This window comes from Cynocephalus volans, chromosome 12 (assembly GCF_027409185.1).
Source record: "Cynocephalus volans isolate mCynVol1 chromosome 12, mCynVol1.pri, whole genome shotgun sequence".
NCBI lineage: Eukaryota > Metazoa > Chordata > Mammalia > Dermoptera > Cynocephalidae > Cynocephalus > Cynocephalus volans.
The window spans coordinates 103,024,576-103,096,664 of NC_084471.1; the positions used below are offsets into that span (position 1 = coordinate 103,024,576).

At 34.0% G+C, this 72,089-nt stretch overlaps 1 protein-coding gene and 3 pseudogenes across 1 annotated transcript; all 4 read left to right on the plus strand.

The window, feature by feature from the left end:
- The first annotated feature begins 4,736 nt into the window (after positions 1–4,736).
- LOC134361173 (olfactory receptor 5J3-like) lies at positions 4,737–5,664 on the plus strand (annotated as a pseudogene).
- An 18,493-nt stretch (positions 5,665–24,157) lies between these two features.
- On the plus strand, positions 24,158–25,167 carry LOC134361166 (olfactory receptor 5J3-like; annotated as a pseudogene).
- Positions 25,168–32,746: 7,579 nt separating this feature from the next.
- LOC134391803 (olfactory receptor 5J3-like) lies at positions 32,747–33,677 on the plus strand (annotated as a pseudogene).
- An 11,993-nt stretch (positions 33,678–45,670) lies between these two features.
- Positions 45,671–57,703, plus strand: LOC134391804 (olfactory receptor 5T7-like; the record flags this gene model as incomplete). The annotated part of the gene is made up of 4 exons (XM_063115732.1): positions 45,671–45,699; positions 53,157–53,175; positions 53,833–54,747; positions 57,692–57,703. Coding segments are annotated over exons 1-4 (975 nt in total), but the record flags the coding sequence as incomplete, so codon positions are not given.
- Positions 57,704–72,089: the final 14,386 nt, after the last annotated feature.

The window sequence follows — 72,089 nt, forward strand, 5'->3', positions numbered from 1 at the left end:
CAGAGGAAAGCCACTTCCAGGAAAACACCCGGATCAGCTCACAGGTTGCTGGTGAGGTTCAGTCCTCCTATCTGTTCCCAGAGTTGGAAACGCGCCGCTGATTTATCTCTATGTGTACTCCACTTCCAAGCTGTCTTTTCAGTCTTCTCATTAAGCTATCAGTGACATCCAATAGGCATGCACATTTCAGAAGGGCTCTCCTGCCAGGTGCTGAAGGTTTCTGTAATATTTCCTATCCCAGTGGGGTATAATGAAATAGCACTGGGGATTCTCTCCTTCCTTTTAATTGAAACCGCTGTTCAACATTCCTCCGCCCAGGGCGATGCAGAGATGCTGTCACAATTGGGTGTGTGCTGCTCCCAGCAATCCTCTTCCCATGTCATGTTCAATCTCTCTCCCATGAGCAATAACTCCTCTTTCTTATTTTATCCTCTCACCAAGTCTCGAGGCCCACCCTGGCCCACCCCATCATTCCTAGAAGATGACCTCACCTCCAACTTTGTTAAGAAGATTCAGGTTATGTGACTGAGTTTCAGTAATGTCCCCAGTCCCTGTTTCTGTGTCTTTTCTCATCCTCTCATTATTTTACCTTTTCCAAAATATTGGCTCTTACACCTCTGATCTTGGTTTAGTTACCATGGCCTCTGCTTAGGACCGTGCTCATCAGTTAATTCTCTTTACTGAAGTTCCGATATTCCCATTTACCTGCTCCCTTGTCTCCATCCACACCCATTCGCTTCTATCCCCAGGAATGCTTATTCGACCCATGCCCTCTTTAAAGCAATGGGCCTATCACCTTTACCTTGAGATTTGGAGTTACCAAAGCAGCTACCCTCAATCCTCTGAAATTGGATACAATGGGTTATATATTTCTTCTCAGGTGGCACTTTTTCTCAGAAACGTGGAGTTTGGAACCCCCGGGTGGTATTATTTCCAAAGCTTAATTAGGAAGAATCACGTGGACACTGACATTAACCGCAGGCTGGTTAGATAGTTTGCTCCTGTGTTATCCACCTAGTTAAATATCCATCCATCTCATCCCTAGTACACAAGAATTAGAGGGGCCTACAGCAGGGATCAGCAAACTGTTTCTAGAAAGGTCCAGGTGTCGTGGGTCATACAGTCTCTGTTCGTCATAACCCTGCAAAACCAGCCACGGACAATGCTCATACATCAATTAGTGGGCACGGCTACGTTTCCATAAAACTGTATTTACGTACACTGAAATTGAATTTCATGTGTCATGAAAGTATATTCTTTTTATTTTTTATTTTTTAATTTGGAAAACCATTCTATAAAAGCAATTGAGACTTTTGTCATCACAGGTTTTAATCTGGGTATCTTCACCTTCCTTATTTGCATAGCAAATTACGGATTGTAAAAAACAAGTACTATAAGTAAGCCTGGTGGGTAGGATCTGGCCTGTGGACTATAGTTTGCTAACACCTAGTCTAGAGGGTTAATATGCAATGAAGTAATAAAACATATGTAAAAATAAAAACCAGGTAATGTCTAGCACAATACATATTTGCATGCCACAGTATCCAAAAAGGTTATGTACTTGGATTAAAGATTTGGCTCTGAGTTTCCTGGTAGTAAAAGCAAAAAGGGAAACAAAATCAGTTACAAAGTGTATTGACCATAAGGGCAAAAAGACGTCAATTTCTTATGGGAGGCAGAGTCATCATGGCCTCTAAGAATCAGGGACCTTCCTGCAAGTTATTTCTTTTCTCCGAGCGTCAGTGTACTCAGCTGAAAAATGCATCTGATAATAGTACCTATAGTGCAGGGTTTTAGAGGATGGAATAAGATAGTGTAAATAGAGAGTTTAGCACAGTACCGGGTATGTAGCAAGCGCTCCATTTGTTTATTGAAAGAATAATAATAGCACCTACCATCACGGAGATAACCATAGCAACAACAATCATGTTCAACTCTGTATTCAGTTTAAGGAGAGAATGTGATGGAGGCTTTGTCATTAGATATATTGACACACTTGACCTAATGGAAAGCTTGAAAGCAATTAGATGGGGCACAGTCTATCTTCTTGAAGTCTCTTGAGCAGTGTGATACCAGAATTACTGTTCTCTCTTTGCATTTATGCGTGGCATTTCTCTGTTAAATTCAGAATGCTTTATAGACCCCTGGCCAGCTTCTAGCATCCTCTTGGTATACACTCTGGGAGAGAGGAGGAGTGGGCATGATTTCCTTGAATAATTTACTAAGTGGTGACCTGGAGTTATGAGGACAAAAGCGCGGGGCAGACCAAGAGTGGCAGTGCTCATCCCAAAGTGCTCAGGGCGCACAGGATAACTGCGTGCAGGGAAACGAGCCGCGGCAGGGCCTCCTGGCCATCTGGCGCAGGCAAAAGCCCTGTATTCAAAAGGAATGAGGTTCTGACCCATGCTGCAACATTGATGAACCTTGAAACATGCTGCTAAGTGAAAGAAGCCAAGCACCAAAGTCACTTACTGTACGATTTCTTGTGTGTTAAATGCTCAGAACAGGCAAATCTATAAAGACAGCAAGGCTGGGGTGAGGGGAGAATGGGAAGTGACTACAAAAGGGTACGCAGCTCCTTTTGGGGGTGCTAGAAATGCTCTGGGATTAGGTAGTGGTGATAGTTGCACGACCCTGTGAGTATACTAAAACCCACTGAATTATATACTTTAAGGGGCTGAATTGTACATGTGAATTATATCTCAGCTTTTTAAAAAAAGCACATGAGGGTGAGGCTGCTAGTGCTTGTCCTGCTAATTGCAAAGAATGCCCTCAAACTGGAGACTCTGAAAGGACCCCTCAAGACGCTGACGTTGCTGGTCCCAGGGAGGAATTGAGTTGGTGTGGATGTGCCTACGTGTGTTTATACACCTCTACTCTCGACAGCCAACTGGTTGCTTAAGCGCCTTCCTGCCCCTGTGGGAAAGACCCTCAGTGCAGCCAGAGACTGCAGACTCCATCAAACCTGAAGCCAGCGTTTGAAGGTGGGGCAGGGCACCGGTTCAAGAACACTCTGTGTTCCTGACCAGTGTAGTTCCCATGCCCTCCAGGGTAGTGCAACCCCACGCTTCTCTAGCCCTGTATCTTCCACTGGAAATCAGTCTTTAAGGATGAATGGGGGTTGGCCTGGTGAAGAAACACATGAGGGTGGGGTGGGGGTGGGGAGGTAGAGTGATGTGAGGCCAATACAGCAGGAGCCAAGGCCTGGGGACCTGAGTTAGTATCAGTGGCATTTACATGAGGGAATTACAGGCAAGTCAGTGGAGTTGTGCCCAGTGGGGGACGATCTTGTATTCCTGCTGGAGAGTGAGGGTCCCTGCCTGTACCTCCCACCAAGGGACGTGAAAAGCCAGGAAGGAGTTTTGGTTTTTTTTCTTTTTGGTGGTTTCTCTTTTTTTTTTTTGATCAGGAGAATATTTTCCCATGTTGGACTTGTTTTAGAAAGATGTTGTCACTGGCTATGGGGGCAGGGAGATTAGTTGAGAAGCTCTTGCAGTAATCTGGGAAGGAGTCGTCCAGGAAGGCTTGAATTAAGACAGTAGCCTCTTGTATTGGTTTAAATGGTGGCCCCCTGAAAGATATGTTCACCTAGAACCTGGGAATGTGAGAAAAAGGGTCTTTGCAGATAAAATTTAGTTAAAGATCATTCTGGATTACCCGGTGGGTTCTAAATCCAATGGCATGGGACTTCATGAGACACAGAAGTAGAAAAGACACAGAAGAGAAAACCGTGAAGACAGAGGCAGAAACTGGAGTGATGCTTCTACAAGCCGAGGAGCAATGAGGATGCTGGAAGCCACCAGAAACTAGGGTAGAGGCAGGTAACAGGTTCTCCCTCAGAGGCTCCAGCAGGAACCATCCCTTCCAACACCTTGATTTTAGACTTCTGGCCTCAGAACTCTAAGAAAATAAATTTCTATTGTTTTAAGCCACCATGCAGACCTATGAAACTTAGACCCCCTAATGAGAGTATTCATATCCCTTCTTGGTAACCTTCTAACCCTTTCTCTCCCCCATTGCCCTTTCCAAAACACCAAACTGATTATGTTAATCACCCACCCCCTTTCTAAATTTTTCTCCTTCCTTTTAGGTTAATAACTCAGATCCTCAGGGCCGGCCTGTGGCTCACTTGGGAGAGTGCGGTGCTGATAACACCAAGGCCACGGGTTTGCAAGTGGGGGGTCTGGGCAGAAGCTGAGGCAAAAATAGGTTTGAGTTCTAATATTTGGAAAGAAAGAGGTCTTCATATTATGGAAGTCAGTGCCATGAGCTCAACTGGGTGTGAAAAAAATCGAAGCAGGTTTGCCACAGGAAAATGGAAGATTTATTATCATTTGATACCAGTCAGTTTGTATCCTATGTAAGAAGAAGGCTTGTATATATCATAGAAAGAGTCAGAGACTAAGTACCAGCCATATCTACATTTGCATGTCAATTCTACCCATTAACAGTTTTGTGATCTAAGAGAGTTTCCTTTCCCCCCCCTTTTCTATGATGTCGAAACTAAGCCAGGGGATAAAATAACCTCAAATTCCAAAAATTTGTGTTACTTTATATAGATTGACTAGCCATAAATATAAGCTACTGCTGAGGTTAATTTCTTTTCCTTATCTAACTACAGGGTAACCATAAATGTCGCATGATAATATGGATTCTGAATCATGATGGAAATATATATTTTTTTCATCTAAGTGATATCTTGTTCTACAACTAAGGACCTACGTGAGCCTAAATGCATGGCAAGATGGAATCATACCATAGTAAAGGAATTCTATCTAGTAGGGTTAACTGAAAATCCTAAGTTGCAGATCCCACTCTTTTTGCTCTTCACACTTATTTATTTCATCACTCTGGTAGGTAATTGGGGGATGATTTCCTTGATCTGGTTAAATGTCCAACTTCACACTCCAATGTACTTCTTCCTTAGCCACCTGTCCTTTTGTGATATCTGCTACTCTACTGTCTTTGCTCCTAAGATGCTGATCAATTTCCTATCAAAACATAAGTCCAGTACATTCTCTGGCTGTGTTCTGCAGAGTTTCTTTTTTGCAGTGTATGTAACTACAGAGGGCATCCTCCTGTGTATGATGGCTTATGACCGCTATGTGGCAATAGCCAGTCCCTTGTTGTATACAGTCATTTTGACCCAAAGTGTGTGTATTCTGATGGTGCTTGCATCTTACTCAGGTGGGCTCATTAATTCCTTGACACATACAATAGGTTTACTCCTGTGGTCCTAACATTGTGAATCATTATTTCTGTGACATCCCTCCTCTGCTAAGGCTTTCTTGCTCTGATGCCCATGCCAATGAGATGTTACTTTTGATCTTTTCTGGAGTCATTGCAATGTTCACTTTCATTATCATCATGGTCTCTTACGTCCGCATCATCATTGCCATCCAGAGAATCCGCTCAGTTAAAGGAAGGCACAAAGCCTTCTCCACTTGCGCCTCCCTCCTGACTGCTGTGACCTTATTCTATGGGTCTGTGACCTTTAGTTACATCCAGCCAAGCTCTCAGTATTCCCTGGAACAGGAGAAGATCTCTGCTGTGTTTTATACACTGGTGATTCCCATGCTAAACCCATTGATTTATAGCTTCAGGAATAAGGATGTGAAAGATGCAGCAAAAAGATCAATTTGGTGCAAGAGAACCCCCACTTGATTCAATCCTGTCAATGGCTTTGCAAACCTGACATTAACTCACAAATGGATAGACTTTCTTTAAAATTGTCAAAAATACCACTGCAAACAAAACTATAATCAAGATGCTCTAGTACAATTTGGGCCAGGAGTATTGAGTTTGACCTGAAGACTGAAAATCACTCTGGTATTTTGCTGTTCATGGTTTGGGTGGCTTAACAGTTTCATTCTTTCAAAAGTTAATAAATATTTTTTCTGACATATTCTCATGCTAGAATCTGAAGAAGCTCACTGTGGTTTTAAAAGAATCCAACGTGGATTCAAATAAAAGAAGACTCAAACAGTGGGCATTTATCAAATGAATTGGTATCTCAGAGAAAAATCACAGAATGGCAAGAGTAAGAGACAGAAGCTCAACCAGGAGGCTACACAATAATTCAGCTAAGAATTGACAGTGTGTTGGACAAGAGGTGTCATAGTGAAGCTTGTGAGAAACACAAATACATGATACATTTTGATGCTAGAACTCTCAGGATGGTGCGGGAAAGAGAAGAGTCAAAAATGACTCCAAGATTTTTTAACAAACAAGCAGAACTGAGATAAGGACGACATCCAAATCCTACAAAATGTGTATTCGTTTCAAACATACCTATGATATTTTACAAAGTAGACCATGTGATAAGACCAAATAAATAAATAAATAAATAAATAACTCAATACACTTCAAAAGATGGTATGTACTAGTTCTGTGACTCTGGACAAAACACTTGTTTACAAAACCCAAATTTTCACTTGAAAATAGGAAATAATTATTCACTTTGGAGTTTCATGAATAGGTAGAGAGAGACATTAAATAGATGATTGATTGATTCAGACATATAGATAAACATTGTTTGGCGTGATTTCAGTGACTGTTAAGAGATGAAATTCTGCAAGGTAGGAGAGATAAAAAAAGATGCATAATTACATTAAGTTTAAGGAACTCATAACACAAGAGTCAAAATTACAAAATACAACTAGATATTATAACACACAGAATAGGGCTTGTAGACTACTTCCAGAAGGCATCACCTAATATTAGATCTCAAACTTTGGGAAAGCATAAACATGCATTGTATATTAGAGAATAATATTATATAATTATTTTATAAAAATAAATGTATGCATATATATTTGTGCATGTACATATAGATGTATATGTTTATATATTAAGATAGAGATTGAGAGAGAAATTAGGAGAGTGAGAAAGCAACTGCAGCTATTGCAATTAGTGTTCATAGGTAAGGGGTACATGAGGGATTGCTTATCCTTCCAAATTTGTGTTATTCTTGAATCTCTTCTGTAGCTTTAAAATGTTTCACAATAAAAAAAGTTAGGGAAACATGGGAAAATATTTATACAAAATGACAGAATCACTTTTACTTCTAAATGGATGGAGTCTGTTGTGATTTAAACAGCATTTCTGCAAACACAATAGGAAAAGCAGGATAAGACATAGAAATCATCTCTTGAAAAGGGGTGAATAGCTATTAAGGACAAAAGAATTGGAGTGGCTGAGAAATCAGAGAGGTATAACCTTGGAAAAAATGAGATGACTTTTATTGCAGTGATTCAGAACACACTTAAAAATCCAGTCTTATCCTGCATGGAGGCTCTGTAGGAGTGCAGAGGTCCCAGCAGAGATTTGGCAGATACTTTCTGGGTTTAAACCCAAACTGTGCAATTTCTTTCAGGATATTAGTCAAATTCTGGGCCTAACAGGCCTGGAGACTAAAGAAATAGAGAGATGGACATATAAACAGGTAAATAATAGATAATAGATAGATGATAGGTAAATAGATAGACAATAGATAATAGATTAGATAGACAGATGCATAGGTAGGTTAGATATATAGTAGATAGACTTAGTGGACAATTTCTGCAAAGCAAAGAGGAGCTTTTGGTTGTATCCCAAGCAAAACAAGTAATGAAGATTGTGACCCACCAAAAGAAACAGCTACTGAGTCTGGGCATGTGCCTTCTGACTGATCTGAGGAAAGATAAAACAGTGCAACTTTAAGTGATTAGGTGGGCTGGAGTGATGAATTTGCTTTTAAACATACAGCTGGTCTTCCCAGAAGAATTTGGGGTGGGATGAGTGTGAGAAGCTGGTTCTGGGCCACAAAGGCTGATTATCTTCTGTATGCTTGCTGCACTTAGAAGAAAAAGTACTTCTAGAGGGAAGAGCCAGCAACAAATGTAATGTAGGTGTTCCCTCCAAAGTATTTGCCAGATTTTAATCCTGCTTCAGCCAGGCACAGAAAGTTAAAATTTCTTCCAAAAGCAAAAAGACAAATCTGGAGGCTCAGACTAAGCTGACAGGCAGGATGAAATCTTTCTTAGCATCTAGGTGCTGGGTTGATAATATCCCACCAAAGGCAGAGGCTTGCATCAAACACAAGCCCAACAGCCCCCTAAAGATATTTGCTGCCTATGGAGATGTAGAGGGAAGAAGTTGAGTTCACACCTCCAAAAAGTTAAAAACTTGATATTCTGCAGTGTTTAAGGGCTGAAGAAAGTGAGGGAAACATAGAGAGAGACAAGCCTCTTAATCAAAACACTGGGAAATCCACACAACAGAAATAAGGAGGAAAAAAAAAATGATGTGTAACTCCAAACCAGTCCACTGCCAGCTCCAATAGTAATTGAATTAACATAATTAGCACCTCAGCCTTTCTGTCTATAAGAGAAACAAAACCCTCCCCTGTGGAAACTAAATTCATCTTCAGTTTCTCTGATCCTTTTATTCACAGGCAAAGAGGCAGAAAGTATAATCTAGAGTAAAAACACACAAAATGCAAACAGGCTCACCGAAGATCTGCATGTTAAAGAAAAAGACCTTAAAAAATGTTATGATTGACGTGTTACAGAAAAATTAAAAAGAAAATTAAGATGACTTATTTTAAGAAATATTTAAATGAATAAAAACAAAAGCGAATGGCATTCTACAACTTAAAAAGAAATCCCACAAACTCGGAAAATAAGAACTTATTGGAAGAATTTCAGAGCATATCAGAGAAAACTGATGACAGAACTGATAACACACATGAATACAAATTATCTAAATTGAAGCACTGAGACAGAAAAAAAATTACAAAGATAGATCAGAACACAGGAGACGTGAGCAACCCAATCAAAACGTGTGAAGTAGATGTAGCTGAAGTCACAGAAAAAGAGGAGAGAACAGACAGAAAAATATATGATAAGATAAAGATATTTTAAGATAAATATTCAAAATAAACTGTTGAAAGACTAACTGTTCTAAAACCGATGACTTTAAACAAACATACTCAAGAAGGTCAGAAGATCCCAAGTCAAAACATACAGAAAAACCTGTGCATAGAAACTCTGTGGTCAAAGAAACAATGGTAAGAATTATGCAAACTATTAACAGAAACTATAAAAAGCAAGGGAAATGAAATGACATATTTAAAGTATGAAAGAGGAAAAAAGTAAATACCTTAAAGTCTCTTCTTACTTAAAAAGAATCTTCAAAAAATATACAGGAGAAATAAAGATATCACTAACAAACAAAAGCTGAGAGAATCTGTTAGACCATAAAATAGGAAATCCTGAAGGAAATTTTAAGTGGAAGGAAATTACCCCAAATGGAAACAGAGCATGATGAAGAACACCCTAAAGGGTCGATATATTAGAGAATATTGACTGATTAAAGGAACACCAAAAATGATTTCCTAAGGAGAATGTAACAAGTGGCAAAATAAAATATAAAACAAAACATAAATGCTAGAAAGGAATAAGCAAATTAAACTATTGGAAGTTTCTTCCAGTGTTAAACATGGTAAAATTATTAATTTAAAACAGACTCTACTAAATTAAAGATGTATGTTACAATACCTACAGCAGCCAATAAAATAATGAATCAAAATGTGTAGATAAAAGCCTAGTAAAAATCATAAAATTTAATAATTAAATATTTATTAATTCAATAGTACACAAACAGAAATTTCAGAAGGGAAAATATAAATCAAATAGTGAGATGGAATACGTACATTAAGCCAATTATTACATACTAAAACAAACTGAAATCAAGGTTTGTTAACCTTAGCATTATTGTAATTTTGGGCTGGGTGATTTTTTTTTTTTTGTTATGGGGGCTGTCCAGTTCATTGCAGATTGCTCAGCACTAAATGCCAGTAGCAACTCACCCTTCACCAGTGATAACAACCAAAAATGTCTTTAGACATTGACAAATGTTGCCTGGAAGCAAAATTGCTCAGATTGAGAATCACTGATGTAGATGAAGAAAGCAAACAAACAAGAACAAAAAGCCAGATCCAATTAAATGCTGTTTATAAGAGATACAGAGACATAGGCAGATTGAAAGTAAAAATATAAAAAAAGTAATAAAGAAGTTACACCTTATAAATCCAAACTTAAAGGAAGCTGGTGTCACTATAGTAATATCAAAAAAGATAATCATTAAGGGAAAAGGTGTCATTATTTATAAAAAGGTACATTTATTTTTTGTAAAATAATGACTAAAATAGAAAGGAAGAATAGTCCTAAATTTGCATCTACCTAAAAAAATACCTTCAAAGTACTTATAGGAAAGATGATGGAAAAGAGATAATAAAATTCACAAATATCAATAAAGGTTTTAATAAAAAACACTCTAAGTAATTGGTAAAACAAGCCAATAAAAATAAAACTGCAGTACAATAAGTTTAATTTACCTAATATAAATACATAGAACACTATGCCCTAATACAGAATATGCTCTTAAATACTCTTAAATGCACATAAAACATTTAAAAATTCATTCTATGTTGTGTCATAAAACAAATTTTAATAATTGAAAACATTCAGAGTATATTCTCTTTTCCCAGTGGAATTTAACTTTTGAAAAATAATAGAAAGCCAACTAATAAATACCTGAAATTTTGGAAATTAATGAACAAACTCATAAATAAACTACGCTTAAAAAAATTAAATCAACATCTAAAATATTTTCAAGTTAAACCAAGTTAAAAAAAATAAGTATAATGAAGTAAATAAAAATAAAACAGAAAAGATATAATATAAATCAGATGAGAAAATCAGCATAGACAATATTTGAGAGTAACAAAAATGCTGAAATTATAGAAAAATTTGGTGAGAAAAAATGAGAGAAACATAAATTACTAATACTATGAATGGAAAGAAAATTATCATTAGAGATTCTATAATGTCGTAAAAGAATTGTAAGATAAAACTTTAGATGAAATTAAAAATTCCTTGAAAACATCTTCCTTGAGAAACTAGACTTACTAAAACAGGTGAAAAACTAGGCAATGTAGATAATTCTAAGTATGTGAAGGAAGGAATTATAGTATCTGACTTCAAATTATACTACAAAGTTATAGTAAGTAAAACAGCATGGTACTGGCATAAAAACAGACACATGGACCAATGGAACAGAATAGAGAACCCAGAAATCAATACACATACTTGTAGCCAACTGATATTAGGCTAAGGTACCAAGAACATACATCAAAGAAAGGACAGCCTCTTCAATAAGTGGTGCTATGAAAACTGGACCTCGTATGTAGAAGAATGAAAACAGACTTGTACTTCTCATAATATACCAAAGTCAACTCAAATGAATTAAAAACTTAAGCCAAAGTCCTGAAACTATAAAAACATAAGGGAAACACTTCAGGATGTGGCACTGGTCAACAACTTTATGAATAAAACCTCAAAAGCACCAAAGCAACAAAAGAAAAAATAAACAAATGAGATTATATCAAAGTAAAAATCTTCTGCACAGCTAAGGAAGCAGGCAACAGAGTGAAAAGAACCTACAGAATGGGAGAAAATATTTGCAAATTATGTATGCATCAAGGTATTGATATTCAGAATTTGCAAGGAATTCAAACAGTAGTAAAAAAAAGAAAATAATCCAATTTAAAAATGGTCAAATGAGCTGAACAGACATTTCTGAAAGGATTACACACAAATGGCCAACACACAAATGAAAAAAAGCTCAACATCACTAATCATCAGGGAAATGCAAATCAAAACCACTTTGAGATATCATCTCTGCCCAGTTAGACTGACCAGTATCAAAAAGACAGAGAATGGGCCGGCCCTGTGGCTCACTCAGGAGAGTGCGGTGCTGGGAGTGCCGAGGCCGTGGGTTCGGATTCTATATAGGGATGGCTGGTGCGCTCACTGGCTGAGTGTGGTGCGGGTAACACCGAGCCAAGGGTTGCTATCCCCTTGCCAGTCAAAAAAAAGAAAAAAAGAGAGAGAGAGAATAACAAATGCTGGCGAGGATACAGAGAAAGGGGAATTCATCTACACTGTTGGTGGGACAGTAAATTAGTGCAGCCATTATGGAAAATAGTGTGGAGGTTTCTCAAACAAGTATAGATAGAACTATCATAAGATCTAGCAGTCCCACTACTGGCTGTGTACACAAAGGAATAGATATCATCAAGTCAAAGAGATACCTGCACTCCCATGTTTACAGTGGGTTTATTAACAATAACCTAAATATAGAATCAATCTAAATGTCCATCGATGGACTATTGGATAAGGAAAATATGGTATATATACACAATAGAATACTACTCAGACAAAAAAGAATGAAATTTTGCTATTTGCAGGAATACAGTTGAGCTTGGGGAAAATTATGTTAAGTGAAATAATCTAGGCATAGAAAGAGAAATACCACATGTTCTCACTCATAAGAGGGAGCTAAAATGTTAAAGAGAGAAAGAAGGAAAGAAAGAATGAAAGAACAATCAATAATGTGTTGAACTTTCAAAAGAAGAGAACACAACTGGTTGCTACAGGTGGGAACAGGGGAGGTGGAGTGGGGTTGTGAGAAATTAGTTAAGGGTCATAAAGAAAGAAAGGTTATGATTTGTAGTGATGAATATATTAATTAACCTGATTTGATCACCACGTATTGTACATAGATACTGATATTGAACTCTGCACTCCACAGATACGTATAATCAATTATGTTTTAGTAAAAAAAAAAAGAAAAAATAGAAATTGAATTCATAATGATAAATTATACTCAAAAGAAAATGCCAGGTTGAGATGTTTTTCAGGTGTTGTATCCCAGTTTTTAGGCAATAAGGAATATTATTATAAGATTATTTAAAGAAAAAAGAAAGAAAAAAGGAACAACTAACTTAATAGTTCCAGTAAAACACTGATATAAAAATCTGGCATATACATCACAAGGACATATAATTGCAACCTAATATATTTTATGCTATGGAAGCCAAAATTCTAGAGAAGATGTCTGTAAACATAGTTAGGACTTGTTTTAGGGAAACAAGGTAGTTTTATATATCTAAAGGCAATTGATCCAACAAAGAAAGAAAAAAAACTTTCAATTATGAGATGCTTAAAACATGTATAAAGTTTAATATCCATTCATGATTAAAAACTTATCATAATATGGGTAGAAATTAAATCCCTTAACCTTATAAGAAAGTGTATGTGTAATTGTGCGTATCAGTGCATATATAGCTAGAGTTAACACCATGGCTAATGATAAATATGGTGTATCCAACATTATATTACTCATAGTTTTGAGAACAAGACAAGGATATTCATAAGAAATACTTCTATTAAAATTACGCAGAAAAACAGAGCTAACACATTAAGTCTAGAAAATGAAAAAATATAATTTTTTTAACAAATTACTAAAGTTCTCTTTTTACTTGGATGATATAATTTTGTATATGAAAACTCCAAAAGAATGAGAAGTAATACCTCGATTTAGCAGTTTATTAGATTTAAGATCAATTAAAAATATTAGATATATTTGTGTAGAATAGTCAAAAGAAATTGGACAATAAAAGTGAAAAATGCATATAATAGTATCAAAGCAGATGAAAAACTAACAATAAACCTATTTAAAAGCATATAAAAACTTTATGTTGAAAATACAACATATTTCTAGTATAAATTACAGAAAGCCTGGGTAAATAAGAAGATGTATTATATGCATGTGTTAGTAGATTTAATATTCTTAAATGTTAATTTTACACAAATTCATCTTTAAATTCAATGACACACCAGTAAAGTTCCCTCCAGTTCAGTGTCTGTATGTTATATGTGTGTGTGTGTGTGTGTGTGTGTGTGTGTGTGTGTGTGAGAGAGAGAGAGAGAGAGAGAGAGAGAGAGAGAGAGAGAGAGAAAGAGAGAGAGAGATGACAGGTGATTGTGTATTTTGTTGTATGGTCACTGACCTAAAAGAATCACGACACTTTCAAAAACAGGAACAAAGTTTGATGACCGTCATTATTAAATTTCATGAAAAAATAAAGCTACAGCAATTAAGACAATGTGATATTAGCTCCAGGATAGACATATCAACAAATGCAAAACAAGAACTGTAGCAGGAGAACAACACATATAAAATAACTTTTTGTTGTTGTTGTTTCCAACAGAGTCATTGATATGCAGAAGAGAACTTTTTTTTTTTTTGCAATAACTGCTGCTAGAGAAATTGAATGTATGTATGGAGAGAAAAAAAAAAACCTTAACATGTCACTCACTCACACCATACTTGAAGACTGATTTGATAGGTCATGTACCTAAATGTGTGATAGAAAAAAGAATACAGTCTCTAAAAGTGAATGTAATTCTTTATCTTCATAACACTGAAATGGGGAAAATTTTCTTAATGAGGATAAATAAATGCTAAAAATAAAATGACTAAAAGAAAAACTGGCCTTTGTTTCAACTGAGAACTATGCTCCATGGAAATACACCACTAAGAGGCTAAAAGAGAAAGCCACGGAACATGGAAAGGTACTTATAGCTTCTGTATCTGATAAAGAACCCATATCTGTAATATATTAAGAGATGCTACAAATTGATGGCAAAAAAATGAATAAGAAAACTAAAAATATTAAAAAAAAATAGAAAAGGGGCTTTGCAATGAAATAAATTCAAAATAGCTAATAAGAATACAAAAAATGTTCAGTGTCATTAATCACACATTTCTATTAGGTTTGTAAAAATGGAAAAAACACTCTGAAGAATTGTTTGACAGTAAGTTGGACATATGCTAACTTATGTCCCATGACTTTCACTTAGATATAAGTATGTCTTATATCTATGTCTTATATCCATCAAAATACACGAACAAAAATTCTCTTACCAGTTTTATGAGTAATATTTATAAACTAGAAACAAAAAAGTTCATTGTTAACAAAATTAATATTTTAATTAAAAAATTAATACATTTTTATATTTAAAAATGAAAGGTGTACAGCATTTTAAAAAATTCTGCTATATACAATAAACCTCCTTAATGTAATGCTCAGTAATAGAAAGCAGACACAAAAAGTTCATAAGCAAGAGTTCATGTTTATAACTTTTAAATTAAATTATGGTATTATGACCAGGAAAAAGCATTTCTGAGTGCTGGAAATGTCTGTATCATTATTTGGATGGAGGTTATACTGATACATATAAACATAACATCTAAAAAAGCTGTACACTTAAAATTAGGGTACATTTCAAAGTATGTGTGTGTGTGCATATGTGTATATGTATTTCTTAAACATAGTACACAGTGGAAAAGATAAAATCATGTAATTTCAATCAAGAAATGACAGAAAGCAAAGGGAAAGGTGCATATGAAAGTTTGAATAGTAATACATGGTGATTAAATTTTTACTGTACAAAAAAATTTATTGAGACATTTTTAATAAATAGAATATGAGCATCTGTCAATAATAATGCAAAATACAAATTGAATCAATGGAGTTCAATCTTCTAAGCCTCTAGTTCTTTTAGGAAAGTGCAAAAAGAAACAAAGTCCATTTTACTTAATATTTCAAAATACATAATTTAAATTGTAAGCAGAAAATAATAAATTGAACTTTATTGATATTTAAAATTTTATTTATATAGTGAAAAGGCAAGCCACAGAGTCAGTGAAAATATTTTTTCTAAATATATATGAAATCATATCCACACCAAACTAGATAAATAAAGCCAAGACAGTCAAGCCAGTAGAAAAATGGATAAAACATTTGAATAGCCATATAACCCAACAGCTTTCAAAATGTCTTCCACAAAAAATAAAAATAAAAAGTTGCTTGGCTTCATTAGATTTGGGGGAAAAATTAAAACCACAAGAAATGGTATACTCTCACTAGAAAGGATGCAATAAAAAGGTAAACCATATCAAGTGTCGGTGAATGTGTGGAGCAACTAGAAATTGCATAAAGCAGTGCTGAAAATGTTACTTGGAACAGCAGCTTCATAAAAATGACTGACAGTGTCCAACAGAGCTGAGCACACAGAATGCAGAGTGTCTATCATATATTTTATATAAGGCATAGTTTTCAACAAAAGCTTACAAGACCTGCAAAGAAACAGGAAAATGTGATCATTACATAGGGGGGAAAAATAAGTCAGTTAGGAACCATCTCTGAATGACCCAGATGTTGGACTGAGCAAAATAAGGCTTCAAAGTTGCTATTATAAATAATATGTTCGGATAACTAAAGGAAATAAATATAAAGAATTAAGGGCCAGCCCTGTGGCTCACAGAGGAGAGTGCAGTGCTGGTAGCACCGAGGCCATGGGTTCGGATCCTATATAGGGATGGCCTATATAGGCCATGAGTTCACGGGCTGAGCATGGTGCAGACAACACCGGGCCGAGGGTTGTGATCCCCTTACCAGTCCAAAAAAAAAAAAGGCTCTTGGATTGGAAGAATCAACATAGTGAAGATGTCCATACTACCCAAAGTGATATACAAATTCAATGCAATCCCCATCAAAATTCCAATGACATTTTACTCAGAAATGGAAAGAACTATCCAGACATTTATATGGAATAACAAAAGACCATGCATAGCCAAAGCACCGCTGAGCAAAAAAATAAAGCTAGAGGCATAATACTACCTGACTTTAAACTATACTACAAAGCTATAATAACCAAAACAGTATTGTACTAGCATAAAAACAGACACACTGATCAATGCAATAGAATAGAGAATCCAGAAATCAACCCACACACCTACAGCCAACTGATCTTTGACAAAGGCACCAAGCCTATACACTGGGGAAGAGACTGCCTCTTTAGCAAATGGTGCTGGGAGAACTGGATATCAATATGCAGGAGTATGATACTAGACCCATACCTTTCACCATACACTAAACTCAACTCAAAATGGATTAAAGAATTAAATATACACCATGAAACAATGAAACTTCTTAAAGAAAACATAGGAGAAACACTTCAGGAAATAGGACTGGACACAGACTTCATGAATACGACCCCAAAAGCATGAGCAACCAAAGGAAAAATAAACAAATGGGATTATATCAAACTAAAGAGCTTCTGCACAGCAAAAGAAACAATTAACAGAGTTAAAAGACAACCAACAGACTGGAAGAAAATATTTGCAAAATATACATCTGACAAAGGATTAATATCCAGAATATATAAGGAACTCAAACAACTTTACAAGAAGAAAACAAGCAACCCAATTAGAAAATGGGCAAAAGAGCTAAGTAGGCATTTTTCTAAGGAATATATACAAATGGCCAACAGACATATGAAAAAATGCTCAACATCACTCAGCATCCGGGAAATGCAAATCAAAACCACACTGAGATACCATCTAACCCCAGTTAGGATGGCTAAAATCCAAAAGACTCTGAATGATAAGTGCTGGCGAGGTTGCAGAGAAGAAGGAACTCTCATACATTGTTGGTGGGACTGCAAAATGGTGCAGCCTCTATGGAAAATGGTATGGAGGTTCCTCAAACAATTGCAGATAGATCTACCATACGACCCAGCCATCCCACTGCTGGGAATATACCCAGAGGAATGGAAATCATCAAGTCGAAGGTATACCTGTTCCCCAATGTTCATCGCAGCACTCTTTAAAATAGCCACGAGTTGGAACAAGCCCAAATGTCCATCATTAGATGAGTGGATACGGAAAATGTGGTACATCTACACAATGGAATACTACCCAGCTATAAAAACGAATGAAATACTGCCATTTGCAACAACATGGATGGACCTTGAGAGAATTATATTAAGTGAAACAAGTCAGGCACAGAAAGAGAAATACCACATGTTCTCCCTTATTGATGGGAGCTAAAAATAAATAAATAATTCACACACACAAGAAAAAAAAAACGGGGAGGGGGGAAGAAGACACAACAACTAGCGTTCTTTGAAGTTGATATGACAAGCAAACAGAAAGGACATTCTTGGTTGGGAGGGAGGAGAGGGAGGAGGGAAGGAGGTTTCGGTAATGGGCCACAATAATCACCCACATTGTATATCGACAAAATAAAATTAAAAAAAAAATAAAAACAATAAATAAAATAAAATTTGGCCTTAAAATAAATAAATAAATAAATAAAAGAATTAAAAGAAAGCATGCCAACAATTATTCATAAAGTAGAAAAATCTCAATAAATAGGATAAATACAAGTATCAAATAAAAATTCTGTAGTTTAAAAGTACGAGAAATAAAATGAAAAATACTCTAGGGAAATCCAAACACAACCAAGAGATGATAGAAAAAAAAAGTTTGTAAATTTGAAGGTAGGTCAGTGGAAGTCCCATTTGAAGAACAAAAATGTAAAGAACGAAGACAAATGAGCAATGCCTCAGAGACAGGTAGGACACCATAAAATATATCAAAACATGCTGGAGAGAGAGGAGAGAAGAAAACAGTAAAAAACAAAACAAAACAAAAAAACCCAGTCTGAAATAGTAATGGATGAAACTTCCCGAATTTGGTGGAACAATTCCTTCAAAATTTTCCTGGAGATTCCTATTACATAGCATGAAATAAACAAAAATAAATTTCATGTATAGGTAGGCTTAAATGCGAAAAGAGAGTAATAAAAAAATGAAGCAAGAATTAAGCAATGAATGAATGAATAAAAAATAAAAGAAACGAAAGGCATCAAAATAGGAAAGGAAGAAGTATACTCATTCTTGGGGTCCATTTTTCTTTATGTAGAAAACCTAAGCAATTCTTACAGAATGAATTTAGAAAAATCAACTATGTGTCTATGTTAATAGCAAGCAAACCAAAAATGAAATCAGAAAAATATCCACTACAGCTATAAAAACGAATGAAATACTGCCATTTGCAACAACATGGATGGACCTCGAGAGAATTATATTAAGTGAAACAAGTCAGGCACAGAAAGAGAAATACCACATGTTCTCTCTTATTGGAGGGAGCTAAAAATTAATATATAAATTCACACACACACATACACACACACACACACAAACCGGGGGGGGGAGGGGGAAGAAGATATAACAACCACAATTATTTGAAGTTGATACAACAAACAAACAGAAAGGACATTGTTGGGGGGGGGAGGGGGGGAGGGAGAAGGGAGGGAGGTTTTGGTGATGGGGAGCATTAATCAGCTACAATGTATATCGACAAAATAAAATTTAAATAAAAAAATAATAATAATAAAAAAAAAGAAAAATATCCACTAACATTAGTAGAAAAATGCATAAAATATTTAGAAATAAATTTAACAAAATAAGACTTGACTGTAAGAAATTAAAGCTATCAATTATTGCAGTGAGAAATTAGAGAGGATCTATACAAATGAGTAGGTGTACCAGGTTAATGGATTGGAAATTACACTACTAGGAATTTTATGTTGATATGAAATTTTACTCTAATGTTTATAGTAGATTTCTTCATAGCAGTCGAAAATCACAAACCACCAAAATGACTTGCAACAGGAGATTGGATAAACAAAGTGTACAAAGTTCATACAATGGAATATTACTCAGCAATAAAAAAAAGAACAAACTAATAATTCATGCAGCAATGTGAATGATTCTCAAAACATTATTCTGATTGGAAAAATCCACACAAAAAGAACATATGGTACATTATTTCAATTTTATGAAATTCTATAAAGCAAACCTCATACAGAGGGATTTAAAGCTGATTAGCAGTTTCTTGAAGTTGCACATCAAAGGGAAGGACTTCTTGAATAGACAACAAGAAATTTCGAGGGTTATAGAAATATTCTATATTTTGATTGAGATAGTAATTGCCCTGGAATATGAACTCATTAAATTATACATTTAAATTATTAGACTTTATTGTATTCTATTTGATCCACAATAACCTATATTTGAAAAGAGAATTATTTTCTAAAATATAACACTTTAATATATTGAGCACTAATGTATTAATTAATATAACTTCTGAATAACATTCTTCACAAAAAGACTTTTAGGACCAAAAAACTAACATTAACTACTATAGGCTACATGAGTTTTAAAGATTTCTACTAAATTTTTCTATATGGCAAATTTAACTGCAATACTATAAATATTCCCAATATCAATAATATTAAATTTAATATCAGTTTTTACTGCTCATAGGAACTATTAGGCCTTACTTTGGAGACCTATCTAATAAATGATATAGGGCCAGTTTCCAGAAATATTTGCTTTTAAACATAGCATTATATAGAATTCAATGGGTTAATAGACAAACCCTTTTGATGTTTGTTTTGTTTTGTCTTGTTTTAGTTCTTATTGACAGAATGCCTTCAAATACAGACTTTTATAAAGTCTTTTCAGATACTTTTTTTTTCTTAATCTACAATTTCCTAAGAGAAAAGAGAATATGGCCTAAGAAACTCAATCTATTTATTTCTTCTTTATATACTGACTGGGAATAAATTATATTTTTAAAAAACCAACCACAGCATAGAATATATCAGGTACTTAGAATGGTCTAGGCCTTCTAAGATAATGGATCTTCTGTACTAATTCAATCTTAGAATATCACCCAGTCTCCAACACTACCACCTGCCCCATTAACTCTTAATTTAGTACATTAAGAAATTAGCATATAAGAAGAAAAAAAAATAATTGTTTTTAGTATAAAGAATGAAGTTCAATTTTTATTTAGATACATATACATGTATGAGAACAGTATGTGACATTGCTACCAAAATCCATCATAATACAGTTTAAGCTGAAGCCAAAAGTCACAAAATTGTCCATCAACAGACACACGTTAGCCTAGAGGAATAAACATTCAGGAGACGAGTAATCGGGTTATTTCAAGGAATCCTTTTAAGAAGTGCAGTAGTGGTACCTTATCCACAAAGGATACGTCCCCAACTCCCAATGGATGCCCGAATCCCCTGATAGTACTTAACCCTTCATATGCTGTGTTTGTTCCTATATACGCATCCATACGATGACGTGTAATTTATAAATTAGGCACAGTGAAAGATTAACCACAGTAACTAATAACAAAATTAAGTAATCATAACCATGTATTGCTATAAAAGTCACGTGAATGCGGTCTCTCTCTCACAATATCTTATGTCACTGTACTTATGCTTCACGTGATGCTGTGAGATGATACAACGTCTAGGCAAGGAGACCAAGTGACAAGTGGGAAAGTGTGAGATTCCATCATACTCAGAATGGCATACAATTTAAAATGTAGGAATTGTTTATTCCTCAAACTTTCCATTTATTATTTTTGAACTGTAATTAACGGTGGGTAACTAAAACCATGAAAAGTGAAACCATACACAAGGGGGGACTACTGTAGTTTTAATTTTCTTTGATGATATTCTTCCAATACAGGGAAGTAAAGGAATAAAAATGGTTTGATGCTTTGTCTTTGTTTTTTTCTGACAACTAAGCCAATTAATATGTTCTGAAAAGCATGATAAACTTCCCTTATTAAATTTTTAAGTAGTCATCACTATTAATTCTATTGCCTTTTTTACAGAGGTCACATGTTCTATTTTTCCGTTTGCCCCACACTTCCTTCTATTCTTTGTAACATTTAGGAAATTAAATGCCTTAGGGGAACCATCAAGTTCTTGAGTGTTTCTTAAATCCCTCAAGAAACACAGACAAACTTTTAATATTATATGTATTATAGCTTTTAATCAGAAGATTAGCTCTAGGGATTTTATTCCCATTTGAATTAAGGTAAACGTATAAGTGAACTTTTTATCTAAACCCATCTCCCGACATGACTGTTTTCTGACTATCTTGCTCTTGTTTTCACGCTGGGAAGGCTGTGCCTTTGATTCTCCTACTCCTACATTAAAGATAAGTTTGAATTCCAATCATGCCACCTATAACTACTATCATTTACTTAATTTATGTATCATTGTAAATGTCAGACAAATTTAACTGCTCAGTTTTTGCATTTGTTTTTTGTTTTGTTTTTCTATTTTTTAGAAGGATGATAGGGAAATAAAGCATGGGAAGGAGTGGTCATGAGGTTTCAAAATGAGCTGAGGTGTTGAATATTTATCCTTACACTGGTAAGTTAAATTTACATATTTGAATATCTAATATACATACGTTTTACAAATCAGAGAAACATTTTAAAAATTAATGAGAAGAAGAAGAAAAGATGTTCAAATTTTAATCTGAAGAACAATTAAAATTATAGGGGCAGGAAGAATCTGTAATTTGGCCACTTGTTGACCACCCGACACTGTTATCCTGCACTTCCATTTGTTTTTCTACATTAACATTAAAATTGTTGTGCGACTTCTACTGGAGTAATAGTAATTTAAAAAAAATCAGTGTTTTAATTTAATGGAATATTCTTTCCTAAAGGAAGAATTTCAATTTAAATCACAACTACAAAAATAAATTAAATAAATAAATAAATAAATAAATAAATAAATAAATAAATAAATAAATAAATAAATAAATAAATAAATAAGAATAAATCACAACTACATTTCCCATGGAAATTATTCACCTATCCCTGTAGATACCCTAGGTGGAACAGCCATCTCATTACTTATTATTTCAGTAGTGTCACAATTTTCTTTTTCTGAATTTTACCTCCTCTACGGGGAATATTGTCTTCCAAGTGAAAGGATGATGAAAAACATCATTCTTCATTCTGTAGATGTAATGTTACCAGTATCCTGATCCATTTAAAATATGTATTAATATTTTCAGCTGGCCAAGAGGTACCAACAGTGGATTTACTCCACCGCACCCCTATGAAAGATACACCTTTGCCAAGATAAACCTTATATCCTCTCCACGCAGGGAAATGCTGAACAAGGCTACTCGGTCAGCTCTGATCTCGCATATGCTTGTAGACAGGACCTAAGCTGGATCTGGCCTTGTCAAGGAGACTGGTGCCTTGTGTTCATCACTTTTTCAGAGTTCTGCTATTTATGTTTCTAAAATTTAAAAAAAAGAGTTGATTACAAAAACAAAGGTAACACAATGTTTTAAGGAACTGGAATCTAGGTAAGAAAATTAAGATACCTTTTCACGAATCATTGCAGAAGTGTGAGTGAGAGAAAAATGACAGTGCAATTTAAGAATTGTGTAAGGAAGTAGGTTAAAAATGTTGCTTATCCAGTAGGACAATGGGTGAGCAATGGTTTGTGATATGGTTTCGATTTAGGAAGAATGAGCTTCTTTCTCATTTGATTCCAAAAGATGATACATAGCACTCCAGGTAAGAGTCTGGACCAAGCCAGATAAAAGAACAAACATCAAGCCCTAAAATACTCTACAAATTTGGATTTTATATTTGTTTATGTCTTATATAAATGTGAAAAGATAGTTGCATTTTCCAGGACGAAGGTAGTACTGATCAACACATAGATATGCACTAGTTAAGTGAAGAAGACATTGCATTTTCTAAGAACTGTGTTGAAATATGAACAGAAAGGGGATATTGCACAGAAGTACCTGTATGTTTTAAAAGTTTACTTTATTTTGTGAGTTTACTTTGCTTTTTTCTCAGAAAAAGTAAAAGGACTTCTGTTTCCGGAGTCTCAGTAAGGCATTTCTGCTGAATACCAAAGGCCAACTGTAAGTTGCTGCTCACGGTGTTTTATATTCCAGCTCACAGAGCCCTCTCCTCCCGTTCCTCTTCTCAGAAGCCAGTGCCTCTGGCTATTTTCTAAGGATGACTACAGAGGTTTTGGGTGCTAGGTCCTTGCCTTTTGTCACATATGTCTTAAAAAAATGTGGAGGAACTAAACATGAAGTCGTTAAGTGGAAAATCTTAGGTTTAAATGCCACTGTATAGTTTATTTTTGTATCTTCATATACTTAACATTAGCTCCTCTTGAATCTGAGTGATAAGTGGAAAAGAGAGCTTCAATGGGACCATAGATTAAATTTGCAACTTCATTTTTTATTTCCTTATAAGCTAGACTTTTATTTTATTTACACATCTTTAGAATGAAATTCACTTTAGATTTTGGTCACATTAAGAACAGCATTTTAAATGCATCTTGAAACTAAGACCTGACATTTTTTTTTTTCACTCATGCATTTTATTTTATTGTTTTTTGTTTGTTTGTTTGTTTGTTTTAAGGAATAGGCAAATAAACAGTATTTGAAGAGACTAAAGACTTTTTATTTAAAATTTTCTAATTTTATAGGTAAGGTAACCAGAGAAGAGAAGTCACTAACTCAAGTCACACAGCTAGAGATTCCAGATAGTCTTAACATTGCAGCATCATGACTCTCAATTTATTCCAATCTCTTTATTAACAGGTACAAAGAAACACTAACACATGGATGATGCTAATTTTACACTGGTTACACAGTTTATCCTTTTGGGATTGACAGATCGTGCTGAATTGAAGGTGGTCCTCTTCATGTTGTTCCTGCTGATATATTCCATTTCCTTGGTGGGGAATCTAGGAATGCTCTTTCTAATCCAAGTAACTCCCAAACTTCACACACCCATGTATTATTTCCTTAGCTGCTTGTCATTTGTTGATGCCTGCTATTCATCAGTTTTTGCACCCCAAATGCTGCTGAACTTCTTTGTTGAACAGGAGACAATCTCATACTCTGCATGCATTGTTCAGTATTTTTTATTCGTGTCACTCCTTACCACTGAAGGCTTCTTACTGGCGGCAATGGCTTATGACCGTTATATGGCTATCGTGAACCCTTTACTTTACGCAGTGGCTATGACTAAGATCGTTTGTGCTGTTCTGGTCACTGGCTCATGTGTAGGAGGTTTAATCAACTCACTGACACACACAATTGGCTTGGTGAAACTGTCTTTCTGTGGGCCAAATGTCATCAGTCACTCTTCTGTGACCTCCCTCCCCTGTTGCAGCTGTCATGTTCTGACACATCCATGAATGAATTGTTGCTTTTAATCTTCTCTGGCATTATCGCCATGATCACTTTCTTGACTGTGATGGTCTCCTACGTCTTCATTGTTGCTGCCATCCTGAGGATTCGCTCAGCTGCAGGTAGACACAAAGCCTTTTCCACTTGTGCCTCACATCTAACAGCTGTGACCTTATTCTATGGCTCAATAAGCTTTAGTTACATTCAACCAAGCTCCCAATATTCCTTAGAACAAGAAAAGGTGGTATCTGTATTTTACACCCTGGTGATTCCTATGTTAAATCCATTGATTTACAGCCTAAGAAACAAGGAAGTGAAGTACGCTGTAAAAAGGGCCATAGAAATGAAATATTATCCTTGTTAATTTTATATCATATGTTACCAAAAATAAGATACAAACACCAGTGGATTGTTTAATGATATCTGTAAAGATTTAGGAAATTTTCAATCCCACAGGAACCTCAGAGTTTATTTATTTGGAGCTCTGTGTTTTACAGCCAAAGAAAGAAGCCTCGAAGAATAACACGCCATAGGACACATGGCTGGTTATTATGTTAACTAATCTAAAAACCAGACTAAGATTTAAGGTCGTTATCTCTAGATTATTAATGATAATTTAATTTCTTTATATGAGTAAAAATGAATATAAACATATATGAAGGTACTTCATAAAGTTCGTGGAGAAATAGAGTTCAGAGATAATACAAATCAATCCATGAACTTTCTGAAGTACCCTTGTCGATACATAGACACTCAAACACACAAGCAAATAGAGAGAGACAAACCTGAAATCCATAAGTAATGCAGTATCTACTAGCTTGGTCTCGTTATTGAGCACGGAAATAAGTCAAAGATGTTAGTGAGCACGGAAATAACTAAAACAGGTTCAAGGCAAAAAGTACTGGTACGTGGCATTGTCTAGAAAATGGACAGATACATGTTTCAGGAATTAGTCTGGATTCCTTATGGCCATTTATTCTTCAAAATAAATGTGCACACTCAAAAATACTTACAGAAAACATGGCTCTAGATTACTTTTCCGTGCAGAGGATTACTCTAAACCTTTTCCCCATTTCTGGCCTCCGTTTCCACTACTATATATAAAATCAAATAAGACAGAATACCACTATATTTATTACCACTCCACATAGAAGGTCATTAATCCTAAGAGAAAGCTTGCTCTGAAGAATTTCTAAACTTGAAGAATTACTTAGGAATCATTAGGAAGTCATTAGCAATCAGATTTGCCCCCACCCTTAACTTCAGGATATTTCAGATTTCTTTTTAGACATTACACAAAAAATTCCTTGAAGGGGTATTCAAGGTAAGGAAAACTTATGATACGTAGTCCAGGTAGGGGAAATCTGGGAAGCCAGTCGTTTTTCCTTTCAATTCAAATTATATATACAAGTCCATCATCATAAAATCAAGCCCACAAATACTAATTGATTCATAATTTCTTCTCAAATTTCTGTGAATCCATCTGGGATAAAATATTTAGAAAAGAAAAACAGTATTCTAGAGAGCATTTTCATTTACAAATAAAATGATATTAAATTATTGGAGTCTAATTAAATATTGAAATAACTAGAGGCAAATGGGTTTAGCAGCACTATGCAACACCTGAAGACTCACGAATATTAATTCATAATTTTACATGGTAGGCTAGGTTAAACTTTTATTTTTTTCTTCTTAGTGACAGCCACGATTATATAAGTGAATATAACCAGCATCTGTACAAATGAAAGTAAAGGTAGCATATTAAAATGCGTATTATATTAGACATTAGGGCAAACAAACTGATATGAAAGTTTAATTTCCAGGGTGAAATAATAACAATAGGAATAAAAATAACATCAACATATAATGCTTCTGTAGCTCTTCATGATTCTTCCAGACCATCTTATATATTATTTATAATCAGGTGCCAAAAGGTGAAATACATGTAGCATTCATATATATGAGACATTTATTTGTATGAAATTTTAAGTGTTTAGAAAGAAATAAAAATAATAATAATGATAATGATAATAATAATAATAAAACCTAATTTTATAAAGAATTCCACAGTTTTAAAGAGCATTCAATATGTTATATCCTAGAGTATGAAACACGGAAAGATAATTGAAACTCAGAAAAAAAAGTGAACTACTTATAAGTTATTTTACAGTTTACACCCTATAAAAGAAAGGGCTCGTGTACCAGAATGCAGACAACGTAACACAGTTCACTAAGTGTGTATGTGTGGGAAGGTGTGATATTTCATGGGATAAAAATATTTTTGTGTGTGTAGTATGAACCTTCAACTCATCTTAACAAATAATTATTACATTATACTAACAAGAACTAGGTGCTTTGATGAGAAAAAATATCACTGTCATAGAATTATGAGGGAAATGGAAGAAGCTGGTAGCAGATTTTTATAATGTAGACTGGAAAATCATTAATTATTCCTGCTTTCATAAAAAGTATATAAAAAGCTATATTATATGTTTATTCATGTATTATATATTTTTATATTTATATATAATATAAGTTTAATATATATAGCATTATTCTGAAGTTAAATTAAACCAATTTAAGCATATTCCAAATGTTCTTAAATGCTTGATGTAGCTAGTCAGTAGGAAATAAATGAGGAATTCATCAGTGAAATATCTGATGCTACACCACTGATTGACATGTAAAATATCAGGGAAAAAAATCTGACAATATACATTTGTAGCCCCAGTTCCTTCACTTCATTAATAAAATTGGTTACTGCTCAGCACTTGGAGAAATCAGGACTCAGGAGACATTTATTTTGCATAACTTTCCCCTAGGTTCTTAGTTTTCCTCTAGGTTCTAGATTCTCTATCAAATACATGTTTTTGTTTGTTTGTTTGTTTTTTAATTTTTTTTCCATATATGTAGACTTGGAGTTTGCAATTTGGAAATTCACCTACAGAAAAATAAATTGCTGGCACCATCTGGACCGATTATGGCTACATTTGTATATCCTGCTCTTTTTTTTTTTTTTTTTTTTACTTATATGGAGACTCAGGAACCAATGTAATGAATTTATGCTCCTAAGATTTAAGGTTTGGTCCTGTTCCATGAGCACACAGAGATTATATTGATCTCAGCTATCATGGCAATTTTCAGCTGTCCTTGGTCAAATGTGTCCTGTATACAAATTCCAGCTCTCAAAATCATGAACATCTAGTGATCAAAGAACGATCCCATCCAAACTCTAATTTGATGTAGAATAAAAATACTGACTAAAATAAATAATGACACACACATATATATATTTTTTTCAATTTAAGCAAGACATACCTCTTTCCTTAGAGCTTACATAGCCTTAGATATGTCTTACAAACTCTTAGAATTCATGTGTTCTTATTCTTTTTCTTAGAATTCTCAGATGCTCAGTTTTTGCTAGATACCCTCCTGAGTCTTATGATTTCTAAAGTGCAAACTTGTGAAATTTCTTTAATTATTCTGAATCACCTGTAATGTGAATCATGTGAATCAGAATATTTAATTAAATAAAATTGTACAATGGTTAGGGATAATAGCTGTGATGTGCCTGGAAATTAGTAGGCACTTAATAAATGGAAACCATTCCAACTTCATGTCTTTTGTTTGTCAGACAAAAACAAACAGCAAAAAAAAATACTCATTTTAACAAGACTGATTATATTTCCTGTGTGTTAGTCCATTTTTCACTATTGCTTCATTTTAAAATAACTGCAAATTATCACCACCATGGTCCTGTGCAGTTATGGTTGTTGATTTGGTTGCATTTGACCTACACTGGTAATTGATTTGTTCTTTGTTACCTCTCCCCGTTTTTCACATTTAGCTCACCATTTCACCTGCATTCATCACTTTTTATATTTTTCATTCCATTCTCCAATTATCAGTCTACTCAATATTTCTAAAAATTACATTTATGCTTAGCCAATATAGTGACAAATACGGTAATTCTGATATATATCCTGGTGTTGTAATTGTATAAATTACCCCTAGTATTAAAAAGTACTATACTGTTATGAAAATGCACACATTCTGTTTAGTAATTGCTTCCACTTCTTTGGGGTTGTTTCATATCAAAACATGGATATATTTTACATAATTCTACCAATAATAATGTATTGATAGAAGAATATGACCATCAGCACATGGAATTTAAGGCTGTTTAAAAGTAATTTATATAATATATTTTATATAATATGTATGTATAATTAAATTATGCAAATTATACTTATAAACGCAGGTGGTGTTGATTTTTTTAATTTTATTTTTAGTTGTACAAATTTATGGGGTATAACATGATATTTCAGTTTTTTCCTTGTGGATCCTCAAACATGTGAGACAAAAATATCTGTGAAATTTTTTTCTCTAAAATTGTGGAAAGGCCAAATACATGAATTGCCATACTTTGGAAAGAGTACTATGGCCTTACTTTCCCCAGGCCTATCTTCAGCTGTTTTAATGAAACCTAGCGATCATAAAATCACTGGGGATTTCATCCTCCAAAGGCCCTAAGCCAAATATAAACACAAAAGTCAGGAAATTCAGAGAAAAAAGCCAGGGCTTCCTTTCAGAGCTAGGTAGGTGTCATGTTTTTTTGTTGTTGTTGTTGTTTATTTGTTTTTGTTATTTATTTATTTATTTATTTATTCATTATTTTTTTTAACTTTTATTTTGCGATACACAGTGTAGTTGATTATTGTTGCCCCTTACCAAAACCTCCCTCCCTCCTCCCTCTCCCCCCTCTCCCCCAACAGTGTCCTTTCTGTTTGCTTGTTGTATCAACTTCAAGTTATTGTGGTTATTATATCTTCTTCCCCCCCCCCCCCGGTTTGTGTGTGTGTGTGTGTGTGTGTGTGTGTGTGTGAATTTATATATTAATTTTTAGCTCCCACCAATAAGTGAGAACATGTGGTATTTCTCTTTCTGTGCCAAAAGGATTAGAAATGCCTTATCTGGATTTCAAAAAGGGTAGCTCTCAATACATGCTGTAAATAAAATGTGGAAAAAATTATCTGTCTCATAAACATTCCAATTATTTAGATAAGTGAAATAAAATTAGACCATTGCCAAAGTCAGCTGGCTTTCTTGAAATAATTTGTGAGTTTGTTCTATATTCCCTTATACAGCTGTAGTTAAAGCTTTGTATCTATATCCTTGTAAGCTGCAAAAAAGAATTTATTTAAAGATACTTTTTGAAATCTAAGACTGATTGTGTAGACTGTTGAATTTTGTTAAATACGAGGAAAAGAACAGCAATTTTTTTGGCTTCATCATCAGAGCTAATTTTTAGACTCAAACATTAATTGATTGTATGTAGGTGGTTTTACGGCAAAACAGAAACAACATGAAAAGAAGTTGAGACAAAAGTTACAATATATTAAATAAAAATTTTTAAAAAACAAATATAAAATTAGTGAAATAAAAAACCCCTAATCAAAATAAATTTTGGTTTGTTTAAAAAGAAAGCTGATCAAGTCAAAGCTTGTGAAACAATTTTAATGCAAAAAAGAAAATAAAAGTCAAAAAGTTAGTTTAGTCAAAAAGCCTTTTGTGAAGTATGTAAATTATTTTTTCTGTCTCTGTTTCCTTTGCTTGTTTTACTTTGAATAGGAAACATTTGGAGAGTAACTATGGTATGCCAGGCAGTTTTCACATATTTTCTTATTTAATTCTCACAACTACCTGTTGAGGAAAGTTTATAGATGAATCTAATAGTTTGGCATGAAATGACAGGTTACTGTGGTGAAAAAATGACTAGTCATTCTTTTCAAATTTCTTGTAGTTTCAGTAATATGGACACAATCGAAGCTATCTTGTGATGACCTTTGCAGTATTTGAATTGTTACTTAATTTGTAGTTTATTTACTTTTCACTGATAATAAGAGTTAGAAATTCAAGCCTTTGTCTCTCTTTATTCGATATCAGGGAAATGCTATTTCCCAATAATTTTAGATTATTGATTGGTGAATATCATATTCATAAATATTCATTGAAAATATATTCAGTTGTCAAATTAATGTAAAAAATGCTCTATAGTTTTTTTCTCTTATTGAAAACTCCCAAACGAGGGTAGCATATGTACTCCTAAAAATCCCAATTTAAAGAAAGTTTTCCTTAAACCTCATATAACCAAGTGTTTCACAAATATATTAGATATCAGAACCGTACTTTTCATGCATTTTGCATTATATGACAAAGCCTAAAGTAAAATTAATTTAATCATCTAACTTTCCCAGTATTAGGAAAAAAACAACAAAAAAACCCAGATTTATACGTGATGTAATGTGCAGGAAAAATACGCATTAGATTTGAGATTTTCACTACAGGAGCTTACACATATTGAAAAAGTTTTTTAACTCAATAATAATGAAAAAAATCAAAACATTATGAAAAATCTAACTTACACAGATTAAGACATTGGATAATAAACTCTATTGGAAATCAGAAATAAAATGACAAATATCATTTGGAGTTGCAAAAAATTACTTACTGGAGGAAGTGAGTATTAAAAACTAAATAATTTTATTATGATAAAAAATGTTTATTTTTTTATCTCTCTTTATTCCAAACATCCCTGATTCTCTTTCTCCTTTTTTTATTGGCAATCTGTAAGTTTTATTAGATAATATTAATATGTATGCCTATGTATACACACATATATAAATTCATATACTCATATTCAGCACACAAACATATGACTATATTCCTTTTGTTTTATTGATTAACATATGTGTGATGTGTATTACTGTCTAAATATCACACAGAACAATTTTGTTAGATATCTCAAAAATTTGCCTGTTAAATATTGAGAATGTTTTTGTTAATTTGCTTTGTTTTTTGCTAAAGGATTTTCTTCCTTAAAAGATGAGGTTCTAGCCTTGTATTTTGGAATCTGGAATATACTGTTAAATGGGATCCATCTCCAGAACTCTTTCTGTTAAATAACTATTCCCATTAGGCTCTGCAGGAGGATTCTAGTTTCCCACAGGTTCTTATGTGATACATAATGCCAATTTATATTTCTTGGTGGGATCCAACTGAAGTTTTATTTTATCCTACCTTTTCATAGTTGCAGGATTTGAGTTTACTGTGGAATATTTTTTTCAATTTTATTTACATTTATTTTTATGGGGGACAGTGTGTTGTTTCAATACACATATGTACTGTACAATGATTCTCTTAGGGTACATAGTATAGTTTTGTACCCATTACTCCTCCCCTTCTCCTCCCACCCCCAGCTTCTAATAACCATTATTCTACTCTCTACCTCTATGAAAACCACTTTTCTGTTCTTTAGATCCCACATGTAAGTGGAACTATGTGATATTTGTCTTTCTGTTTCTGATTTAATTCACTTACCATGATAGTTTTCATCTCCATCTGTGTAATGGTAAATGATAGAATATCATTTGTTTTCCTAGCTGAATGGTATTGTGTATGTATACACAGTACTTTTATCCATTCATCCACTGATGGGCATTTAGGATGGTTCCATCTCTTGCTTATTGTGAATAGGGTGGCAATGAACATGGGAGTTCAGGTGTCTTTTTGATATGCTGATTTCATTTCCTCTGGGTATATAACCAGTAATAGGAGAGTTGCATTGTAAGGCAGATCTATTTTTAGTTTTCTCAGGGATCTCCATATGGTTTTCCACAATGGCTGTACCAATTTACATTCCCACCAACAATGTAAAGGGCTCACTTTTCTCTACATCCTCTCCAGCATTTATTATTTTCTGTCTTGTTGATAACAGCCATTCTAGCTGGGGTGAGATGGAATATTATCATTGATAATTAAAACCATGAAATTTTCTAAAGATGCTAGTAGATTGAATTTATATATCCAAGCTGTACTTTTTGGTTATTTTCTCTTTCCTCTTGTTGCCTACAGGTCTTTCATTTCATAAATGAGCCACATAAATGGCTGACAAAAATGTTAGTGTGATAGCTGAATTCATCCTTCGAGGCTGACTCATGATGCTGAACTGAATACTGTCCTTTAGTGCTGATCTATCTCATTACTGTGGTGGGCAACATTTGGTTATCACAATAATTCCAGCTAGTATCCAGCTCCATTCTCCCAAGTACTTTTTCCTTAGCCAGCCGGCTTTCTTGGATTTCTGCTATTCCTCAATCTTCATTCCTAAAATGTTGGTGAACTATACAGCGGGACAGAAAGTCGTCTCCTATCATGGTTGCCTTCTTCAGTATTCCTTCATCAGCATGTTCTTGACTACTGGATGCTTCCTCCTGCCTGCAATGGTGTACGGCTGGTATCTTGCCATTTGATGCTCACTTCACTACAAAGTTCTCATGACCCCCACATTCTCCCTCTACCTGTTGACTGCTTCCTACCTGCTAGGTTGTGCCAACTCACTCACCCACCTGAACAGCTTGCTCAGTCTATCTTTCTGTGGGCCCAATATTATTAGCCATTATTTCTGTGATGTACCATTGATCTTTCAGCTCCCCTCTTCTGATACCCAACACAGTGAGGTTTTATTAATTGTCCTCTCTGGAGTAATCTCTGTGATTACCTTTTTGTAGTAGCTAGTTCCTATCTCGGAATCCTTCTCACTGTCCTGAAGATACACTCTACCAGAGGCAGATATAAAGCCTTATCCATGTGTGCCTCTCACCTAATGGTGATGTCTCTGTTCTATGGAACTGTAATATTTCCTTTATGGGTATCAGCTCTAGCTATCCCCAAGACAAAGCCAAAATACTGTCTGTGTTTTATACCGTTTTTCTGCCAATACTAAATCTTCTGAAATACAGTGTGAGAAACAGGGAAGCCAAAGAATCCATGAAAAGAATCATGAAGAGAAAAATACTTGCTGAGTGGACATAAATTTTCACGCAGAAACATTTAAGGGATATTTATTGATGCAGCAGGCAGATACATTGTTAAATATATCTGGGACTTTGAGAGGTAAAATGAGGTATTTTCAAAGCAGCATATATTCAAAGATAACAGTCATAGCTGGACTTTAGAAATACACAAACTCATGCACACACAAACACACACACACACACACACATGCACCCATTCACAAACACACCCACATATAGGGAAAACTCTTTCTTTATGCTCTTAGGTTCACTAGTTGGGAGGCCTTTGAATTAAACTTACAGAAGAATATATTAACCAGAGTAAAAAACAAAGTTCATTCATAAGCACATTGTAGCACACAATAAAACTAGCTCACGCAAAAATTACAGATCAAGATCTGGGTTTATATACCTTATTTTCAGAGTAAAATGAAGGGGAAATACACACACACACTTACACGCACACACTTACACACACACACACTCACACACTCTCTCTCTCTCTCACACACACACACACACACACACACACACACACACACACACACACACACCCCTCTTGAGGAGAATTGGTTACAGAAAGTAAACAGAATTTTCCTGTCTCTTAACCACTTTCTGACAGCTGAGTTGTTTTACAGGTGAGAAAACCAAGCATCAATGGAGTTAAAAGCTTACTTACCCAAGATGAGACAACATCAATGTTTGAGAGCTAAAATTCAAACACACATACAGTCATATACCTGTGTCTGGTTGAAGAGAAAGCTTCCTTTCTATCCTATGAAGGTTTGCTGAAATGAACTGACAGTTAACAGGAGAAAAAAGAACCCACACATTTATTAACATGCAAGTGTGCACAGGAACCATGCAAAATATGGAACCCAAAAAAGGGCCAGGTGGCTGAAACTTAAGTAGCATCCTTTCCATGGGGGAGAGGGAGTTGAGGACATATAGGCAATTCTGAAGAGTAGTAAATGGTTTACAAGGGAACAGAATGAGTAGAAAAAACTGACAATGGTTGGTAAATGATTCTCTTTGGAAAGTGAATAGAACCAGAAGAACAGAAACTAGATTGTAACAAATTGTGACTAGGTGTGGTGACATTTCTCAATGAGTTTAATTCTCTTTGGTTAATAAAATTTCAGAGAGGGGACAAAAGGCAATTAATTTGGAGGAGCTTCAGATAGAATTTCAGGAAGTTCTACACTATGCTTGGGAGGAGAAACAGTAGAAGTTGATAAAGTCCTTGGGTCTGAGGCCGCTTCTAAGGCCCTTTAATTTCCTTTAGTACAAAGTGCTCAGCAAACCAAAGCACCATAATTTGGGGTATTGCTTTCTGAGCCCCAACACTTGTACATAGGCCTCCTTCACATTTTACATTAATAAATAGAACATCCTGTATGTATTTTATATGCCATCTTTGCCCACAATTGTAAAAAATGTGAATATTAGATTTGAAAACAATAATTCCACAGGTATAGAAGAGTTTCTTTTTATGGCAACCCCACTTCTGTCAAATAATACAAATACCAAAATGACAATGTAAAGGTACTCTAATACATTTGAGTACAATGGAATTCATCAAAAATCAGCCTTTAGGAAACTTCCCTGATACAGTATACCCATTTGAAAGTACTAAATGCTATATTTTCTTTTTAACAAAAGGGTGCTGAGAACCCCATACTGCTTATTTTCATACATCATTCCATATGGTGCTTATAGTTCTGCTCACTGAGACATGCATCAAAAACTCAGTCCAACACCAGCATTATTCCCACAATTGTTGAGAAAGCAAACATAGCCTTTGTTAAATGACACATTTGTATTATGTAGTGAACAATGGTTTAGGGTTTCTGAAAAGAATGCTTATATCTATCAAGAGGAATGACAGCACCTAGCAATAAATCTGCTCTGTTAAATCCACCAAAGTCTATGATTTTTTATCCTATTGCTCAGCTCAGCAATTAAATTTATGTAAATATGTAACTAAACATGTCAAAGCAAATTTTATTTTGTTGTTTCTGTACAGCCCATTGTTTCTTCCAGAATAATCAAATTGTCAAAGATTTTGATCACATATCACCACAACAGCACATGCATTTGACAAAAAATAAGTAATCACCATTATTGTTATAGCCGAGTTTTCAAAAGCAAAAATACTGCCTAATAAAGGAAAGGAGTCATGAGGATATGACAAACAGCTTTCTAATGACATTTCATTATCATAAACTAAATCTCAGATTAGTCTAAATTTATTATGTCCTTCTTTCTGTACCTCTATAACTCTATACTCTTTTTAAATGTGTTTGTGTGTTTCTCACATTGAGAAACTTTTTCTTTTTTTATGTCTGCATCTTCCAGTAGGCCTTAAGAAGTGTGCCTTTAATGACAGGCAAGTCAAAACGCCTACATTGAACAAATGCTTGTTCAATGAATGAATGAATAAGTAGGAACCTTGTGAACTTGAGGAGCACTAAATAAGTTCATTTAACATAACTATCAAGTTCCTTCAGTTACTCAAATAGAGTGTTACTGTCTAAATAAACTAGATTTAACTGTGCATGTCAGTCACTCTCTCTGCACCTTCACTTTAGATGCTGTCATACCAATCTTTCCATCTTTCCAGAATGAATCTTTGTTTTTCTCCCGTCATTATTTCTCTCTCATGCTCCCAGCATTCTTGGTCTCTCTCATGCCAGATGATTAACTCTTTGATCTTTGGGAATATGTCTCCAGCAGGAATAAAATATGTGAAATTTACCAGATATTGTTTTCTATTTTTAAGATGCTGAGAAAAGGCACTCAACTTAAATGTATTTGATGTATTAGGACTCAAAATAAAGATATTTAATTTTTATTCAGTTTATTAAATGTGTGATGCCCTTGTAATGATCCTGTTAACCATCTGCATTCTTTGAGTTTGCATTCTATTTCACCCCTTAAAGATACATTTTCTATTAAAAAAAAAAATTATAAGGTAACTTTTCTCTACTTCTTTTATTTTAAGAAGTATTTCAGGAATGTCTGAAGAAACACATGTTACTGAAAATGAAATAAATAGAATAAAATTGATTTTTGATATCATATAGATTCAGACACACTCTTACACTCATATACAAAGACTATCAGGTCATTAAAATATGAATTCCAGATAATTGTCTGTTAATTGGAGAAAGTAGTGTATGATAAGTGAGGATTTTGCATGGGATACTTTCCTTTAAAAATATGGAGGATAAGGGAGGATGGGTAGAAAACATATATAAAAATAACTAAAGACAACAGATAAGAAGGAAGAAAATATACTTGAAAAAAGAACATATTTTGATATTGGTACTTTGAAATATGTGAGAGAAAATATATCTGTTTATAATTATTAATTGTAATAAATTCCTTTAAAGAGCCTAAGATTATCAGGGTGAACCAAGATACAAAATCTAGTATATTTTATTGCTTACACAATTTTTAGTAATTAAAGTAACACAAACCATTAGGATAAAGCAATTAATCAATTTGCAGGAATTCACTTCCTCCAGGTATTTTTATGGCTCTCTACTTCTTTGTGTGACCCTCTCACTGAAGACTTCCCTGAACATTCTTTTTTAAGAGAGAAACTTCAAATATCTCCATGCACTGTCTCCTCTGTTTTTCCTCACAGCCCTGTCACCATCAGTACAGATTCTTCATTGTTTTTTCTCTCATCAGCCCCCTCCACCACCACCACAGAATGACACACTTACTGTGTAGTCCTCCTTGTTATTCCTCAAGCTACACGGCCACCCTCTGCACAGGGCCTTTGCACTGATGTTCCCCTGGACTGCAACACTTTCCTTCCATACACCTGAATCACTGATTCTTCTCTCCTTCAAATATTTGCTCAGTTATCAACTTTTAATTGAGGTCTCTGTTGACCATATTCTCTCTCATTGATGTCAAATGCCCCTGGCAGTGAACCCCCATATCCTGTGCTATTTTCCACTTTATTTATTATTTTAATAGTACATTTTACCTTGTAACGTGAGTGTATGACTAGTTTTTGTATTTTTCTGCTTTCCTCTGCTGAGAATTTATAATCTATGAAAACCATAACTGATAAGGCCTGGCTTGCATATCAACATTTGAATATTTCTTTCCCAGAATCTATGAGGAACCTACACCAGTTGTTTACAAGTAATGCACAAACTTCAATAAATGTACACAGCTTAACTAAAAGGAGTCATATATTCTGATCGTGATGCAATACAATTTAAAACTGATATATGAAAGATCAAAAACGAAGTAACTTTTAACTCAAAATTATAAAAATAAAATGAAAATCATAATCTTGTTATTTTTCATCAAATAAGAAGTTAAAAAAATAACTTCAGACTATCTATATAATGTACCAGAATAGGAATAATCCAGATTAATACACATAAGTGAAAAGTAAAGTGACATTCAGATGAATAATGAAAATAATTAAATTCCAGTATTATTTAACAGGTAGCAAAAAGAAATAAGTCAAGCAGTTCTTATTAGGTGCAAGTGAAAGAACAATAAAGTCAACCTAATAATGCAGGGGAAAGAACATGATGAAACTAAAATAACAATTAACGAATTAGAAATTTTAAAAAAATTGAAAACCATTTATCAAAAAAAGCAAAAAGAGGGAGCCAAAGATGAAAGAAAAAATAAGAGTAGGAATAATTCAGGAGAGATAGAGGAGAAGAGAGATCAAGAAAGAAGAGATGTGAGAAGCATCATTTAAAATGTAATGGATTAGGGAATTAAACTATATTATAATTTAAGCTGAATGAGATTTAATTGTTTGATCAGACTTTGGCTTCTGCCATGACACAGTGAATATGACAAGAATTGCCTTCTCATTATACACAACTCTAAACCTGAACAAAATGGGTTTCAATACTGGGAAAACATTAAGGAAGAAAACTTTATTAATAGTAATTTTGCAACCATCATGCATGCTAAGGTGGCATTGACACAGAAAGTCACCACTAGCCTCTCATTTGCCTTAAATCCTGAGGCTACCTTTTGTTAAATAGTTTGATGCTGGCTTCTTAATCTCCATTTTATCCTGTCTCAGCATCACTAAGTTTTCAATGAATAAAATTGTCCTTCCCAAAGTTCATCAGCGATACAATACATGCAAAAGTAGCTTCTTTATCCACACCAAAAAAGTACCTCCTAAAATTCTGGGGAATGAACAAACTTTCCTGCAAGAGTCACTTTTAAATCTATATGAGAATTGATTCCATTATCATGACGTTGCAAGATTCACAAAAATATTTTACTCTGATTCTCACTGCATGCCTTTTCAGATTCTTACTTTGCTTCCTTATCTTGGACAAAAATCCTCAAAAAGTATTTCATTTTTTAAAAAATATTTTAATTGTTTTTCATTCATATTAAAACATTTAAACTGGTTATATGCGGAAGAAGTAAGTTTTGAATCTGTAAATTAATTATAAAATGTTTGCTAGTCTCAAGGCTGATTTTGTCTTTTTGCTGTGATTTTTTTGTGTATAAAATTTTAAAAGCGATGTTAAAATAATAAAATATTTTTAAAAATTTTATACATAACATACAATATAAATAATGTATGTAGATAAGTTAAGTAACACTTCCAAACTAGAAAGCAGATCCTCCACCGTTTCTTGTGATCCCTCAAAATGTCTATGTGTCTGCTGGTGAACACTTTGTTCACATTGATAGTTATGGGCAGTAGCCAATACATAATACTTGGAGTTCTGTGGTTAAATTTTTTCAGATTAGCTAAAATTTTAAACAGCATTATGAGCATGCTCTCTGGAGTCCACATATCTTGGAAACTATGTAAATTCATGGCCATTAAACAACATGTTTCTGAATGACCAATGGATCAAAGAAGAAACAAAGCAGGAAAACAAAAAATTCCTTGAAAAAAATGAAAAGTACAAGCACAGTGTACCAAAATACCTAGGAATAAATTTAACCAAGGAGGTAAAAATTTCTACAATGAGAACTACAAAACAGTGTTGAAAGAAATTAAAGAGGACATAAAAAGGTGGAAAGACATTCCATGCTCTTGCAGTGGAAGAACTAACATTGTGAAAATATCCATACTGCACAAAATGATTTACAGATTCAGTGCAATACCGATCAAATACCAATGACATTCTTTGCAGAAATAGAAAAACAAAAAATCCTAATATTCATGTGGAGCAACTAAAGACCTCAAGTAGCCAAAGCAATCCTGAGCAAAAATGAAAATAAAAATGAAGCCAGAGTTTAAAAGTATGTGATTTCAAATTATACTACAAAGTTATAGTAACGAAAACAGCATGGTACTCGCATAAAAATAGACATTTGGATCAGTGGAAAAGAATAGAGAACCCGGAATCAGCCCACATACTTACAGCAAATTGTTTTTTGACAAAGGCAACAAAACATACATTGAGGAAAACACTGCCTCTTCAATAAGTGGTGCTGGGAAAATTGGCTATCCATATACAGACGAATGAAACTAGATCACCTCTCACCATACACCGATATCAACTCAAAATGGGTTAAACACGTGAAACTATAAAACTATTATGGGAAAATTTAGGGGAAACACTTCAGGAAGTAGGACTGGACACAGACTTTATGAAAAGGAGCCCAAAAGCACAAGCAACAAAATAAAAAATAAATAAATGGGATTATATCAAACTTAAAAGCTTCTGCACAGCAAAGGAAACAATCAGGAGTGAAACTACAACTTACAGAGTGGAGAGAAAGTATTTGCAAGCTATACATCTGACAAGGGATTAATATGCAGAATGTACAAGGAACTCTAGCAACTACACAGTAAAACTAACTAACTAACTAACTAACTAAATAACTAAATAACTAAATAACTAACTAACTAAATAAATAAATAAAAACCCAATTAAAAAATGGATAAAGGAGCTGAATAGACATTTTTCTAAGGGAAACATAGAAATGGCCAACAGGCACTTAAAAGAATGCTCAACATCACAAATTATCAAGGACATGCAAATTAAAACCACATTGAGTATCACCTCTCCCCAGTTAGACTGGCTATAATCAAAACGATGCAGAATATCAAATGCTGGCAAGGATGTGGAGAGAAGGGAAAGTTCCTATACTGTTGGTGGGAATGTAAACTGGTACCACCATTAGGAAAAACAGTGTGGAGGTTTCTCAAACAATGACAGACAGATCTACAACACATCCATCAATCCCACTTCTAGGTATATACCCAAAGGAATGGAGATCACCATGCCAAAGGGATACCTGCACTCCCATGTTCATCACAGCTCTATTTACAGTATTCAAGAGTTGAATCCAACCTAAATGTACGTAGATGGACAAATAGATAAGGAAAATTTGGTACACATACACTGTGTGATGCTACTCTCTCACGAAAAATGAATGAAATTCAGCCTTTCATAACAACATGGATGAGCTTGGAGAAAATTATGTTGAGTGAAGTAAGCCAGGCAGAGAGGGGAAATACCATGTCCTCACTCATAAATGGGAGCTACGAGAGAAAGCAGGAAGGAAGAAAGACAGCAGTGGTGCACTGGACTTGCAGAGACAGAGAGCATACCTAGGGTTGTGGGGTGGGGTAGTGGAGGAGAGGAAGAGGAAGGAGATCAGGGACTATTTGGGTGGAGGACAAGTGGAATAATCACAATTTGTCATAATGGACATGCTGATAGTATGTATCTGGCTATCATATCTTGGGCAGAAGTGGTGACAGTCAGCTTTGTACCACATGAATAATCATAATCAATCAAAAACAAACAAACATAAAAAGCAGGAATGCAAACCCAGCTTTTCTTTGCCTGCCAAACATAAATGTGTCCAGGACTCCATATTGAGCATTCAGGGACCAGGCAAGAGGTCTTCCCAGGTTCTAAGCCAGAATTTCCAGCATTTCACAAAGATACTGAGACTCAGAATCTAGGATCTGGGAGCCACCCAGACTCTCCTGCCTCCTCCCTAGTAAAAATAGACTTGGACTCAACCGGGAAACTCAAGTGACCACAGGACAACCCAGATGCTGAGCATTAACATTCTGTCTCTACAAAACAGGCCTCACCAGAGTACCATCAAAGCCTGAACTGTCTTTCAACCTCCATTGTCTAGATATGTTCCAGAACAGCCCCTCAGAATTGTCTGGACAAGATGGGACAATGGGTGGTGGGGGTCCAGATTCAGAATGGATTCCCCATTCCTCCCTCCTGAGAAGTCTCTTCCCACTGGTCAGAGCCCTCACATCTTTGAGGGCTAAGCCCGTGTCCTGTAAGTATCCCTTAAGAGGACCTTTTCTTCTGGTCCCCTTCTCCTCTGAGGAGAAGGCTCAGGAATGAGACTCAGCCTCCATTCTCACATGACTTAGTTGACCGATGAACTACTGCCCTAAGAAGGGAAAAGATGCAGGGAACAGCAGCTTGTGTCTGGTGAACCAGTGTTTTTACAACTGTGGTGAATGCCTTTCTTTCTTTTTCTTTCTTGCAAACTAGTCACTTGTGTTTTTTTTTAATTTTCTTTTAAAATTACTTTTGGTTAATTTAATCAACAAACATAAAAACATCTAGAAAGGCAGAAAATTGGCAGTTTTCAATTTTGGATTTAGAACACAGTAAAATACTACCATGGAAATAAGCGATAGGAAAATGATAGGTGTTAATTTTGGCAAAAATTTGGGAAAAATTGAAAAATATTAAAAGAAACGGAATCACGCTAATATTATTGATAATAAGAGTTTCAAATGTATATATTATTTATGTAAAACATTCTGTCATTTCTACATACTGTTTTGCAGCTTTTTGTATCCACTTACAAGTTTAACATTTGATAATCTCTTTCCATTGAAATTTGTGAGATGAGTATACACTTGGCATATGGCCAAAATCAAGACTCATCTTGTAATGTTTCAGACCTGAAATGTTGTAAATTCACCAAGTAAATAATCCAGATGCAGTGATATATCTTTTGAGTGAATATACTAAACATTTGAAAACCCTGCCTTCCTGTGATGTGTCAAAAATCCTCAGTAAACCGCATTTTTGTTGAAATTCTGTGTACTTTAAAAAATTATTAACTTCTGATTTCATTAGGTTGCAACAGTCTTTAAAAACAGATTCTTAAATTAAATGTTTACCTTGTTTGTTTTATATTTTTAAAAGAGAAAACATGTAAAGCAAAGAGTTGATGACAAATTTACATCTTGTGGCATCTCATGAACTTTACTCAGGTGGAGTGCTAGTGCTAAAATTTATTTTATTTTGAAATTTTTCTATTACATTTTCTTGAATTGCAGTTTTAACATTTCCTGCTATTTAACAGCTGTTTTAGAACGTATTTTTCCATTTTCCACTTTATTTTTTAAAAATTTTTGTGACAGTTACTTGATATATTGCTTAAATTCAAGCAATATGATTATATATAAATATGTATTTTAAATGAATGTTAAGAATTTTTTGTAAAATTACATTGGATTATTTTTCCTAAATGGATTTTCAATTAAAAATCTTTAATGAAGGTCCTTTTAAATATAATTTTGTCAAATATATCACCCATTAATATTTTCTTTCACTTAACTTTTGCTCAACTTTTATTTGTTGATCCTTCTATTGTATTTTTAGAATGTGTTTTTTGGAAAATTCTGGATTTATTAATTACAGTTTAAAAATTTCTGCCTCCTCAATCTCAGTTTTGATTCACTTTTTTTTAGTATTTTTTTTATTTTGTTCTCTTTTTCATAGCAGAGTGTTTACTCACATGTCTGGTAATCTTTATCATCTGTGCATCTTTAAAAGTGGTTTAATGAAAAGAATTCTCGGTGTTACATTTCGTCACTTCATTCAGTTTATGGCTCTGATGTCACCTCATCATGGAGGTACCCCCTATGCCCTCTAAAATATGTCCAAAGCCCATTACAACATTATACCTTTTCCCTTTCTCAGCTTTACTTCTCTTCACGGAATTTAAAGTCCCTGACATTATTTTTCTATTTCTTGCCCACATCGTAGACCCTCAAATGTGTTTGTGTATATAAATACATAAATGGTCCTGCAAATCACTTCACTACTGTAGACTTCAATTTGCTTTTTAATAAAATGAGAAATTTTCACTAGATCTGCAGGTTCCAACCTGTTATCAGGAGCATCTGGAAAATTGATGAAAAGTCAAAATCAGTTTGTGCTTTCTTGTTCTATCAATGTTAAATAAATCCATAATCCATTATGGTTCCGGGGATGTTCGTGTGTGTGTGTGTGTGTGTGTGTGTGTGTGTGTGTGTGTGTGTGTGTGTGTGTGTGTGTGTGTGTGTGTGTGTGTGTGCATTTCTGTGTGCTTGTGCATGTGTCTAATGCATATGTCTGTGTGTGCCTATATATGTAAACATTCTATCTTATCTGAGTAAACAACTATAGATTAGCATTTCTAATTCACAAATTGCATACTTCATGAAGTCTTACAGAGTTTTAAATTTTTTGTCTCCTCCATATTTATGGCATTTTTGTAGTTTTTTATGACCTCTACTAACAATACTGAAGTAAGTTCAAAACTTATACTTTATTCATTGTAAACACAGCAGTTTATGATTTGAACAGAGTAAAACTTTAATGTATTTGAATGACTAAATTCATCTGCTAGATTCTGCAAAAGACAGAGATTTTACATGATTGTAGTTTATGGTATTTACTGACTCATTGTAGAAAATGACTTACATTGCCAGCATGAGGAAACTAGGCCTTAATTAAGTTAACTTCTAACCTAGTGACAAAGCTGTGTTGTAAAATAACATCTCATATCTTAAGATTTCTTATCTTAATGTTAAAACATTTTAAAACATTTCTTCTAAGCCATCATTTTAAACCCGAAGCCAAAGAACTCTTATTCATTAGATAAATGCCAATATGTGATGCATATTTCCAGAGCCATTTACCTTTTTATCACTGAGTAAATCATCATATTGCTATTTTGAACCAGAAGATAATTGGAGCATATTCCCCTAAGGGGAATCACCTGTGGGTTTCATCAACAGTCCAGAAAGTAAATATAAGCAAACTAAATGAGCCATATTCATAATGTCATTAAAGCTGCACTTGCTGTTTCACAGGTAAGAAAAATTTCCATATAATTTGAAGAATATTTTAGGAGATAGAACCTAAAAAATTAAGGTTAAATATGTTACTTTGTACTACACATTTTAACTACTAAACACACAGTATGAAACACTTCAATTCTTGCCTATTGCATACGTGAATAGAATGCAGTCATCAAAATCTGGTTTATGCACGCTTCTACCTAAGAATTGAAAACCAACACATCCTGAAAAACAACAAAGAAGCTATAAAAATATTACATTTTTATTTTTGTGGAGCTAAATAAGAATTTTTCAAATAGAGTATATGCTTTCATTTTCAAAATGGAAGAAGAAACACCAGTTTGAAGTATGGACAATCAGAAATTTACCTACAGAAGAAAAGAAAACATTCAACCTATTCAACTATCAGCAGCTTATAGTTGGATATAATACAAAAACAATCAAGAATTTAAAGTTTGTTTTGCTAGCTATGTAATTTAGAAGTCAATTTGGACTATTACTTATTTTTAATATTTCTCTAACCTCAATGGTTTACAAAAAATCTAACTATATCAAGAATTATGTTTTGTTTTATTTCACTGTGGATGGTGGCAGATGGGGGTGTAAGGTGCAGAATGAAGCCGTGGTCTGATAGAAGGCGGTGTAAAATGGGGAAAAGTGCATGCAGTATGAGGAAGACATGGTATCACCTCTTGCTTCTGGCACTTAACTGTGAGAGCTGCTACAAAGGTGAAATAAAGTAATGTGCACACAGATCCATTCCCCTAACAAGTAAGCTTTGTGTTTCAACATCGAACCGAAGATATTGGGAGTTTTCTGCCTTCTATTAAAATTGCCTTTACAGATGTAACTACATTAATTTAAAAAGTAGATTCTGTATTATTAAATTCTTCAAGAATCATGGCCACTTCCTATTTATGACTCTGAATCCTTTCAATATGGGCTAGTATTGTCTTTGTCAATTCTAGTGTAACTTCTCTTTTGGTATCTAGTTAGAAATGCCAGTTTAAGAGAAATGTAGCTGAAGTACGTAAGATCAAGTTAAGTGCCTTTCACTATTTTATTTACCCAAAGCAAAACTGAGCCCACTGTACTGTAGTAAATAGAATTGTGGTAAACTGTGTGTGCATTTTTCTGTATCAATAGAGCACAAAATTTAGTAAACATTTATTTTTTAAAGATACAGAGAGAGAAAATGGACAGAAGAAAAAAATCATAATTAAGATATTGAATTCAGAATCGTTGGATTTAATCCTTATAGAATAATGCTTGAGTGTCTATTAATAATCACAAAACAAATCTATTACATGTAGGTAAAGAATGAAACATCTGTTTCAAGGTACTGTTCACAAAGATTTTTCAATAATTTAGTTATAATATTAATTTTGTGACCCAATATCTTCTTTTGAAATGTTTAATTAACACATAAAAATTACATATGTCTATAATGTACGACATATTTCACAATGCACACATGTTGTGGAATGTCTACATGAAGCTAAGTAAGACAGGCTGAGTGTCCCTTATCCAAAATTCTTGGGATTAGAAGTGTTTCAGATTTTTGATTTTTTCTAATTTTGAAATATTTGCATATATATATCTTGGGCATGAAACCCAAGTTAAAACACAAAATTCATTTCTGTTTTATATACACATAAACTTAAGATAACTTTATTCAATATTTTAAATAATTTTGTGCATTAAAAAAAAGATCGTGTACATTGAACTGTCAGTACAATTCTACTTGTGGCATAATGTCCGTGCTCCAAAAGCTTCAGATTTTTAGAATTGCAGAATTTGGATTTTTAGATTAAGGATGCTCAACCCATATATACACTATGTCACGTATTTTTTGTGGTGAGAATACTTAAAATCTCTTTTAGAAAGTTTCAAGAATAAAAATCATTATCATTGACTATAGTTATTATGTTGTACAATAGATCTCTTAAATCTATTCCTCTGATAATAACAGAATTTTTTATCCATCAACCAACATGTCTCCAACTCCCCCTCATCCCTAGCCCCACTGGTAACCAACATTCTATGCTTACTTCTATGAGTTCAATTTTCTCACTTTTGTTAAAGATAATTTATCATACATATATGTGGGGCACAAAGTTGAATTTCAGTAGTTGTGTACAATGTGTGATGGTCATATCAGGAGAGCTAGCTTATTTATCATTACAATACACAATCTTTCTTTGTGTCCAGTAAGCAATTTCTTGTTACCCCATCTCCTTCTCCCCCTCCCCTTCCCTTTTTCAACTCTACTAACCACAGTTCTTTTTCCCCCTTCTAAAAATTCAACATATTACTGTGATTGTTTTTTCTTTCTTTCTCTTTATCTCTCTTTATTGTTTATTTATTTTTGAATTCAGCTCCTACTTATGAGGGAGGACATGTGGTATATCTGTTTCTGCACCTGGGTTGTTTCACTTACCCAATTTTCTCCAGACTCATCCATGTTGTTGCAAATGGCAGAATTTCATTTTTTTTTTATGGCTGAATAGTATTCCATTTTATATATACTCACATTTTCCTTATCCAATTAACCACCAGTGGACATCTAGGTTGGTTTCATAGCCTGGCTACTGCAAATAGACTTGCAATAAATATAGGAAGGCTGGTATCCCTTCAACATGAAGATTTCCAGTCCTCTGGATGTATCCTCAGGAGCTGGATCATATGATACTTCTATCTGTAGTTGTTTGAAGAACCTCTATGTTGTTCTCCCTAATTGCTGTAGTAATTTGCAGTCCCCAAAACAGTGCAAAAGTGTTCCACTTTTTCCATATCATCACCAGCATTTGTTATTCATGTCTTTTTTTTTTTAAATTTTATTTTGTCAATATACATTGTAGCTGATTATTGCTCCCCATCACAAAAACCTCCCTCCCTTCTCCCTCCCCCCCCCCCAACAATGTCCTTTCTGTTTGCTTGTCGTATCAACTTTAAATAATTGTTGTTGTTATATCTTCTCCCCCCCCCCCCGGTTTGTGTGTGTGTGTGTGTGTGTGAATTTATATATTAATTTTTAGCTCCCTCCAATAAGTGAGAACATGTGGTATTTCTCTTTCTGTGCCCGACTTGTTTCACTTAATATAATTCTCTCAAGGTCCATCCATGTTGTTGCAAATGGCAGTATTTCATTTGTTTTTATAGCTGAGTAGTATTCCATTGTGTAGATGTACCACATTTTCCGTATCCACTCATCTGATGATGGACATTTGGGCTGGTTCCAACTCTTGGCTATTGTAAAGAGTGCTGCGATGAACATTGGGGAACAGGTATACCTTCGACTTGATGATTTCCATTCCTCTGGGTATATTCCCAACAGTGGGATGGCTGGGTCGTATGGTAGATCTATTTGCAATTGTTTAAGGAACCTCCATACCATTTTCCATAGAGGCTGCACCATTTTGCAGTCCCACCAACAATGTATGAGAGTTCCTTTTTCTCCGCAGCCTCGCCAGCATTTATCGTTCATAGTCTTTTGGATTTTAGCCATCCTAACTGGGGTTAGATGGTATCTCAATGTGGTTTTGATTTGCATTTCCCGGATGCTGAGTGATGTTGAGCATTTTTTCATATGTCTGTTGGCCATTTGGATATCTTCCTTAGAGAAATGCCTACTTAGCTCTTTTGCCCATTTTTTAATTGGGTTGCTTGTTTTCTTCTTGTACAGTTGTTTGAGTTCCTTATATATTCTGGATATTAATCCTTTGTCAGATGTATATTTTGCAAATATTTTCTCCCACTCTGTTGGTTGTCTTTTAACTCTTTTAATTGTTTCTTTTGCTGTGCAGAAGCTTTTTAGTTTGATATAATCCCATTTGTTTATTTTTCCTTTGGTTGCCCGTGCTTTTGGGGTCGTATTCATGAAGTCTGTGCCCAGTCCTATTTCCTGAAGTGTTTCTCCTATGTTTTCTTTAAGAAGTTTTATTGTCTCAGGGTGTATATTTAAATCCTTAATCCATTTTGAGTTGATTTTAGTATACGGTGAGAGGTATGGATCTAGTTTCATTCTCCTGCATATCGATATCCAGTTATCCCAGCACCACTTGCTGAAGAGGCAGTCCCTTCCCCAGTTATTCATGTCTTTTTGATAACAGCCATCTAACTAGGATGAGATGATATCTCAAAGTGATTGTGATTTGCATTTCCCTGAAGATTAGAGACATTGATAATTTTTTCATACACCTGTTGGCCATTTGTATATATTCCTTTGAGAAATGTCTAACTCCTTTGCCCATTTTTAAAATTGGATTACTTGGGGTTGGTTTTGTTTTGTTTAGTTTTGGTTTGGTTTGGTTTTTTTACTCTAAAGTTTTTGAACCCTTTGTAAATTGTGGATATTAATCCTTTGTCAGATGCATAGTATAGTTCACAAATATTTTGTCTCATTCTGTAGGTTGTCTTCTCACTCTGTTAATTGTTTCCTTTGCCATAAGGAAGGTTTTTTAGTTGGATATAATACTCTTTGTTTATTGTTTTCTTTTGTTTTCCCCACTTTTTGGGTCTTATTCATAAAGTCTTTGCCCAGCCCTACATCTTGGAGTGTTTCTCCTATGTTTTCTTCTAGGAGTTCTTAAATTTCAGGTCTTATGCTTGAATCTTTACTCCATTTTGAGTTGATTTTGGTATATGGTGAGAGGAATAAATCAAGTTTTTTTCTTCTACATATGGATGTCCAGTTTTCCCAGCACTATTTATTGAAGACACTGTCCTCTTTTCATTGTATATTCTTGGTGCCCTTGTTGAAGATCAGTTGGCTGTAAATATGTGGGTTGATTTCTGAGTTCTCTATTGTGTTCCATTGGTCCAAGTCTCTTTTCTTAAGCCATCATCATGCTGTTTTGATTACTACAGATTTGTAATATAGTTTGAAGTCATTAAGTGCAATACCTCTGGCCTTACTTTTTTTGCTCAAGAATGCTTTGGCCATTTGGAGTATTTTTTCTTTCACATGAATGTTAGGATTCTTGTGGAACAAATGTTCCACATGAATGTTAGGACTGTTTATACAGTCAAACAAGTATATGTACCTGCTGTATTATTCATGACAGACAAAAGGTCAAATGAGCTTAAATGTTTATTGACAGATGGATGAACAAATTGTCGTACATGCAAACAATGGGAATATTTTACTCATAAAAAAAAAGTTACTGATACATGGTACAATGTGAATGAATCTTGAAAACACTATGTTAAGTAAAAGAAGCCAGGCAGAAATGGTCATATTTAGTATGATTCCATTTATATGAACTATCCAGAATAGATAAATCAGTAGAGACAGAACAGAGATTGGTTTTAGCTAGGAGCTTAGGAGGAGGAATGGGGAAAAATTACTCAGTGGGTAGGTTGGAGTGATGGAAATATTTTAAAACTAGATTGAGGTGGCGGTTGCACAAAATTATAAATGTAGTTATTGCCACTGAATGAATTCTGAATTCATTAAACTGAATTCTGTTTAAAATGGTTAATTTTAAGGCATGTGAATTTTATCTCAATAAATTACTTAAATAAAAATGAACATAAATATAATTTTAGTTGCTTAATTGTTATTTAGGGTTCTCTTTTTGTGAAGAGCCTAATTTTATATTTTGCCCAGATAATTTATATGTATTCTGAATAATAGGTTGCATCTATTATATGTGATAACATAGTTATATTTTTAATATAATTATGATAATTTTTGTTTCATAAAATTTCAAATTTTGTGAAGTAAGTTTGCATTTTAAAAATTACTCAACATTCAAAAAATATAATTAACAAAATTCTACTAACCTTAAGTGCTCTGATAAATATTAAAACTGTAAGTTTGCATCTTATAAATTAAAACACACTTATTTTCGTAATGAATATAACGTAAGTAAAATTAACTTTACATATTTCCATTATGATGTCTTTGATTATTTTTACCATAGAAATTTATGTTTTATAAAATTGAAACTCTTTGGACACCCCGTCCTCTTCCTGTTAAATTTGGTCTTGACCCTACCAAGTTATCTCCTTTACCAGAGGTAAGAATTTCCTACAATTTGTCATTCATATGCAAGTTGTCATTGATTAACTATATATTTATATATATTCATTAGCAAAATATACTGTAGTTTTGCAGACATTCTAAACCCGTTAAAATACTGAATGTCTTACTTTGCAAATTTCTTTTCTTTTCTTTTCTTTTTCAAATGTATGTTTTTGGATTCATAATGTTAATTCATTTACCTATACGTGTTCTCTAATTTTGTTAGAAATAAAAACTTATTAAGCATTTACAAATTGTTTGCATAAGTGAATATAACTTTAATTCACCCACCACCAGAATGGGAATGTTTGCTTTACTTCATCTTCTCACCATCACTTAGTAGTCACACAGTGTTAAATTTTAATTTTTTATGTGTGTAAGAGACTATTATATCATTTTACATTTACAGATTTTTCTCATTATTTTCAAAGTAACATCTGTACATTGTCTATTAGTGCTTTCTTTTTGTGAATTGTCTTATGAATCCTTTGTCCTTTTTCAATGGATTAGTAGCCTCTTATTTTTTTAACTCAAGCAATGTAGAAGTGTATCTTCTATTTTCTCCAAACTATGGCTTATATTTCTATTTCATTTGTGACTATTTTTATCAAGTAGACTTTTAAAATTTTAAATTATATATTTTTTCAATATTTGTAATTTTGAGTTGTATTAAGGATCTCTTTCATGAAGAATTAAACACACGATCCTCATGTGCATGGTTTGGATAAACACAATTAATTGATGTCAGTGACCATGAATACTTTTTGATATTTGAAGGGAGTACTAATGTCCATAGCAGAGGGGAGAGCTCTCCTGACAGGAGAAAACAAACACAGAGATATTGTGTTACAAATACAAGTATATTGTGGTAAGGGATGCTCTGTACTTGTACCATTTAGGTGCTATTTAAACATAGTAATCCCAATTTAAGAAAAACACCTTTGGTTGTACTCAGTGTTCCAGAAATATTTCTCTGTTGGAATAAAAATATAAAGGCATCCCTTAAGGAAAATAATGCCTTTTCCATAAAATCATGATCAAAAATAACAAATAAAAATAAGTGAATGAAGGAAGGAAAAAGGGATAAAAGGAACAAATGAAAGGAGAAAGGACAGAGGGAAGGAAAGGAGTGAGGAAGAAAGGAAGGAAGAGAGACACTTCATTTGAGCAGTTTTGCTTCTCTGCCTTTTATTCTTCCTAATAATTCTATGAAAATTTTTTTTCCTGATACTGACAATTCTTCTGGATAATCCTTACTTTACCTATCTCAGCAGATTGTTTGCATATGTTTATCAATATCAAAAGTCACTTTCTCTTACTGATGGGATTGATGTCAACTCTTGAAACTGGAGTTTGACATACATGGATGAATCTAAGTAGTTTACAGATCATCATTTGCAGCAGAATATATTCCCTCAAGAATGACTCAAATTTTCTAGGGATTTGTGTATATAAAAAATAAACAATAACTAACACAGGACTGTTATAAAATCTGTCCTCTAACTAGTGCTATCCAGTTGGCCCTTCCATATGTGCTGGTTCTCAGTCTTCAAATTAAACCAACTATGGATCGAAAACATTTGAAACAAAAAGCAATAGAAAAAATACAACAATAAAATAATGTAAATAAAAAGCAATACACTATAGCAACTATTGACGTAGCATTTACAGTGTATTAGGTATTATAAGGAATCTAGAGATGATTTGAAGTATATGGGAGGATGTGCATAGGTTAAGTGCAAATGATATACCATTTTATATAAGGAACTCGAACATTTATGAATTTTGGTATGGAGTGTGGGGTTCCTAAAATCCATGATCCTACAATACCAAGGGAGGACTGACTTACAGACTAGTAGTAGAAACCTTGAATTTACGTACAGGTAACTCTGACAGCTAGTTTGTATAACCATGGGAATATCGAGGAAAGATTTTTTCTATTCCTTTTAAAATTTATTCTTACATTTTGTGCTCTTAAACCTTGATGTTTGTGTTATTATAAAGATTATTTACTTTTGTTATAATTTTGATTATCTGTCTTTATGAACTATTTTAATGTTACTTCTGGATAGTTAGCTATTATTGTACTGAATTCCCAATCAACAATAACTAATCAAATGCAAAACTGTTATGGAAAAATCATGTAACTTAAAATTTTTCAGAATAATTCTACTGATTTTCATCAGAGATTTGCAGAAGTACAAAAACATATAGACTTCCAAGAATTTAGACTTCCAAAAGTTAGAAATATGCCCACCTATGTAGGCAAAAATGGACAATGTAGTGCCAAGTATTTAAGAAAGAAATTTGAATGAAACATAAGCTGTTATATGATTACCATAGTCTATATCACCCTTCCCCCAAATTTTGATTAGTTCTATTCAGAGAATCCCAATAAGACCTAATAACACTAGAAAGATTTTTAAAAATAGCTTATAAAATGTTATAATATAGAAAACTACGACTACATAGAATTAACCTAATTCAGCATATTATACTTAAAATTATATTAAAAATTCAATTTAATTAAGATATGTTTTCCTTCAATATTTACTCCAAAGTTGTAAAATAAATATTAACATTTTCAATCTACAGGTGAGTTGTTTGTAGAAAGTCATTTCACACAATTGCTGAAAGATCTAGAATTCTGACATCCTATTCCTTTGTTCTGTTCACTGATATTCATACCTACATGTTTGGATGTGAAAAAAAAATATTTTAGCTATGTACTTTATTTTCATGTCATTTAATATGAAAACTATTAACAGAGTACAGTGGTAAATTAGCCAGTTGGCCTGATGGTTACATAAGTGACACGAGCTCAGCTATGGAGTGAATCCCCGTACACTCGATTCTTCAGTGACTGGCAACAACCCTCCGTCCACAGACTTGTTGTTTCCTGATCTGGTGCTTGGAAATTATGCATTGTCAAGAAATAAATATAAAGACATAGTTCATGTTACCTTGAGTCACAATATTGTTTCTTACTTTCATAATGATATGGATTGTATTTTTATAAAAATCTTCAAGTTTGTTCTATGAGATATCAACATGAAGAATGTCACTGAAGTCACCATATTTGTACTGAAGGGCTTCACAGACAGTGTTGAACTGCAGATCATCTTCTTCTTCCTGTTTCTAGCTATTTACCTCTTTACTCTCATGGGAAACTTAGGACTGGTTGCATTGGTTATTGGGGATTTCAGGCTTCATAACCCCATGTATTATTTTCTGAGTGTGCTCTCTTCTGTGGATGCCTGTTTCTCTTCAATTATTACCCCAAATATGTTAACAGATTTTATGTCAAAGAATAATATCATTTCATTCCCTGGATGTGCAGCACAGATGTTTTTCGCTGTCACTTTTGGAACCACAGAGTGCTTTCTCTTGGCTGCAATGGCTTATGATCGCTATGTGGCCATCTACAACCCACTTCTGTGTTCAGTGAGCATGTCACCCAGAGTCTACGTGCCACTCATCATTGCTTCTTATGTCGCTGGCATCTTAAATGCTACTGTACACACAGTGGCCACATTCAGCCTATCCTTCTGTGGATCCAATGAAATCAGACATTTCTTTTGTGATATCCCTCCTCTCCTCGCTATTTCTTGTTCTGACACTCACACAAACCAGCTGCTACTCTTCCTCTTTGTGGGCTCCATTGAGATCTCCACTATACTATTAGTCCTTGTCTCCTATGGTTTCATTCTGGTGGCCATTCTGAAGATGCAGTCTGCTGAAGGGAGGCAAAAAGTGTTCTCTACATGTGGCTCTCACCTAACTGGAGTAACAATTTATCATGGGACAATCCTCTTCATGTATGTGAGGCCAAGTTCCAGCTACGCTTTGGAGCATGACATGATACTTTCAATATTTTACACCACTGTGATTCCCATGCTGAATCCCGTCATCTACAGTTTGAGAAACAAAGATGTAAAAGAGGCCATCAAAAGAGTATTTGAGAAAATTTGGTGTATGGGTACAGTTTATTTTGCACATTAACATTAAATTGAAAAATAATTAAGAGGGAAATTTATTGCCTCAGTATCAAAAGTTATTATAACACTTTTGTGTTAGTTTATTTGTTTTTCTCTTTTTATCAAACATTTTAAAATAAAGATTATAGTCAATGCTCTACCTATGCTGTTTTTACACGTGTAGAGAAACTATGTCATCCATTTGCTTTTTATCAAGTTTACACATACATGCATGCACACATATTCACATATGTACATATACGTTGATATTGATGTATTAGTTTTCTAGGGCTGCCATAACAAAACACCACAAACTAGGTGGCTTAATTTTTTTTTTTCTCACAGTTCTAGATACTTGAAGTTCAAGATCAAGGTGTTTGCAGGACGGATTTCTTCTGAGGCCTCTCCTTGCTTTGTAGATGTCTATATTCTCTTTTGTATTCACATGGTCTTTCATCTGTACATGTCTGTTTCCTGATCTTCTCTTCTAATAAAACATTAGGCATATTAGATTAAGATGACCCAAAAGTCATTAATTTAACTTATTACCTTTTTAAAATCCCTAACTCCAAATACAGTCACATTCTAAGGTCTTAGGGGTTCCAATTATAACAAATGTATCTATATATGTGTGTGTGTTTATATGTATGTGGTGTGTACACACATTTGCATGTGTGTACAAGCATTGTACTCTTTAAAATGTAAAACATTATCTTTCATGTCTATATAACTTGAATTATGTTTCCATTGTTGCAATTATGTATAACTATATATAAATAGCTTGATCAAATATCATCTAATCAATAACAAAACTACAGATCACATATGATCACATAAGCCTAGACCACTTTCCATGGAATCTCAGGTTTGCGACTTCGGTTCAAAACAGTCTGCTCTGTCCTTAAGTGTATGCATTTGCTGTAATCTAATTATAGTCAGTTGTTCAGATACCACAGAAAATGTGTTCAAATTTTTGAGGTCATTACTGTGCTAATTCATGAGAGTGTATTTCTTTCTATTCTACTGTATTATTTGCAGCACATGTTTAAAACCCATTCTTTAATTCCTTACATAATGTAGAAATTAGACATTAGTATTTATCACGATTATTCTTAAATTCAAGAATAATAGAAGAAAAACACAATTCAGATTAAAAAGGTACAACTGGCTGGCAGATTTGGGATTTTCTACGGGTCTGGCCCGTACTCAGTTTTGGCTCTTCTTTTTTCTTTTTTTTTGACCCAACCACTCTGCGATGCTCTTACCGATGCCACAATTTCTCATTATCCAGGCCCAATAACAAAGGTGCAGTAAAGTGTTTCCACTATGCTTACATTTAGCTCTCCTTCCAACAGATCTTATTTTTATTGCAAAAGTATGTCTTCAAGGATAACTCTGCGTGACATTATGTAACATAATATGACCCAGGCACACAAAGACATATGCCACATAATCTCACTCATATTTGGAATCAAAAAAAGTTGTTCTCATAGAAGTAGAGAATAACGTGGTGGATACCAGAGGCTGGGGTGGCTGGGAGGGAGGGTGTGTGGAGGCATGTTGGTCAAAGAATATATAGTTACTGTTAGACAGAAGGAATAATTTCAATAGATATATTGTACAGCACAGTAACTATAGGTAATGATGATATCCTGTGTTCTTCAAAGCGTAATTAAAGTGGATGTTAACTATTCTCACTGCAGAATCGATAACTTATGTGAAGTAATGCATTTGTCAGTAAGCTAGATTCAACCTTTCTACAATGTACAAATATTTCACACATCATGTTGTACACAATAAAAACACACATTTTTATTTGTCAATTCAAAACAACTTAAAAGGATAATTTTACATGGCTGGGTCCTTCCTTTTTTCTTTTCTCCCTCCCTCCTTTCTCTCTTTTTCCATTTTCTTCTTTTTTCCTTATTTACATTTTTCCTGACTTCCTTTCTTCTTTCTTTTCTTCCTTCTTTTATGATTATTATTTTCATCATTATTATCATTATTGATTATTATTCTTGTTATTATTTACTATTTGAAAATCATTACCTTAATCCATGGCTACCATTATTCTCTAATTTCAGTTGAGTCTTTCTAAACATGGAGCACAATCTGAGGATAAAGTGGGATTAGTAAACTTAAGTAGCATCTCAACAATATAAATATACAGCGTCTCTTATCACAATATATTTCTCCCACAATTTTTCTGCTTTTGTTTTATCCTGTTTGGAAGGCTCTCTCATGCTGTTCACATGGCTCCTTTCATATTTATCTCTTCTTAGTGGGAACCTCATCGATTATCTTATGATACTTTCAATTTATCTTCTTTGCATCTCTTCATGTTCCTTCTTTTCTAAATATATCCATAACATTATTTGCTATTTTGCATAATATGCATTTTAATTTATATTTGATTTATTAACTAATGTATACAAATATTCCCTTAATGAATGGTTTTAGGTAGAAACTGTCAAAAATAATTTGTTTATTTTAATTAAGTGACACACAAGAAACAGATAATATTTTTATATAAATATTAATTATTTTAAGATTTCCTTGCTTATTGTTTTTTCTTTAAATTTCTCTTCTTCTTTTATTGTTATTTTTTAATTTTTTTATAGCTTTCTGAACTGTATATATTTTCCAATGGACAGTGTGTTAGTGTCATCCTACATATATTAGTAGGTCAAATTTTCATTATTAATTTTTTTTTCTAGACTTAGGAATGGTTTAAAAGCTTAATTTTAAATGTCTAAATAGAATAGTATAAGAAGTATTTTTTTTTTACTTTTGTTATTTATTTCTAAACAAAATGAAATTTATATTGTATTTTACATTAAGTTCTGCTTTTTAGTTAACTGTTTTACTGTTATGTTTCTATGCTGCTGAAAAGAAAAAAGAATTCTTTCTTAGTTGTGGTCAAAGTTTAATACAAACTCGTCTATAAAAAAAAACTTTTAGACTTTAATTTCTCTTCTTTTTTTAATGTTTTGTAGACTGTTAGCCTTTATTAGTGGTGTATTATGTTTTCCTAGTATTAGAAAGTTTCTATTTTTCTCTTCCCATCTCCTATACAAGAATTTCCATGATTTACAATATTTTTGCTACATTGTTTGCATAGATAACACTGACTTCTAACTCTTCACAGTGAATTAGATTCTGTCATTACAAAATATTCATTGTTGCTTATTTTAATGCCATCTTCTGTATTCTATCATTTGGATATTAAAATTACAACCAGTGCTGTTTCTTTTTGTATATTGCCTACATGCATTTTTGCCCATTCTTTTATTTTTCCCTTTCTGAAATACTTTGTAATATATTTGTTTTTTTAAAAAACTATACTGAGGAAAGAGGTGGAACAAGATGGCCAGGTAAAATGCTTTAGCAATTGTCTCCTCCTGCCATAACATCAATTCGACCAACTATCCATGAACAAAAATACCCTTATATTCAAAGAAACCAGGTGAGAGATCACAGGACCTTGTTGTAGCATAATAGCAAGAAAAGATGAATAGAAAAGGGAAGGAAGGACTGTTTTACCTTACCCACTTCACCCCTCTCCCAACCCCAGGCAGCATAGGAGAGAGAGAAATACTGTCTGCTTGGGAAAAGGAGAGTAAAGTGAGCATAGGACTTTGCCTTAGACCCCCAACTCTGGACTCATCACAGTAAAATCCAGTATTGAGCAGACTCCCACAGTCCTGTTTGCAGGCCAGTATATGTGGGCTGAGCATCTAGAACTGCCCTCATGCCAGGGAGGACCACACAGTTCCAGGCTTCAGGCTTGTGTGATGATCTCAGTCTTCAGTCCGCACCACCACCTGGCCTATATCAGTGGCCCTGGGATCTGATCAGCTTTCAGCAGCAGTGGGGCTTCATAGGATCCCGACTTCGGATGTGTCTTAGTGTCGCACTGGACCTGGGCCTTAGGCATGCCCTAGTGTTGTACCTCCTTCTTCAGGCCCTGGACTTTTGGCAGCACCATTCCAGCCAAGTGGCTGTGGGCTTCTGGCATTCCCCACTGCTACATGGGCCACAGGGCTTCCTCAGACAAAGCCAGTCTGTGAGACTGAAATTAGTACCTACTTCTTTAAATGCACACATGTTAATGCATAACCACAAGGACCAAGAACAATCAAGGAAACATAATGTATAAGTCTGTTTCTGGTGCTTATAAAAAAATACATGGAACTGGGTAATTTATAAGAAAATGAAATTTATTGTTTACAGTTTTTGAGGCTAGGAAGTCCAAAATGCAGGAAACACAGCTGGTGAAGGTCTTGGTTGTGGTGACTGTGATAACAGGGTATCACATTGCAAAAAAGGTGGAGCAAAGAGAGCAGAGACTAACCTCCTCCTTCATTCTCTCTTTAAAGCTCTCAAAATCACACCCATGACCACCATTATTAATACATTCACTACAGTGTGGTCCTACAATCTAATCACCTCCCCAAGGTCCAACCTTTCAATTACCATAATAGGATTTCCCACCGTCAATGGTTACAATGGAGATTAAGCTTCTAATATGTGAAATTTGGGGGCCACACTTCAATCAATCCACAGCACATGACATCGTCACATGGACAAAATAAGATACCAGTGATTGACACTAAAGAAGAGGAAATGTATGAACTCTGAAAAATTTAAGATAATGTTTTTTAGGAAACTCAGTGAACTTCAAAAAAATACAGAGAAAAAATTCAATAATATAAGAGAAACAATAAGTGACCAAAACTAGAAATTTAATAGAGAGACCTAAATTAAAATAAAGAAATCCCACAAGTAAAAAATGCAATAAACCAAACAAAAAATGCAATAAAGAATATCATCAGTGGAACTGAGCAAACAGAAGATAGAATCTGTGAACTCCAATCAGGTTATTTGAAAATGCAGTCAGAGGAGAAAAAAGAAAAGAAAAAAAAAGAAGTATAAAAAGGAATAAAGAAAGCTCACAAGGTTTATGAAACAGCATCAACAGAACAAATTTTCAAGTCACAGAGGTCAAAAAGGAGAAGAAAAAGGTAAAGGGGTAGAAAGCTTACTTGAAATAGTATCACATGAAAAATAAGTACAATGTATAATGTTGAATATGCTAATTATCCTGATTTCAACATCACATGCTGCTCTCAGGTATTGATATTCAACACTGAACCCCACAGATATGTACAATCAACTGTATTTCCATAGAAAAATAAAACAATGATATTTTACTCTCAGAAAGTAAAAATAATATTCATTTGATCAAAAAAAATAGTAGCACAAAACTGTTCAATCCTGGTGAAATATGTAAATATCCAGGTACAGGAAGGTCAAAGGTCTCCAATCACATTTAATCCAAATAAGACCACTCTAAGACATATTACACTCAAACTTTCAAAACTTAAAGATGAAGAGAAGATTCTAAAAGCAGCAAGAGAAAAGAAGCAGATAATATGTAAAAGAATCTTAGAAAGGCTGCAGCAGATTCCTCAGGAGAAACTTTACAGGCCAAGAGAAAATGGGATGATAAATTCAAATCATTGCAGAAACAGAACAAAACGAAACAAAACTGCCAACCAAGACTACTGTATCCAGTAAAGGACAGATACAAAGGAGAGATAAAGATTGCAGACAAAGAAAAGCTTAGGGAGTTCATCATCTCCAGACCTGTCTTAATAAGAAATGCTAAAGGAAGTTCTTCAAATTGAAAGAAGTGTACGCTAATGAGTAATACAGAAACATCTAAAAGTGTAAAACTCACTAGTAAAATTATGTACACACATCAAATTTAGATTATTGGAATAATGTGATGGTGTTGTGTAATCACTTATGTACACATTTGCTTCACACCTAGAGGGCTTCATCCCAATTATTAACATTATTGCTGTCGCTGGTGTTTGCTTTTTAAGGGCACTCTGAAAACAATCTCCTCAAAACCTTCATTTCAAGTATTAAGCATTCTCTCTTTCATGTCCAAAATGTCCCTGTCCTGTACTAACTGTTTTATTCCCTGCCACATTCTTTTCTCTCATGTTAGGTCTTGGTCATAGAAGAAAGTTTCAGAGGTCTTTGGCTCTATTATACTTCTTATTCACCACTCTATGACATGACTTTATTCCTAGAAATGTATATTGCTATTATTATCATTAAAAATTACAATTTATTACATTATTATGAGATAGGAGGTGCTCAGTCCCCCTGGTTCGGGTTTCAGGCCTCTCCACTGGAATTTAAACTGCTCTACTAGGACTGAAAGCTCTATCCCTGAGTCCTGAGCTATGGTGGCCTGCAGCACCCATTTTTGGCACCAGCATGTGTAAACTGAGACCACAGGGTGGCAAACTTGTGTGATCTCACTTGCCAAGTACACTCAGTAAAAAGGAGTTTATCTCTTGAATGATGTAGATGGTTAAAAATCTTGATTCTCATTTGACTTTTACACAGGGCTCTTCAACTAAAAATCTTATGGGACAAAAGTCCTTAGCTAGGAGACAATAACCTACAGCTAGTGGGCAAAAGCCCAACTAATCAATTCTAATCAAGTATACATTGATTCTCAATTGATTTTTAGTATAGAGTGTTTAGGTAATGCATATATGGGACAAAAGTCCTTGGTTAGGAGACATCGGCAATGTCGACACCTAGCAGGCAAAAACCCATCTAATCAATTGTAGCCACTGTTTAGCAATGGGATTTTGTAGTTTGATTATTTAACATATTGATCGTTGTTAAAAGATGTTGAAAGGATCGCTGTAGGGAAAAATGTGAAAAATGATTGCATTTTTTATTCTCTGGATTTTTCCCCCAATATCATCATAACATTTCTCAGTCAATGGAATATGAATAGAATAAGTGCATGGGCAAAAAAGAAAATAAAAGTTGAAGAGACTGAAACCCATGGTTATTCAAACACAATTAAATACTGGATCTGCTATAGTTAGGGGGGAAGTTTCATGACACTTAGCTTTGTTTGTCCTTCAGCATTTTATAGACGAATGATGTTTCAAATGAATGGAGACTCTGATGTACATTGTTTCAGAGTGAATTCAATGACTTGGAAATGATTTGTATTCATGATGTGAAACCTACTACCCTTTGGTCATGTGGGGACACCCCTATGCCAAAAAGAGAATAAACTAGTAAGATTAGAATAAGACAAAAGCCAAATGTCTTTATTATGACAGAATTACCATCACAGATTCATTTGGAAAATTTTTCTGATTTATAAAATAAATAGCTTCATAATCATGGGGCCACAAAAGATTTTTAAAAAGTTGCTCCTTTGATTATTAAAAAATTTATAGTAAAAAAATAATCAAGTTAAATTCTGATTTCTTTTTAAAGACAACCTACACATTTTTTATGAAAGCACACACATTAAGGAGTAATTTATTTTGAATAGTTATATTAATAAAACAGCTTATAGAGCAATCAATAAGAGTGAAAATATATATTAATGTATTGCTAGGGTATCACAAAAATGCATTTCTGTTTTTTAAAAAAAATCATATTCTCTCTCTTTCTCCCCAAACCTTCTGTCTTTTTCTCCCTCTCCTCTTTCTCTCTCTCTCTTACAAAAATCAGTGAAATATTTACTGTAGAGTCAGGACAAACAGAAATTAGACAAATAGAGAGAAAGCACAGTAAAAGAAAAAAAGTGAAAACAAATTTTGAAGAATACACTAACAGGTAGTCTACTAATGGAATCCATTACACAATACATTTTGACTGACACACACAGGACAAATTTCAGATACATTGCAATTCTAACCTTTACTTTCCTGATGTGTCTGAGACAAGACAATTGTGAAAGAAAAATGAATTATATTTGGAATCTAAAACCCGACATTGAATATTTAGAACCTAATGATAGAGTGATTTTGGAATTTATCTACCTTCCAAACCACAAATTAACAAAAATTGGCCAAAATTTTCATAAATAACTCGTTCTACTACATGAAGTTTTCATTATATGTGAATGATACGTAGATAGGAAATATGAATTCCAATTTTTATTTATACAAATAGAGATTTATCAAATCCAATTTTTAATATAGGCATTGAACATTTAATGGATGTCAAACCAGAAATGTTTTTTTTAAAAGCTGTGTGTGTGTGTGTCTGTGTGTGTGTGTGTGTGTGTGTGTGTTATATGACACTAAATATATATTAAAACAATTTTCTATTGAGATTAAAGCCAGTGCCTTTCAATATTCTGCTGTAAAAGAAATTTGAAAATGAATCTTTGTCAGTGTGTTATGCCTATGGACATGTCAGTAAAGTAAGGTTATGCATTGCTTATCAATAGAGATGTGTTCTGAGAACTGCATTGTTAGGTGATTCTGTCATTGTGAGAACATTATACAGTGCACTTACACAAACCTAGATGGCATAGCCCACTACACACCTAAGCTATATGGCACAGCTATTATAATCTTATGTGACCACCCTCTTTGACCAAAACATCACTATGAGGTTCATGACTGCAACAGTGTGTGAACTTAAATTCCCCTGATACTCTTGTCAATATCATTTTCCGGTAACACTTTATATCTCTGATCTTGCCTTTCAGACAAGAAGGTAGTTTATGAATGAAGGTATATGTTATTCCAAATCATGCTTCATTAGAGCATTTATCTACTTCACTATGGAAGCTGAAGGCATGATAGAGAAATAGTATGGGGGTTAGATTCTTCATCCAAGCTGCTCTTCAAAGAGGTATTATTGTTAACTAATATTTAAGGTAATTAAACTCTTTCTGTTTATGTCTAGCTGATTTCTTTTAAAAGAGATTGGCTAGAAAGGCAAATGAATAGATCATTTCTTCTAAAGCACCATAATCTTTCTAGAAAAAGAAAATAAATTCAGTTTCTCAAGTCTTATGGTCAAAAAGCATAATGTATGAGACAACCATGAGAACAGTATTACAAACACTAAGGAAGAAAAGTATGATAGCAGCTACCACATATTATTAAGTTAGAAATTTTGTGTTCATTACCATATGTAATCTACACAACAATCTGCAAATTGAGAGTACCTGAGACTATCATCCAAGGCTAGTAAGAATTCAAATGATGCAGCCACTTTAAAAAACAATCTGCTAATTTATTATAAAGTGAAACATATACTTTTGTAAATAAGACTCAGAAATCTCTGTTACTTGGTCCAGAGAAGTAGCATATGTATGCATGTACACAGACTTGTATTCCAATGTTTACGGTAGCTATGTCCACAATATCTCCAAACTGAAAATACTCCAAATGTCTACCAACTAGAGACTGGATAAACTGACTGTGGTACAACCGTAGAAAGGAATACTACTCAGCGATGACTAAAACTCCCGATACACTGAAATGTGTGAACAGATCTGAAATATGTTGTGCTCAGTGGAGGAAGCCAAACTCAAAAGCACACATGCAATGTGATTCCACTCATCACATTCTGGGCAAAGGAAAATTACAAAAATGGAGAAAACATCTATTGTTGCCAGGACTGGAGGATAGAGGGAGGTTATTGACTACAGAGTGGTATAAAAGGACTTTTTAGAAAGGCGGAAATGATGTGTAGTTTGATTGTATTATCAAAATTGTATGTGTTTGACAAAATTCCCATAATTGGCACACATAGATAGTGGATTTTCATAAATTTATGTGAAAACATAATAAACTTAACAGTAAAAACTTTGTCATATAAATTACACTTTGCTTCATAATGGGGGGATAGTGACAAGAAGAAAGTATAAGGGAGTCTTCGGGGATCCTGGCAATGTCGTGCTTCTTCATCTTGGTCCTATCCACAGGGTGATGTTCTGCTTGTAAACTTCCATCGAGTCCTACAATTCTATTACACGCACTGTTCTCTGTGCACGTTTTCAACAATAATATTAAAAAAGATATAAGTCCTTATTTTTCTGTACATTTGTGAAGAAGTTCAATAAACCCCTTTGATTTAAAAGCACTTCAGCTTCTTTTTTTTCTTTATTTCTTTTTGGCATCTGGCCAGTACAGGGATGGGATCTTGGTCCTTGATGTTCTCAGCACTAAGCTGTAATCAAGTGAGGTAGCTGGCAAGCCCCTAAATGCCCTTTAAATGAGTCTTATCTTATTGATTCTCCCACTAATGAGACAGTTAATAAATATTTGCTATGCACTAATTTTATGTGTATATGACTCATGGCTTTAATATTTTGAAAATTGTAGTTTAGTGCATTTAGGTCTGTCAGTTTCTCTCAAATTCTTAATTCTCTTTCTTTACTTTAAATTCACATTTTTATAGCACTCCTTTCCATCTTCTGTCCTTTCGTGCTCTCTAGGGTGACTAGATTGTATTTTACTAAATACCTATTGACTACTTCCGATATTTTTATTTTTACTTTGATTTATAATTGTGAGTTCTATGAACCATCTTTTTGCACCTTACTCATGCCTAATCACTCATTTCAGATACATTTGATTTTCTTTAACCTTCAGTCATTTTTTAATGTTGTATTACATTGTTTTAAGATGTATTTAATATAGTATTCATTTGCTTGCTACACTTCATTATTTTGTGCTATGATGTTAGTAAAACATTAAAAACATTATTTGGTTACTTTTATCTATCTTTCTGCATTTAAATATCTTTAAATGGAGTTCAGCTGTGATCCTCTTGCTCCCTCCATGTTTAAATGTTATGGGAATCTTGAATATCAGAAGGGGTGCGTATGAAGTTGGTAATGCATAAAGGTTTATTTTTCCAGTTTCATGCTCAAGGAATCACTTTCATGATTTTATAACGCCCTTAAAAATGTTATTGTATAACTCTCAGAGCTGAGCTAGAGTCATCAGCACTTTCTACCTGTTGTTTCTTGAGCACCATAGTTAGACAGGTCTTGCCTTTCAAAGATGTCCTCTGTACTTTAGTCATTTTGTGTTGCTCTACAGTATGGTCTGAGACCTGCACCTTCCAGAATCCCACTCCCTTACTGGTCTTTTCTTTCCAGGGTTTCTGCTTTATACAATTGACATTCTCTCATCTTCTTCCTTAAGGTGAAGACCTGCCCTACTGAAAGGGATCATGTGCTGCATGTTTCTGATATCCTCAGTGACCCATAGCACCCATTCAGTCTTTCACAGTTCATTTATGACACCTTCATTGAGACTGGATGAGGGAGGGAGTTGCTATTTCCCTGCTCCTTGGAACATGTAAAGACTTTTCCATTTTTCTAAGTTGATTTTGCTGAATTAACCACTAAGTAAATTATCCCATCCTTTCAGCAGTGGATTTTGAAAATTCATGGGTTCTACATGTGATAGGTCTTGTTAAAACTTCCCTTACTGTGTTATTATGGTACCTGGAGCAAACCTGCTGATCCAACAAGATTATGCTGCTGTTGGGTGCCTTGACCTTTAAAACTCTTTTCTCAGTATTTAATAAAGATCTTTTTTTTTTGTATTTTCTTATTTATTTATATTAATTTATTTTCAATTGGCATGTGATAATTTTACATATTTATAAGGTACATAGTAATATTTTGATATACGTACATACTGCATTATGATCAAATCAGGCTTATTAGCTTATACATCAGTGCAAACACTTGGCCTTTCATTGCAATGAGAATATTTGAACTCCTTTCTTCTAGGCATTTGGAAATAGTCAATACATTATTGTTAATTATAGACTGCTAGCACTGCTGTAGAATAGTAGAAAATATTCTTTCTGTCTGGCTGTAATTCTGTATCCCTTAACCAAAGTCTTTCTATCTCCCACCCCTGTACACTTCCCAGCCTCTAGTGACCACATTTCTTCTCTTCACTTCTATAAGCTCACTTCTTTTAGCTCCCACATATGACTGAGAAAATGTGGTGTTTTTTCTTTCTGTGCCTGCCTTTTTTTCACTTAACATAATGTCTTCCAGGCTTATCCATGTTGTTGCAAATGACAGGATTTCATTCTTTTTTATGGCTGAATAGTATTCCATTGCGTGTATATACCACCTTTTCTTTAACCATTCATCTGCCAACAGACACCTAGGTTAATTCCATGTCTTGCCTATTCTGAATACTGCTGGAATAAACATTCAGGGTACAGGTATCTCTCTGGTATACTAATTTTCTTTTCTTTAGATAAATACTCAGTGTGGGATTGCTGGATCATATAAAGTTGTATTTCCAGTTTCTTGAGGAACTTCTATGCTATTTTTTGCAAAGACTGTACTAATTTGCATTTCCACCAACAGTGTATAAGAGCTTCTTTTCTCTCTGCATCTTTTCCAGCGTTTACTTTTTGTTTTTCGATAATAGCCATTTATAACTTGGGTGAGATGATATGATATCTCATTGTGGTTTTTGTTTGCATTTCCCTGATGATATAGTGATGTTGAAGATTTTTAATGTGCCTGATTATGGAGTGTAGTAACATTAATAAAGCAAATGTATTTCACAGGGCCTAGATTCCAAAGCCCTGTAATTTCAGGTATAGAATAACTTTTTAAAATTACACATGGGAATATTAAGCTTGCAAAAGACAGGAAACTTTCCCAAAGCTAAAGTCACTGTTGTAGATAAAAAATTGTAACACAGCAAAATTGCTGGCTTCAAGGGCAGATGTCCTTGGTGCAACTAAACCTAATGACTATTGTCATGACAATTATCTTACTGTTCTTTTTTTAACCACCTATGTTCCTTTTCTGTAATTTTCTGGCCTGGAGAATAAATACTGAGACAAGACCCCAGTTCAGTGTTAATTTTCCAAGGAATGCCTCTCTCTTGAGGCCTCATGGTAATTAACCCCTTCGGGGCTTCTCACTGCTCAGAAGAAATGGCCTTTGAGTAATCCTTTTGGCGTCTCCATCACCTTGGGGTAGAGGTGACACCCGTTGGCAATTTGTATGTATTGTTTTGAGAAATGTCTTTTCATGTTATTTGACTATTTTAAAATCAGATTATTTGTATTTTTGCTATTGAGTTGTTTGAGTCCCTTACTGGATATTAATTGCTTATTGAATGAATAGTTTGCAAATATTTTCTCAGATTCTGCAGGTTGTGTCTTCACTCTGTTGACTGTTTCCAACTGATTATTGACAAAGTTGCCAAGAACATACAATGGGAAAAGGACAGCCTCTTCAATAAATAGTGCTGGGAAAACTGGTTACCCATATGCAGAAGAATGAAAGTACACCTCTATCACATCGTATACAAAAATCAACTCAAAATAGATTAGACTTAAATGTAAGACCCCAAACTATATAATTAGTAGAAAAAAACAAATAAACAACAGCAACAAATAAACAACAGCAACAACAACAAAACAACCAACCAACCAAACAAACAAACAAACAAAAAAAACAAAGGCAAATGATTGAAAACACTGGTGTGGGCCAAATAATTTTAGAGAAGACTTCTAAAGCAAAGGTAGGATAAGAAAAAATAGCCAAATGGGACTATATCAAACTAAAAAGCTTTTGCACATTCAGAGAGTTTCTTTTTAATATAATTTTGTCCAAAAATAATTTAAAAAATCATCCACTTATATTTATTTTTCTGTTGCTCATTTTGCATTTGGTCATTCATTTGTTTGTTTTTTAGGAAGTTTTTGGGGGAAGTTTCTTGGCTTATTAATGAGACGCTTCTTTTTTTTTTTCTGCTTTTCTTGTATGTTTCACCCAATTTTATTTTTAGTATTTCTTTTTGTTGTTATTCTCTTATTTTGTAGCAGTGTTTACTCACATGCCTGGCCATCTGTGTTGTCTGCTCATCTTTAAAGTGGTTCACTGATGATTTTTCTTCACTTTATTCAGTTTTTTGCTCTGGTGTCACCTCAGCATGAAGGCACACTCTATACACTCTCTAAGATATGTCCAAACTTCATCACAACATTATACTTTATTTTTCTCCTCATCTTTGCTTCTCTTCATAGTTCTATAGTCCCTCAAATTATGTTTTAGTTTCTATCCCACATACATGTAGCAATATCTCCAAAGATTTTTTAAACAGGTAAATGAATTATTATGCAACTTATTTCATTCCTCCAGTCTTCAATTTGCCTATCTGTTACATGAGAAATTGAACCTTGATCTGTTGTTTCCAACCTGCTGTCATTGGGATCATCTGGAAATTAAAGAAAAGTAAAAATTCTGTTGGGTTCCTTTTGTTTACTAATGTTAAATTTCTCTATAAGGTCCTAAATACTTGTGTATGGGTGTATGCGTGTGTATGTTTTTGTATGTAGTGTTGTGTATGCCTTTTCATCTCAGTAAGTTATAGTATTCAAGATTCACAAAATTGCCTGACTCATGATGTCCTACAAAGCTTTAAAGTTTTTATGTGTCTCCATGTGTCTATAACATTTTTGTAGCTTTCTTATTATTTTGAATAATAACCTTCCAATAATCTCAAAAAAATTTTACTTTATTCACTTCAAATGCAGCAGTTTATAATTTGAAAAGCACAAGAGTATGATGTATTTAAAAAAATATAAATGCATCTGCCAGATTATTCTACAACAGATGTACAGTAATGTTAACTTATTATACTTTTACATATTTCATGACTTGTTACAATATTAAAATATTTACTGGTTCCTAGAAAAGTTAATTTATAACTCAGTGTCAGAGTTATCATATAAGGTCATGTCTCATATATTAAGATTTCTTATCGAGTGTTAAAATATATGTATTTTTCCCTAAGCCATCATTTTTAACTAGAGGCCAAAGAACTGCATTCAATCAATAAATATTAGCTCCCACTTATGAGTAAAGACACATGGTATTTCTCTTCTTTGCCTGCCTTATTCCGCTTAACATAATTTTCTCCAAGCTCATCCATATTGCTGAAAATAGCATTATTACTTAGAATGATAATCTTGCAATAAACTAAAAATGTATACTTTATTCACTTCAAATGCAGCTGTTTATAATTTGAAAAGTGCAAGATTATAAATGAATTTGAAAGATTGTAAATCCATCTGCCAGATTATTTCTGTAACAGACATATGGTAATGTTACTTTCTTATAGTTCACCATATTTCCCGACTTGTTGAAATATTAAAAGATTTACCAGCTCCAAGAGAAGTTAATTTATAACTCAGTGTCAGAATTATCATATAAGCAACCCACACACCTACAGCCATCGGATCTTTGACAAAGGCACCAAGCCTATACACTGGGGAAGAGAATGCCTCTTTAGCAAATGGTGCTGGGATAACTGGATATCAATACGCAGGAGAATGAAACTAGACCCATACCTCTCACCATATACTAAAACCAACTCAAAATGGATTAAAGAATTAAATATACACCCTGAAACAATAAAACTTCTTAAAGAAAACATGGGAGAAATACTTCAGGAAGTAGGACTGGACACAGACTTCATGAATACGACGCCAAACGCATGGGCAACCAAAGGAAAAACAAACAAATGGGATTATATCAAACTAAAAAGCTTCTCCACAGCAAAAGGAATAATTAACAGAGTTAAAAGACAGCCAAAAGAGTGGGAGAAATTATTTGCAAAATATACATCTGACAAAGGATTAATATCCAGAACATACAAGGAACTGAAACAATTTTACAAGAAAAAACAAACAAAAAAAAATGCTCAACATCACTCAGAATTTGCAAAATGCAAATCAAAACCACCCTAAGATAGCATCTCACTCCAGTTAGGATGGCTAATATCCAAAAGACTCTGAACGATAAATGCTGGCAAGGTTGCGGAGAAAAAGGAACTCTCATACATTGTTGGTGGGACTGCAAAATGGTGCAGCCTCTATGGAAAATGGTATGGAGGTTCCTCAAACAATTGCAGGTAGATCTACCATACGACCCAGCTATCCCACTGTTCGGAATATACCCAGAGGAATGGAAATCATCAAGTCGAAGGTATACCTGTTCCCCAATGTTCATCACAGCACTCTTTACAATAGCTAAGAGTTGGAACCAGCCCAAATGTCCATCATCAGATGAGTGGATACGGAAAATGTGGTATATCTACACAATGGAATACTACTCTGCTTTTAAAAAGAATGAAATACTGCCATTTGCAATGACATGGATGGACCTAGAGAGAATTATATTAAGTGAAACAACTCAGGAACAGAAAGAGAAATATCACGTTCTCACTTATTTGTGGGAGCTAAAAATAAATAAATAAATACACACACAGCAAAAAAAAAAAAAAAAATGGGTTGGGGGAGGAAAGAAGGCGCAACAATTACAATTCCTTGAAATTGACTCGACAAGCAAACAGAAAGGACATTGTTGGGAGGGAGAGGGGAGAAAGAGGAGAGAGGGAGGATTAGGTAATTGGCCACAATAATCAACCACATTGTATATTGACAAAATAAAATAAAATTTGGAAGAAAAAAAAAGAATTTTCATATAAGGTCACTTTTCATATCTTAAGATTTCTTATCTAGTGTTAAAACGTATACATTTTTTCCCTAAGGCATCATTTTTTAATAGAGGCCAAAGAACTGTATTCAGTCAATAAATATTAACATGTAGTGCATTATCCCAGAACCATTTAATCTTTCATTGTTGGGTAAATCATTATGTTGCTATTATGAACCAGAAGATATTTGGGGCATTTCTTTGAGCATCTCCTGGGGGTTTCCTCAACAGGTAAGTGGATATAAACAACCTAAATGAAACATACTTGTAATGTACCTAAACCTGAATTTACTGTTCCATAGGTAAAAACAAACAAACAAAACATTTCTGATCATTTGCATAATATTTTAGGACCGAGAACTTAATATTTTAGGGTCTAATATCTTATGAAATCCCTAGTACTAAACACTTAGATGGCACTTATTGTGTGGGTAAATAGAATATGTTTATTAAACCTGATTTAGGCAGAATCCTATCAACGGATCGAAAACCAACACTTATTGACAACAACAGCAACAACAAAATATTAGATTGATATTTGTAGAGGTAAACAGAAGTGTCCCAAACAGAGTACATGCTTTTATTTCCCTGTTGCAGGAAAATAGACCAGTACAAATAAGAACAATCAGAAAAACGTATGTCCAGAGAGCAAGGAAATATTTGACCTACTTAACTGTCTGAGGGCAGATATTTTAACATAATGAGTAAAGCAATCAATATTTTAAGTTCATTTCCCTAGCTATATAATGTAGAAGCCACTTTATGTTGCTACTTATTTTATATTTCTCTAGTTTTTCTGGTTTAAAACATAGCCAAATACATTGAAAATTGCATTTTGTTATACTTCACTGGGGTGCCAGGAGGACAGTTATCTCCAGAATGAAGCTGCAGCGTCATAGGAGGCAGGTGTAACACGGTGAACAGCGCATGTGCTGTGACGGAGACCTGGGATTGAGTCTTCTCTCTGGTGCTTATTT